Source organism: Helianthus annuus, chromosome 11, assembly GCF_002127325.2.
Source record: "Helianthus annuus cultivar XRQ/B chromosome 11, HanXRQr2.0-SUNRISE, whole genome shotgun sequence".
In the NCBI taxonomy this organism is placed as follows: domain Eukaryota; kingdom Viridiplantae; phylum Streptophyta; class Magnoliopsida; order Asterales; family Asteraceae; genus Helianthus; species Helianthus annuus.
The window spans coordinates 31,755,449-31,827,537 of NC_035443.2; the positions used below are offsets into that span (position 1 = coordinate 31,755,449).

A 72,089-nucleotide genomic window follows, 5' to 3' on the forward strand; every position below is an offset into this window, starting at 1 on the left:
AGAGTTCATGCTTGCAATACGAATCCACGTAACTCTACCCAATGCAGTGTGCCAACACTTATACTACTTGAAAAAGTCTTCAATAGCATAATCATTGTTGCTTTATTGAAGTAGGCAACGAAAAAATGAAGCCCAACAAATCTCGAACCCAAGAGTCTTCAAAGCCTTCCATTAAGTCCCAATGCATCACTATAGACACATTCTTAGAAGCATAATTTACCATCTTTTGGACATTGACTCTAAAGAATATCACACCTCCATGCAACCCCACCAAGTTAACAATGCCCTACTCCCATTGTCCCTGTTATCTCAACCCATGCGAACCAACCCTCCATGAGATGAATCCCCAATCATACTTTGTAACACCCCAAAAACGGGTTTGATAATTTAGACCCGGTTAACATAAGGGAACGAGTAAAGTACCGTAATGATAAAAGTTAACCCATAAACAAAATTAACTATGAAAAATTAACCTAGTTGATTATTGTATCATTGGTGATAAATATTGGATGATATCCATTTATAATTAAAATCTCAAAGCAGGAGGGACCAAAAAGGGAAAAACTGAAAGTTGAATTATTAAATGAAAACAAAACACAACACACACTAAGTTTATGTGTTCTGGAATGATCAGGAGAAACAGAGGGGAGCCAAAACCCTTGTTCATCCAATATCATCAAATTGAAGGATGAATTGGGGCTCGAACTCACAAATGAACATGAATTAACGATCACCCAAGCTAGGGGATCATAAGGTATGTAGAATTTTGATGTTTGTTGAAGTTGTGAAATTTGATGAACATCACAAGTTGCGATTTATGTATGAATCGTAGAGGTTATGGGTGGATTTGAGATTTATGCTTGCTTAGGAACAAACCCTAAGTGAAAATTTTGAGTAAATTGCTATGATTTAGGTGTTTGGATGAGTTACCACACCTAGTTAAATGGGTTTTGATAATATGATGAAGTTAATGTTAAACTTGTGTTTAGAATCATCATATATGGTAGTAACATGAAGACACTTGAACAATTTAGGTGTTTGAATATATGATCATACTTGCCATGAAATGGGTTTTTGTATAATGTAATGAAATTGATGTTAAAATCGTGTTATAGATGCTTGAAATCATCATGTGTATATGAATGGTTAAAATCTTTGTTGAAGTTTAATGTTTGAGTAATTTTCATATACATGATGCAATAGGTTGTTTCATGGTGATGAAACAATCCTTGTGTTCTTATATATGAATGATAAACTAGCATACAAGGAATATAAATTATGTTAACGTGATGTTAACAATCATATGAACTAGGTTAATGAACGTAGTTATAATGGTGGCCTAACCGGGTAATTAATGAAATGCCTAAATGTGTTGTTGAACTTATTTGTGGGTTGTGTGTGTTAATTGACAGTTGACTTTTTAAAAGTCAGACTAATCTATAATAAGATCGAATGATAATTTAGATATAAAATCCGTAAGTTGGAATAGCTGTGTTAAATGATAACTAATCTAACCATCTTGCGAATTATAAATGATAGTTTGACGCTCGACAAGCTAGGTGGAAGCTTGGAAAAGAAATGGGTCGAATGGATCAAATACGGGAGAAAAAGCATGATAGGAACGCAAGGTAAGTGAAGCTTAGATCTTTAAAATAGTACGTCTACTTATATATTTGACTAAGAATAAGTGATTTGGTATTCAGAATGAGTTTTCGAAATATGACGTTTCGACACAAATCGATACGGGTCGGAACAAGTGAAAATGGTAATAAACCATAATTGATGGTAAAAAGGGTAAAACGGTAATTTAGTCATGTAATGACGAATAAACAAGGAGTTTTGAAAAAAAAGACAACCTATGGTGTGAGCCATAATGGATCGAATGAATTTAAGGAAACGACTTTAAGTAATATGATCATTTGGTGTAAACCGTAACGGACTAAATGGTGAGAGGGTAATTAAATACCATCTCACAAGGATAAAATGATCATTTAGACCAAAGGGGTCAAAAGGTGATGATGCTATCACCATTTGACACAAATGACTAATGGTTGTTTGTCGAGTTTTATGCTCAAAGGAACGAATAGCACGCAACACATCATTGTTATTAATTAGGAACTTATATTATGAGGAATTAAAACGGGTCATTGCTTTGACCCGATTCATGTATGTGAAATGGGTCAAACTCTCATTAGGAACAAAAGGTTCGACGAGAGTTAATCTATTCGTGGGTGGGTTTCGGATTACCCAAGGTGAGGTATATCAAGCGAGTTGACATTTTAATATTATGTTCTTATAGACAAAATGAAATTAAATAGGATTATGGAATAAAAGGGGAGTCTTTGTCAAAACAAGATTTCAAAAATGTCATAAGTGATTAAAAGACTTAAGTTGACCAAAATTCCCTTGGATGATAAGTCGGATAAACGACCGATAAGGGTAGTTTGAATACGAGTTTTATAATGTTGGTCAATCTTTTCGATAGTATGTAATGAAGGCTTAAACCATTTTGGCTTAAAGTTACAAAATTGGCCATTTTAGTAAATGTGACCAACTCGAGGGTAAAATGGGAATACAACGAATATTTCCTCTCATAATCTATACAATTGACGTTGTGATAATAGATGAATAAAGATCATTAAGTGAGAATAAGAGATAGGAAGGGTTGTAGATAATTTAAGCATAAAGTGCTTAAATCTCGTAACGGGTCAAAATAAAAAAATATGCATAAACCAGGTAATGGTTCCATAGTTATTAAAAGCTATGAATCCGGATTAAGGATTTTGGTTTAAATATATAATGGCCATGGTTTTACGGTGATTTAAAAAAAAGTTTGTTTGATAAATCATGAACGAGTCAAAAGTTTTATAAATAAATACAAAGTTGAGAGCTTAGAAGTTTCAAAATAGTTAATTGGGATGTTGGATTACAACTCTATATGATAGTGAATCAAATTACGATCACGTAGGAAGAAACAGGAGGTAAAACAGATAAAAATTGAGAAAGTTATGACCATTTAAGTGAAAAATGGCAATGCTGGGAATATGCAGCTCCAGTTTCATAACTTGCTGTGAAAAGAGGGACCAAAAAGGGAAAAACTGAAAGTTGAATTATTAAATGAAAACAAAACACAACACACACTAAATGTGTGTGTTCTGGAACGATCAGGAGACACAAGGGAGCCAAAACCCTTGTTCATCCAATATCATCAAATTGAAGGATGAATTGGCTCAAACTCACAAATGAACATGAATTAACGATCACCCAACCTAGGGGATCATAAGGTATGTATAATTTTGTTGTTTGTTGAAGTTGTGAAATTTATGAACATCACAAGTTGCGATTTATGTATGAATCGTAGAAGTTACGGCTGGATTTGAGATGTAAGCTTGCTTAGGAACAAACCCTAAGTGAAAATTTTGAGTAAATTGCTATGATTTAGGTGTTTGGATGAGTTACCACACCTAGTTAAATGGGTTTTGATAATATGATGAAGTTAATGTTAAACTTGTGTTAGACTCATCACATATGGTAGTAACATGAAGACACTTGAATAATTTAGGTGTTTGAATATATGATCATACTTGCCATGAAATGGGTTTTTGTATGATATAATGAAATTGATGTTAAAATCGTGTTATAGATGCATGAAATCATCATGTGTATATGAATGATTAAAATCTTTGTTTAAGTTTAATGTTTGAGTAATTTTCATATACATGATGCAATAGTTTGTTTCATGGTGATGAAACAATCCCTATGTTCTTTTATATTAATGATAAACTAGCATACAATGAATTTAAATTATGTTAACTTGATGTTAACAATCATATGAACTAGGTTAATGAAGGTAGTTATAATGGTGGCCTAAGAATAGTGCCCACCGGGTTAATAATGAAATGCCTAAATGAGTTGTTGAACTTATTTGTTGGTTGTATGTGTTAATAGAAAGTTGACTTTTTAAAAGTCAAACCGATCTATAATAAGATCGAATGATAATTTAGATATAAAATCCGTAAGGTGGAATAGTCATGATAAATGATGACTAATCTAACCATCTTGCGAATTATAAATGATAGTTTGACGCTTGACAAGCTAGGTGGAAGCTTGGAAAAGAAGCGGGTCAAACGGATCAAATACGGTAGAAAAAGCATGATCGGAACGTAAGGTAAGTGAAGCTTACATCTTTAAAATAGTACGTCTACTTATATATTTGACTAAAAATAAGTGATATGGTATTCGGAATGAGTTTTCGAAATATGACGTTAACAAATCAATACGGGTCAGAATAAGTGAAAATGATAATAAACCATAATTGATGCTAAAAAGGGTAAAATGGTAAATTATTCATGTAATGACAAATAAACAAGGAGTTTTGAAAAAAAAGACATCCTATGGTGTGAGCCATAATGGATCGAACGAATTTAAGGAAATGACTTTAAGTAATATGATCATTTGGTGTAAACCGTAACGGACTAACTGGTGAGAGGGTAATTAAATACCATCTCACAAGGATAAAATGGTCATTTAGACCAAACGGGTCATAAGGTGGTGATGCTATCACCATTTGACATAAATGACTAGCGGTTGTTTATCGAGTTTTATGCTCACAGGAACGAATAGCGCGTAAGACATCGTTGTTATTAATTTGCAACTTATATGATGAGGAAGTAAAATGGGTCATTGCCTTGACCTGATTCAGGTATTAATTTGCAACTTATATGATGAGGAAGTAAAACGGAACATAAGGTTCGACGAGAGTTAATCGAGTCATGGGTGGGTTTCGGATTACCCAAGGTGTGGTATATCAAGCGAATTGACATTTTGATATTATGTTCTTATAGAACTAATGGAATTAAATAGGATTATGGAATAAAAGAGTATTCTTGGTCAAAACAAGATTTCAAAAATGTCATTAGTGATTAAAATACTTAAGTTGACCAAAATGCCCTTGGATGATAAGTCGGGCAAACGACCCATAAGGGTAGTTTGAATACGAGTTTTATAATGTTGGTCAATCTTTTCGATAGTATGTAATGAAGGCTTAAACCATTTTGGCTTAAAGTTACAAAATTGGCCATTTTAATAAATGTGACCAACTCGGGGGTAAAATGGGAATATAACGAATATTTCCTATCATAATCTATCACAATTGACGTTGTGATAATAGATGAATAAAGATAATTAAGTGAGAATATGAGATATGAAGGGTTGTAGATAATTTTTGCATAAAGTGCTTAAATCGCGTAACGGGTCAAAATAAAAAAATATGCATAAACCAGGTAATGATTCCGTAGTTATTAAAAGCTATGAATCCGGATTAAGGATTTCGGTTTAAATATATAGGCCATGGTTTTACGGTAATTTAGAAACATGTTTGTTTGATAAATCATAAACGGGTTAAAAGTTTTATAAATAAATATAAAGTTGAGGGCTTAAAATTTAAAAAAAAAATCGTTAATCTGGATGTCGGATTTCAACTCTATATGATAGAGAATCAAATTACGATCACGTAGGAAGAAACTGGAGGTAAAACGGATAAAAATTGAGAAAGTTATGACCATTTAAGTGAAAAATGGCAATGCTGGGAATATGCAGCTCCAGTTTCATAACTTTCTGTGAAAAGAGGTATAACAACCCTCGAAAATCACCCCTAAAACATTCCTAAATACAACCCTTATGCGATAAACGAACCCGTATAACCTTCATATTATCAAAAATCAAATAAAACAAGTAAAACGGGCCGCTCGCAGGCCGCGACCAAGTTGGTCGTAGGTCTCGCGGGGCGCGAGGCCAGTTACTTACCGGATACCCTTTTGTGACGCGTGTCGTCACATGCATCGAGACTACGTGCATGACTCACTAACTCTAAAACCTAGCTACAGCCCCTCGCGGGCCGCGAAGAAGGATGCAAGGCGAGTCATGGGGCGCAAGGATGTCACGAACAGCTATAAAAGGAGCAGAGATCTGCATTTCCAAATCGTTCATTCTCTCAATTCTCTCTCAACTTCTGTAGGCAAACTTAGTAGCCAAATACCCCCCCCCCCAAAAAAAAAAAAACCCGAAGCTCTGCCCCGTTGTAAGTATATTAACCCCGGTTACTAAGTCGATACTCTGCCCGATTGATCTAGGATTCCGTAACGCATGTCAAGGCTCTGCCTGACTCAGTTCGTTGGAGTTCTGTCTCGTGTTGTATGCCTAATGTGATTGGGTTATCTTAGTAACACGTGTGCATTGTATATTTTATAGAAACATAAGGAAATAATCTAGAAATATTACCAGGAAGCCCGTAAAAATACCTAAGACTACAATGTGAGTACATTCTCTTTTTTGTAAACCCTTTATGTGAAAACCTCAAATGTTTTAAATTATGCTTAACAGTGATTGAGTCTATGTATTCCACAATTGATGTCGGTATGTTGGGGTTTTGTATACATTACTTAACACTCGTTACTGTTGCTAATAGTAGTATGACCACAAGTTAGGATTGACAGTACCGAATGAGTAATTGGGTAGATATAAACATTGTAATCGCTTTCAATACTGTAAAATTATAAAATCTGTTTTGATTAAACTGGGATGCACTCACCAGTATTTCTTGCTGATAAATTGTTTTTAAAACACGTTTCAGGTAACTTAAATGTGAAGTTAATAGAAGCCAGCTGGAAAGCACTGAACGCTTAGAAAAGTGGCTATAAAAGTTATCTAAACAAAAAGGAGACTTTGTTTTCAATAATTAAGGTTTATCCCTATAAATGTATTACAAATAAAACTTGGGTTTTATCCCATTTATTATTATAAAAATTTGGTGTTTTCAACTCTGATAAATATTTCCTAACTACGGTCCTAATGTCTCATTTCCGCTACCAAATTAATAAACACCGGTACCATCTGACTGGCTCGCGGCTCCCGCTCCCAAGGTGGAGTCGGGGGCTGTGACAAGCGGGCTGTCGCGCCCCGTGACGGGTATTATGTTTTTCCGTCGCGCCCCACCACGAGCCTTCGCGCCCCGCGAAAGCTATTGTTCATCCTGTCGCGGCCCGCGACAGGCTACGGAGCTGGCAAAATTTGTTGTTTTTGCTTGTTTTGTCATACGGACTCACTTGGATAGGTTATAAACTTCATATGACTAACACATTTCATGATTTATGAAATGTAGGTATATCTTGAATTACCGGAAGATGATCAAGCTCAACGAACAACCGAACACGATCAAAGTTTCAAGCTTCCGCATTACGTTTCGTCATTACGAAGTTAAGCGACGATATTATGTTGAAATGTTTTAAATTTTAAGATGTTTTTTTGGAACTCGTAATATCAAATGTATGTGTATTTTTATATACACATTTATATGCGAAACTTATATAAAATTTCGATAAATGAATTAATGGTCTTACATACTTCCCCCTCGAATATCTTCACCAGGCGCAAGTTCCGTATCCCCTCACATATCATACCATTGGTCGTCTTCGAATAAGAAATAGCTTAACAATTCTAGACCGGGTAACGGGTAAACAATTATAACACCGGGATAACTTTCACGAAAACAAGCAGTACCAAGGTAACTATGACCGTACACACGACTAGTTCATAAAAACCCAAACGAAAGATCTTTCAAACGAGCAATAGTTTTCATGACTTGCTACTAGTTCAAACCCTTACATGTTAACCCGTCGAATCCCAAGTGTTTTAAAAGGCAAACCCTAATCGAAGTAAAATTCAATTGAATCTAATGGATCAATTAATCAAGCAACCTCAATAAAAAAAAAAACAATTAAGGAGACAAACATGAAAGGATAAAAAAACTTAAACCCCTGTTAGACAGGAAACAACCCAACTCCTAATTAAGTTTTACTTAGCCCAATAAAGTTTAGACAAGTCCAATCCAAAAAAAAATCTAGTGCTTAGGTTTAATTCTTGATACCAGATTCCTGGTTCTTCACAAAATCAAAGTCTTCTCTCTAGTCAAAGCTTTTTCTTGCCAAATAGGCCACAACTTTCTTGCCAGTTCTTCCCTTCTTCGTCTCATGCCATGAACCCAATCATCTTGGTACCTTTACTCAATCGAGATCCAAAAAACCTTGCCACAAAATTAAGCCACAAACGCCGGTAACTCAACAAAATCTTTGGCGAATCTAGAGCAACAAGCTCTAATTGTGATTGCAAAGAAGTGACGATGCCCATGTTCACGTCCAGGTCACTCTCAGACCAATGCCCGACACCAAAAATCCTTTATTGACTATAGACGTCGACCCAAAAGAACCCTAACCCTGTTTATCAAGAAACTGAACCCTGACCTCTTATCGATCATTACTAAGACCCACTTGCAACGAAACCAAGGGAACCTTCAGCTTAACAGAATCGAAACAAGATCCAATTGAAACCCTAACTTGTCGTTCTTGATCTTCGATTGACTATCTTTCTAACAAAATCCCCCATGTGATCTTAAGAGGTTCACTATTTAATCATGCATAAAAAAATTGGGCCTTAATCGGATGAAACTGAAATTCGCTTAATATAACATATCTACGAACGTGTTCAATGCAATCCCGGTGTGCTAATCATGAACCTGAAACACGAACGCTTGAAACATGGGGAATATCGAATAATACTCTCAAGCCTATGCTCTAATACCACTTGTTAGGTTTAAGTGGCGCAACGGAAACATAAACGCACAATCGAGCACACACAATAATCATATAGTACAGAAATATAAATATGACACAAGAATTTGAGGTGGTTTGGTCCTAGTGGATACCTACGTCCATAGACTGCAACTTGGTTATTTAATTATGGTCAGTACAACCAAGATACAATAAAAGAATTTGTTTATATAGAGAACAAACTAGATTAAATAACTTAGGGAACAAGAAAGCAAAATGTGTCTAACGCCCCAAACCAAAATAGGCTAATAGGCCTTCGTAACTCAACACTTCCTACTCTTGCTTGTTGTTGCTTAAGGTATTGAAATCAATCTACTTGATAATAACAATTTACAAAGTGACCACCAACACTGAAGTTGTTGTGTGTTTATGAGAAGAAATTAGACCGAAACATAACATACAGAAAAGAATAACTAAGTTGATCTAAGACCCGCGTGTTGCGACGAACCTGTCAAATGAAAAAAATAGACGTAAAAACATTGAACAACATATGCAGGTTGTGCTATGTTAACTCGCAAAATTTAGAACGAAACGTAAAAACATTAAACTACACACGCACGTTGCGTTATCTTAACCCGCAAAGTTTAAAAAGATATGTAAAACGGAAATTTGCGAAAGATGAAAAGTAAAGAGGACCAAAGTTAAAGTAAAAAAGTTGTGAGATTAAATTGCAAAAGTTGAAAATCTTTTGGTTAAAAGTAAAAAAAAAAAAAAAACAAATTTTGTTAGATTAAATTGCAAAAGATGAAAAGTCTTCGGTTATAAGTAAAAAATCGAATTCTTTTTGAAAAATACTTTAAACATAAGGTACAACTTTGGTTTAAAAAAGCGTGAAACACACAAAAGCAACGAGGTCTAAATCAAGCGCAATAGCGGCAGACTTTTCGTACGCGACACGCTAGACGATTATATAAATTTTTTATATAATATATAGGTTTCTACGGTCATTTACCCAATATTTAGACACAAATAATTAAGCTTTATATATATTTTAATATTGAATATACATACATGTATAGCCTGAAAAGCATGATGTACAACAATCTACCGCACAAAAATGTGGCATATAAATGAGACGCGCGCCTCAGTGCGAGTTTTTCACTAAAACAGTGTGCCTGGGGGCTCATGTGCGCTTTATATACATAGTGCGCCTCAACCTACATAAGACAATGTGGCATATACATGAGACGTGCGCCTCAAGGGGTTTTTTTTTTTCACTAAAACAAAACAGTGTGCCTCAGGCTCAAATGTGCTTTATATATATAATGCGCTTCAGCTTACATAAGACGCTGAGACTTCAAGAGTGCAACACCATCATGAATAAAAAAGTGGGAAATTAATAGTATGTAATTGAATTATTGTATTTATTAAATATTTTACATAGAAGAATGTTGCTAATAATCTCAAAATTGTAGACAGAAGTACAGCACACAAATCACCCCATTATATTTTTTATTATTATTTTTACGGATGTTTATGTTTTCTTTTATGATTTTATATGATCAAGTACAATTATTAAGTTAATTTATTTGTAGTTTCATACGTATCCATTGATCTCCTTTTGAAATGTTTACAATCGATATATTGATATCCAGTATTCATATTTTGACATCGATGTCCCTTTTTTCATCAAAAGATAATAACCCCCTTGAAAAATAGGGACCACTTTTTTCATAATTAACTAATAAACAATACTAAACATTTATTTAATATAAGAATAATTAGCTCATGTTATTCACGTAAAAGATGATGGGAAAATATATATATTAAATGGCATAAAAATATTATTTCTGCCTCTGTTCGTCCAATTCATCAGCCACAACAAAAATTAATAGATTAAAAGAATATTAATATAAAGCAAGAATTCGTGGTGTTTAACATTAGTTTTATACCAATAGGACGCTTAGATAAGAGACAAATCAAACAATGGCATGCGAGATATTAGTCAACAACCACGCTGATTTGCTAGACCATAAAGAAAAGAAAATTTTGTTTGTTCTAATAATTCATTTGGAAACGAAATATTTAAAAAATGTTGTATCACATATGATCATGTTTTTTTTTCTCAGTTTCCGTAAGAGACCCGGTTTATAGGGGGGGGGGGGGGGGGGGGAGGGGGCGCTTGGCGGAAATTGAACGAAAAAAAAGGCGGAGCACAAGGTTTCGTTTGGGCATTTCATGTTGCAGACGAGTGAGTGAGTGACTTGACGAGGTGAAGCAATTCTAACTTTAACGACGAGTGACAAATTAAGGTTTGGCGTTTTACGTGAATCTGAACAAGCATTCCAGCAGCGGCGCTCACAACTTTAATTATGAAATCCAAGCTGCCAAGCAAATAGCAATTCTGAACATGTTTTAATTCTGATTTTGATTTTGATTTTGAATTTGAAATTATTATTTTTTTTGAACGGCAACTTTGGATCACTAACGGACGACTGGAGTATTATCGTGCCACAATCGGAACCACCTGATCATATCCATCTCCACTAGGCAATAATGCATATACACCAATTCAAGAGGAAACCCAATAAATGAGGAAACCTCCCTTGTGGAAATCGAAACCAGGACCAATTGAAATTAATTAAACCTTTAATTAATTAACCATGTTTTGAACTTCTGATTTTGATTATTTCAAACATCCAGGTTATGCTTATTTGTAACCAAGCACTCAAGCAGGTAAGTAAACTTTGTTATGATTTTTAGATTTGATTTTGATTTCGTGAAGGGTCGATTACTAGATTAGACGATTAGGCGATTACACATTAGTATTTGACTATTTGTCTATCTACAATTTACTAAGGTAATGTTCTAAAACTTTATTATTATAGCCATGTTGGATTATTTGTCAATTTGATTAATGATTACTATAAAGTTTATGGGATTGATTATTTGAATTTTTTATTTAACTATTTTTGTATTAGTGGATGGCTCAAATGAGAGGAAATTTTTTGTAAGAATAAAAAAGAAGAAATTTCAACTAATAAGAATCATTCATTTTACTTCATTTAATTTATGTATTTAATATTAGTGTAAGGATAAATTGGTAAACTCATATAGATCATTAATTTGTACTCTTCCTTTTTAATAGTTAACTACATCAAATTTGTAACTTATTTTCAAAAAATATATTATTTCAAAGAAAAAAATTATTTTAAAGTGTAGGATAAATTACGAGGTGTGTAGAATAAATTACGAACTGTGTAGGATAAATTTCAATATGTGTAGGATCCATTTCAAAACGTGTAGGATAATTTTTGATATGTTTAAGCAAAAATTATAATGTGGAGGATGATAGTATTTATGACTAATTAATTAGTCAAAGGTAATAATAAATTAGATTACAGAAAAACTATTTAATGTTTTAAAATTATACCATTTGTTCTTTTCTTCTCAATTAATTTTCTTCTCAAATGAACCCCCTTTTATATTATATATGCTTTTCAGAAACTATGGCTCCTAAACACCTATTTGGTAGTCAAAAATGAAAAAAGTAAGAAAACACATGAAGAATTAACAAAGTCTAAAGCAGGGGATATGCTTAAGTTTTTACAAAAACAACCTCAAGAACATGGCCATGTTGATGGTAATATTGATCAAGCTAATGTTCATGCTAATTTTGGTGTTAATGTTGAAGAAGAGGATATAAATGTTGGTGTTAATATTGAAGAAGAGGATGCAAATGTTGGTAAAATGGATAGTTAAGGCTATTAGATTCCAACTTGGATATATATGAGAAGCTTTGTTTAATGTGAAAGAAAGGGATAAAGATCATGTAATTCAAATAATTCAAAGTGAAGCCAAATCCATATGATATTGGTGATTTTGAGTTCTTTGTATTAATTGCCATTTGGTATCGAATACTAAACATGGTTAATGTGGTAAGTAAAAGGTTGCAATCCAAGGATATGCTTCTTGATGTTGCTATTGGATAAGTGAATAACTTGATTTAATTCTTCAATAAATTGACGGAAGTGAGTTATCTGAGGCGACTGATGTAGCTAGGGAAATAGTCATTGAATTGGATGTTGATTTGGTATTCCCTCATAGGCGCCCAATTAAAAGGGAAAACAACAATTTGATGAGAGTTCAACTTCAAAATAAATTTTATTTTCAACTAAAGATGATTTTAAAGTCAATTAATGTTTGTGTTGTTGATCAAGCAATTGCTTATTTTGAAAAAGATTTGAACAATACAACTTATACCAAAAGTTTATTTGGTTTCTTGTTTCCTAAAGAGTTGAAGAAACTTGATGACAAAGATCCTTTGAAATGTTGTAATGTTCTTCAAGATGCATTGAAGTATAAAGAAACATCGGATCTTCATGCTAAAGAACTTTACATGGAGTTGAAGTTAATGGACACATTTTTACCTAGTTAAAGTACCCTTATTGATGCTTCAAAATATGTGAAGAAAGCACATTATGTTCCAAATGCATCAATTGCCTATAGAGTCTTGTTACTTACGACCCACAATGTCTCAAGAAAGACTTAATGGATCGGCGTTGATAGCTATTGAAAACGAGATATTAGATAGTATGAAGAGTTGATCAACGACTATGCTTCATAAAATGCAAGGAGAGCCGAATGATTCATGTAACTATTTAAAATAGATCACTTTGCTACAATGGTATTGTTTTCTTTATTGTTATAACAACCATCATTTTCTCATTGATTTTTAATATGTAACTTTAATTTTTTGGGGCCCATTTTTATAAATAAAGAACAATGATCAATGATTGACTTCATCCGTATGTTTTAATTGTTCAAGCCTGTGAGCTTGTTCGATATTGGAATCATTTTGATGAAGGGGGTATTTGATATTGTTTCGGGTTCCATTATATTGTTTCAAATTGCAGACGCATGCGACAGGAATAAAACTTTCGTCGGTGATTCACTGGCTGTTTGTTTTGAGTTCAGTCTTCATAGCTTGGTTTCTGAGTTCTCCTACTATTATTATTGCCAAACTTCATCGGTTCATTGGTGAATCGATATTTCGGTTTCTACTTCACATTTGTTTCTCATAGAGCCCTACTTCAATACTTTGAGATACCGTTTCGTGAAATCAATAATCAGTAATCAACCATTTTTTTCCATCAATAAGAAATGTTAATTGTAACTTCACCATTGATAATTTTGCTAAGCTTGTTAGTTGTTAAGAAATGTTAATTGGTAATATATTAATTTTGCTAAGCTTTGTTTACAAAAATTTCCTATTCCACTCCAAGTCTCCAACCGGTGCAGAACTCTTAACCTTTCTAGGACCCTCTCTACAGCAAGTATTGTAAGTGGCTATTGTTTACAAAAACTAATACTGTAAGTGGCTAATATGTGTGAAATGAAGAAGGCTTATATAAAAAAAACTTAAAAAAAGGCATAGATCTTTGTCTTGCTTTAAGCCTCAAAAATAGTGAAATCGCCTATCATTAGACTATTGTATATTTGCATTATTTGCTCTAATCAAACCATTTGAAGTATAGCTCGAGTTATATTACGTATATTAGCTTTTTTTTTTTTTTTTTTTAACAACAAAGACTACACTCCTAAATTACCTTATCCTAAGATTTAAACTTGGGTCACTCCACCAACAAGAGGAAAACCCTCTTGACCACTAGGCCACATGCCTAAGTACATATATTAGTCGGATTATATAAACCTTCGTTTAGTCGTGATGGTTGAGGTAATGGATCTGATCCATTGGATCAAGTACATAAAACGGCCAAAAAAAGTTGTCTTGTCGTGGATGAAGAGGGTGGAGATGAGGCCACACAAATAGTAGTCATGATCCATTTAAGAATACCCTGGTGGTTCTTGTGAATTAAATGCAAAAAGATGCATTTAGACCATGGGGTATGGTGGGACGGGGGTTGGGGCTTGGGTTGGGCATTGGTTGACATGTGGAACGGGGTGGCAGACATGAGAAACTCACAAGAACATACGGTATGGTGGGCGGGGGTTTGGGGGGCGTGGGTTTGGTGGGTTTGTGGGCTGAGCGGCTGGGCTGACCCGCTGGGCAGACCCAATAACACAAATTTATTTTTTTAATAATTTTAAAAAAAGAAAATTACAAAAAAAAAAATTCCTAACTTTTATATTTGTTTTTTATCTCTTCTCTCAACGCCAAGACTATTTCTAACTCGTCACTCTGTAGGTGATCAATCGGCTGGGATAGAATTTTCAAATCATCCCGTCTTTGTTTCAGGGCATCTCTAGTGGCATCTCTAGCTTCTTTGCTCCTTCGTATTTTGGCCCTTTGTTGTTGGAATGCGTTTAATGTATCCAACTTGCATGAAATGTCATCCAACTAGTCGCTGTATATTCCTCTACGCGAGCCAGAACTCCCAGCTGAAGGCAAAGCCGTTTGTTTTTTAGTACGCCTTCTTGAGGCATTTCTTCCATGCTCAGGTCGGTTTGGGCTTGGCGAATCATCCAAAAGGTCCTCAAACTCTTGATCTCGTGCATCAGATTGGGCTTGGGACGAGGCCCTTGATCTTTTGGAGGACGAGTTAGTTTCGCTACCAATGGGGATAGTCGCCCACTTTGGATGGAATTTACAAATCTCCCAACAATACATGAAACGGAAGTCGGTCTTCATATTTGATTTGAATGCATTTACTGCATTTGCCAAAACGTCGGCTTCGGTTTCACCACTTTTAGGGTTTTGCTTTGCTTTATTTAAATAACCACTAAATTTTGTAAGTTGGGTGCTTATCTCGCTCCACTTTGAGAATAAGCTATCGTTTTCACGATAAGTCCCCCTACCCATTTCTTCATGGAATAGTCTACTAACCGATTCCCACAGGGCGGTTCGATGTTACGAATTTCCTATTTTAATAAAAAAAATATTAATATAGTACAAAGTTATATAAAAAATAACCATTCCATTAATATAAACAAAGGTTAAGAATGGAAGTAATAGGAGAATTGAAGATGTATAGAAGATATGGTTGAATGTGGTAAAAAATGGAAATAAAATGTGAGTTTTATAGTAAAAAAATGGAAGAATTTTTTATTTTTTATTTTTTTTAAATATAGCCGTTGGCCAACGGCTAGCCCAACGGATCTTTTCTTTTGGCCATTCACAAACCGCCATGTCACCTTGGTCCCCCGCCCCACGCCCGGCTTGAAACCCAATCTCCAAGGGGCCACGCCCCAACCCAAGCCCATCCGGGATGGTGTCTTGGGCGTTTTCCCCCAACCCAAGCTCCATACCCCATGGCCTTAGAAAATAGAGTTTAGTGAGGTAAACTTCCATTTTTGCCCTTCCCTCTTCTATATATACAACTCACCTCTCTCAATCTCCCACACCACCAATATCTCCTTAACAACACGGCCATATTGCTTCAAATGGGTTCCATAGCCGAAACCCAAAAGCCACATGCTATATGCATCCCCTACCCAGCACAAGGCCACATCAACCCCATGATGAAACTGGCTAAGCTCCTTTATTGTAGAGGCTTCCACATCTCTTTCGTCAATAACCACTACAACCATAAGCGATTGCTCCGATCCCGCGGTCCCTCCTCCCTTGAAGGCCTGCCCGATTTTCATTTCTACTCTATTCCAGACGGCCTTCCTCCGTCTGATGCCGAAGCCACTCAGTCGATCCCTGCCCTCTGCGAATCTGTACCTAAGCACAGTTTGGAGCCTTTCTGTGAGCTCATCACTAGGCTTAATGGTTCCGGAGTGCCCCCAGTGAGCTGTATTATTTCTGATGGGTGCATGAGCTTTACCCTTCAAGCTGCCGACAGGTTTGGGTTACCAGAAGTTCTGTTCTGGACTCCAAGTACTTGTGGAGTTTTGGCTTACTCTCGTTATCGTGATCTTGTTCAAAAGGGGTATGTTCCCCTCAAAGGTAATATTGTTCTTTTGTTATTTTTCATGCCTATTTAGTTACCTAATTGGCGAAAATAATTCTTGTGGCCACTGCCACTAGCTACTAGGAATTAAAAAAAAATTATATATTTACTCCAAAAAATTCGGTTAGAAATCTAGTAATCTATGACAAGTCATGCCTGTTTGTAAGGTTGTTTGTTACATATTCTCTGTCAATAATCTGTCGGATTTCTTTTTAGGCCGATACCCATGTTTTCGGTATACCTATATTTGTTTAAATCTAATATATGTGCACTGTGAAAAAAATAAAAAAATATTCAAATTTATTGTCTACAATGATACTCAAAAATACAAATATCTTATATTATGTTATAAGTTCATGCGTAGTAGGGGGTTATGTAGCGCTGTGGTGCCCCAGAACACCTCCCCCTTCCCTTCGGCGTTATTGTTGGGAAGTGGGGGGGGGGGGGAGGGAGGTGTTATGAAACATGGCCGTGTGATATGCATAGATGTGCAAACTATGGTTTCTGTCTCTCTCTCTCACATATATATACATACATATATATGTAGAATTAATGTTTTTTATTGGTTGACATGGACGGCCAACAAGTGATTAGGTTTCTTTATTTTAGTATCGTGTTATGAATTTATATCGAAATAGATGGTAAACGGGTAACAAGCTTCGCTGACATCTCTTTTTAAATAGCAAAACTAAGTCTTACACATTTGACACATGTCATATAACCCCACATATATGGGGTTATAAATACGATCCATTAACACATTTATCAACCCCTCATTAAAACAATGAGGGTTCGCCAGCTGGATTAATGAGAGCAAATTTACTATAGATACTATTTTCCTTTAATATTATACAAATATACAGATTATTTCTAATAACTTCTTTGGTTTTACATATCCAAACTTCACTAAAAACAATCATCTTTTTTACATTAATAAATCTGCCCAAATTACTTCCATTAATTTTTTAACTATATAATATGTTTGTGAGTGGGAGGAACCACCAATCTCGTCCGAACTGAGGTCCAGGAATCCAGACTACCAACCGGACTTGTTGCTTTCATTATATAGTAATTTACAACGGAAAATAATATTGTTGCTTTCATAAGACTACTTAATTGTTATTCAGTAACATATATTCTTACGAAAACGATAACAAATCGGCCATCGTACGTTTACCATATAAATATGTTATGATGTTGATTATAATATGTTTTTTAGCAGCCAGATGTTGATTAATGATTATAATACAGTAGAAACTCGATAAATTAATACTCGATTATTTAATAAACTCTCTAAGATAATATTTTTTTGCCGGTCTCGACTCGGGGATAGGATGCTAAATTAATAATTCGCTAAAATTATAAGATAATACATTTTTGATAATTTCTTTAGACCCCATATAAAATATAAATTAATAATTCCTTATATATAGCATATTATATTACATGAATGATTTATGAAGGTTTCTTGAAAAATGACTCAATTTTCTTTTGTTTTTTGTTGGAATCAATTTCCCCTTCAATCTCGTCTCTAATTTTCCTTAGCATGGTAAGAACTTCTGGTGTTGTTTTCTCATAGCTCAATAATAAATTGTTCAATGTGATTGTCGCTTTAATAACTTCGTTTCGCGAAGGGGGCTCCATTGTAGAACTTTCATCATCTTCTACTATAAATTAATAAAATATTAATTAATATATAAATTAATAATTATTAATTTATCGATTAATTAATATCTCTTTTAATTAATAAATTTTGTTGTTCCAAGTGTATTATTTTATAGAGTTTTTCCTGTATGTTGATTATAACATGCATGTTAAGATATAGAATGATTCCCTAAATCTTTTTTAAACTATATAATAATATACCAAGTTTTTTGAAGTATGTGTCAATCATATGGGATGGTGTTTCGGATGACCACCTACCATCGTTATTATATTATGTTATAAGTTCATGCGTAGTAGGGGGTTATGTAGCGCTGTGGTGCCCCAGAACACCTCCCTCTTCCCTTCGGCGTTATTGTGAAGGGGGAGGTGTTATGAAACATGGCCGTGTGATATGCATAGATGTGCGAACTATGGTTTCTCTTTCACACACACACACACACATATATATATATATATATATATATATGTGTGTGTGTGTGTGTATAATTAATGTTTTTTATTGGTTGACATGGACGGCCAACAAGTGATCAGGTTTCTTTATTTTAATATCGTGTTATGAATTTATATCGAAATAGATGGTAAACGGGTAACAAGCTTCGCTCCTACCCCTTTTTAAATAGCAAAACTAAGTCCTACACATTTGACACATGTCGTATAACACTATCTATCGGGTTATAAACTTGATCAGTATACATGTTCTAAATTTTGATCCATTAACACATTTATCAACCCATCATTAAAACAATGAGGGTTCGCCAGCTGGATTAATGAGAGCAAATTACTATAGATACTATTTTCGTTTAATGTTATACAAATATACAGATTATTTCTAATAACTTCTTTGGTTTTTACATATCCAAACTTTACTAAGACCATATGTAATGGGGCTTTATAAGGGCATGAAGGATTTTGATAATGCCCTTACACCATTATTCATGGGCATTATAGGGGCATGAAGAGTGAGGGGCATTTCTATAATAATGCCCAAAGAGAAGAAAAATAATGGAAAGTAATAAATGAAATAGGCATTAACCATTACACCTTTTTAAAAAGGGCATTATGATGATGATGTAGTGAAAAATGCCCCTTAGTAGGCATTAACCATTACCTATGGTCTAACACTTTGTGTAGTATGCACCCACATAAAGCCCCTATAAAGCCTCAAACACCACTACGAAGGGTTTTATGAGACAAAGAAAATGGGAGAGGCGCCATGCATATAGCGCCGGGTATGGGGGATGTTTTCAAAGTTTGGACCAATCACAAACAAGCAAGGTTTTTATAATTAATTAATAAAATTGAAAATTAATAATTAGGTAATGATGGGTAGGGTTTTTATGACTACGGGCTCTAGTGATATAACGCCCTATAAAGCACCCGTGTGATGTGGCATGACACGTGTCGTATAACACTCCACAAGAGGCTTATGACTACACATGGCCTAAAAATAATCATCTTTTTAGCACAAATTACTTCCATTAACTTTTTTAACTATATAATATGTTTGTGAGTGGGAGGAACCACCAATCTCGTCCGAAATTACTTCCATTAATTTTTTTAACTATATAATATTACTTGTTGCTTTCATTATACAGTAATTTACAACGGAAAATAGTATTGTTGCTTTCATAAGACTACTTAATTGTTATTTATAACATATATTCTTATGAAAACGATAACAAATCGGCCATCGTTTACGATATAAATATGTTATGATGTTGATTATAATATGTTTTTTTAGCAGCCAGATGTTGATTAATGATTATAAGGGGACTCGGGGCGGTCCGTTATGGCCCCCCGAGCACGCGTGATGAATGCCTAGCACACCGCCGCCGCTATAAGAAGCACGCGTTATATTATAAACGCGTTTTGTGTATAACGCGTTGAAGATTCAAAATTTCGAACGATGGATTATAACCGTTGGGGGCTTAAACCGTTGGGAGGGAGTGATAGAATACCCATCACTAGTGATTCCACCCCTAGTCCATTTCTATCACTAGTGATGGAAATATGGTTGATGACATGGCATTTCCTGATTGGATAGTGGGAGTGATGGAATCCATCACTAGTGATTCCACCCCTAGTCCCCTAATATGTTGATTATAACATGCATGTTAGGATATAGAATGATTCCATAAATCTTTTTTAAACTATTTAATAATATACCAAGTTTTTTGAAGTATGTGTCAATCATATGGGATGGTGTTTCGTATGACCACCTACCATCGTTATTAAAAATGTCATCTTCTAGATCTGGCTTGATTCTTTAATAAAGTTTAATAATAATTGTATGTCACTGAGATTTGATTTTACAAAAAAAAACCCATTTTTTTATTATAAATCTTTTTCTTTCTTGATATTTTCTTTTTCTACACTATTTATCATATTTGCATTTGATACATTTAGTACGGTAGCCTCGGAGGCCGTAAAATTCTTGAACAGAGTCCAACAGGTCGTAATAGTAATTTCTCGACCCTTAAGAGTCGCTTTTTCTTTGATAGAATAAGTTTTGCAATTCAAGAATGGGTGGCGACGTAGCCGTTTATTACCCGTTTACCTGGCATTTATTTGTAATTCATTTTTTGTGGCTAGAATCTATTAAAGTTAAAAAAAATTCTGAATTATCTAGAAATACAAGCTTTATTGTATGTGTGTCTTTAATATCATTTAACTATATGTTACAGACATGAGCGATGTGACAAATGGGTATTTTGAAACAAGTTTGGATTGGATTCCTGAAATGAAAAACATCCGATTAAAGGATTTCCCAAGCTTCATTCGAACAATGGACATAAACGACGTCATGCTCAACTATCTGATGACTGAATCTGAAGCGATCCCTAGGGGTTTAGCTGTCATTCTCAACACATTCGATGCACTAGAACAAGATAGTGTTAAACCCTTACTTGCCATGAATCCAAACATCTTCACCATAGGCCCATTACAAATGATGCAACAATATGTTCACGATGACAGGCTCAAACACATTGGGTCCAACCTTTGGAAGGAAGATGTGAGCTGCATCAGTTGGCTCGACACAAAAAAGCCCGGTTCAGTTGTTTATGTGAACTTTGGAAGTATTACAGTTATGACAAAAGAACAACTAATCGAGTTCGGATGGGGACTTGCTAATAGCAAGAAGGATTTCTTGTGGATAACCAGGCCGGATATTGTCGGAGGCGATGAGGCCATGATGCCACCAGAGTTTGTTGATGAGACAAAAGGAAGAGGCATGGTTACTAGCTGGTGCCCTCAAGAAGAGGTAATTACTTTGTGTAATTTAGGTGGTGTTTATTTTTTTAAAAAAAGATCTATACAGACTCTTCTGTTTGCGTCGCGCAGACATTACCATCTGCATACGTTAAAAAAACAAACAGTCTTCTTCTTGCAGACTGCAGAGGTTTTGTCCACCTCTTCTTCTACAGACGTCTGCAGATGTGATCCGCAGACTGCAAGCATTTTACCTATTAAAAACAAACAACATCTAGAGAAGCTTTCAAATAATACAAAGTAATGAACCACAAGAACCTTTCAAAAATACAATTAACATGTCAAGATGGTCACTCTCATGATTCATACACATTCTAGCATGCAATTAAAAAAACAAATATAAAAGTGTTAAAAGAGTGTATAAACGTCTATTAAAGACGGTAATTTAACCTTGTGGGATAATGCCCAATATGTGATGACGCGTATTAAATATATGTTTAACACTAATTTTTATTGATGTATGTATGAAGGTTATTAAACATCCATCAATAGGGGTATTCTTGACTCACAATGGATGGAACTCTACTATTGAGAGTATTAGTAACGGTGTTCCGATGATTTGCTGGCCGTTTTTTGCGGAGCAACAAACAAATTGTCGATATTGTTGTGTAGAATGGGGGGTTGGAATGGAGATTGATACAGATGTGAAGAGAGAAGAGGTAGAGGCTCAAGTGAGGGAGATGATGGATGGGGAGAAAGGGAGGATGATGAAAACCAATGCTGTGGAGTGGAAGAAAAAAGCTGAAGAAGCTGTCGCTATTGGTGGATCCAGTTATCTCAACTTTGAAAAATTAGTTAGTGATGTTCTCTTAAAAAAGTGAAGTCATATTGTGTCGCTAGTAGTTAATATGTTGCAAAAAGTAGTGGAAACAGTCATTTGGTTATTAATTGTTTGTTGTTTCTTTCTTTTACTAATAACTAGCGGTAAGACCCGTGTGCAAACACGGGTAGCTTTTAGAAAATCATGCATAACACATTAATAGAAAGTAAAAAAATAATTAGTGCAGACTTACAAAATTGATATAAACTAATGGTCAACAGGAGTTCTATCCTGTAGTTATATAAAAATTTTGACCATGTTTTTCCATAACAACCAACCATGTACAGTTAGGAAAAACGTTTATAGTAACATGTTTCGTAGGTAGTATGTTCTTAAACTCATGATGAACAAAAAATCTATCGATAAGCTGCAAGTATAAAAATAACTATTTACATTAAAACTGTTTAGATACAACCATTACAAAAACCCATATATATAATGGTTTAAAATCACAAACGATAAGCTTAGTAGAAAATACTAAAAGAGTTTGTAACAACAACCACAACACAAACTACATGGACACCTTCTTCAGAATCAACTTGCCAACATCAGGTTCGTAAACGAATGTGCATTTATGCGGTGCCTTGATATCGTTCGGAATGAGGAACTTTTTTCGCCATTGACTTGCAACATATCTGAGGCCTTGACCATGCTTCTCAGGTCGGAAATCAATGACAATGTCTACTCCATGCAGATTCTGAATGCTCAACTTCAACGACATGTCAATACGCGACATCTCGGCAACTCTTGCGTTAAGGCGTTAAAAATAAAATAAAAATACAATGATCAATATGAAGATACACATGTTTTTAAAATAACTTTAGCAAATCTACTAAATGTGTATAACAGATGCATAAAATGAATAGATAACATAACTTACAAAGCGGCGATCAAATTTCCATACAAATTGTATCGGATGATAATCAGGATCATCTTTAGCATCATCAGAAGAACCACCACCATCTTCATCCTCCTCATCATCAGAAACATCATCCATAGAAACGGCACTGGCAGAAGAACCATCACCTGAATCATGATAATCACTATCCTTGTCCAGTGAATCAGATTCATCATCAAAGGCTGGTTAGTTATCAGGTAACTCAACTACTACAGAAGTAGCATTAGATGTCTGACCAGCAGGCTTGTCAACACCACCAGTCGTGTTTTCCATTGCAGCTTTAGGTACCAAAACTTCACATCGATTTACATCAAAGAGAGTCAAATGAAAGTTGTAGTCAAAAAGGTATCTTATAGCAACAACACATTTTTCATTAAAACCTAGAAAACCTATGACCTTCTTCCATCCATCACCAAAGAAATAACACTTGCTAATACGATCATTTTCAATAAAACATCAAACCAGTTCCACGCATTGATACAAACTTTCATCGCTCCCTTCAGCTTAGAAACACCAATAGTGTTCTTCACAATAAAAAAACGTTAGCATTAACATCCTTAAAAATAATATACCTTATTTAAAAATATGAAGAAATAGATATGACTATAACTTACCAAACGTTCAACTGTATTTTCATTAACAAAATGGCAGAAAGACTCAATATACTTTTTATGCACAAAAGATGAAATAACGCTGAACATAACAAACTTTTGCTGACAATGCTGATAAGGTGCAACCTTCATAAAAGGTGTTAGCATAAAAAGTATATGGTCTGATTTTCCTAAATACAAGCACCGTTCTTTCGCATAAAGAAAGATCAACAACAACTTTTTCTCAGCCTTCCATGAAAGCAAAACGACCATTGTGTCCAGCAAAATTAACCAACAAAGTCTTATCATTCACACACCTTGTGACAACATTGTTATTATCAACAGCAGATGATAACCATCTCTTGCAAAAGATTTCAGGTATAACCTGTAAGATAAACACATACGCAATCAATCAATGATAAGCATTTCAAAATACGTATTATAAAAACAAATTAAACATGAATTTAAAGAATAAAAATTAAAACAGTACCAAGAATTCCTTGGTGACTGATGAAAAACACTTGTAGAAAGACATTCTCCCTATTTTCCTGTTGAATTTGAAAAAAGAAGACATCCATAATGATATAAAGTTCAAAATATTTAAAAGTTACAATGATGAATCCCAAAACAAATAAAATGAAAATAAGAAACAAAAAACAATGACAACACAAAATCATTTTAAAACAAAGAATATCTACTGAAACAAAGAACATAAATTCAGGATTTTATATATCCCTGAAACAGAGAATATCTACTGAAAAAGAGAATGTCTGTTGAACCAAACAACCTCTACTGATAAACACAAAGACTGTTGAACCAAACGTCTGCCAAAGAGAACCTCTGCTGATGAATACAAAACTATGATAAAGCTAATGTCTGTTGTGGATGAACAGATGATGCAGTTCAACAGAGGATATTTAACAGAAGAGCTTTAACAGATCATAATCAACAGATGATAAGGTCTGTTGAAGCACAGTTTGTTCAACAGATCTTAATGTGTTAGTAAGACAAATTAAACATGTATTTAAAGCATAAATGATGCGTGTCAGTGTGTATATGTTTTAGGTAAATATTTTAAGCCCTTTTTACACTTTTTAGCCAAGTTTTAAATTTATAAAACACGATATTTACTAACACTAAACACACATATGGGCAAGTGCACCCATCGTGGACGTAGTATAGTGTTTGTAAGATACCGAGGTCGTCCAAGGACATAAGAGCTTTTAGTACCGGTTTATCCTCAACGTCTAATCAAATCAAAATGTTAGAAAAAAGGTTTTTAAACTAGAAAAATAAAACTAACTAAAATGCTGAAAATAAAATAAAAATAAAAACAGATAGACAAGATGAATCACTTGGATCCGACTCGTGTGTAGTGTAACCTTTGATTATTTTCGCACTTTTGCTCTTGTTTAAGAGATTATCTTAGTTATTGTAGTAGGCCCCTCTTTTGAAGGCGACCTCACCCTCAACCCAGTAGTTTGAGTCAGCAAGGATACAATCCTAAAGGATCGGATTATTGAAAGATAATTAATTAAGTTATTAATGGATAATGTGGTAGGCCCCTCTTTTGAAGGCGACGTTACCCTCGGCTAAGTAGTCTGAGTCAGCAGGGATACAATCCTAAGTAATCCTCTTATGAGGGGATCAAAGAGTTTGGTCCCCCGCCATCCAATACCCTTGGGTATTGAAGGAGGTCCTACTAAATTTGACCCAGGTCCTTTGCAGGATCTATACACTGAACAATGACAAGACTCTTACCAAACCGTTCCCTTAAACCCCCACCAGGTAGCCAACATACCTCTATATAGACCGTGGAGATATGAATGGTGAAAATCTTTTATTTTGTATAGACAGTAAAATAATGCCAAGACACTATGGACAAACGATAAGGAAGAATCACCTTCAACACAAGAAACTAGTAATTAAATTCATTAATACAAAACCTTAAAAAGTGCAAAAGATTAAAAATAAAAAGTATTACACTAAACACTTGTCTTCACCAAGTGATGTAAGAGACTTAGGCAAACATGGCATTTGATTGTCAAGAACTCTTACGATCAATCTTGGATCCCGAGACGACTCACACTCTCTATGATGGACAATGGATGATGGTGGTGGATGATGGTGTTGTGATGGTGGTGGGTGAAGTGTGAGAGAGGTGGTGTGCCAAGGAATAAGTTGCAAGAGCTCCAAACACTCCTATTTATAGGCTGAACAGAAGCTCGGGCACGGCCCCGTGTCCATCTGACACTCTCTTTCTTCATTAATTGTAATTCGCAATTACAATAAATGCGCTTGCAAGAAGTTGACCACGCCCCCGTGTCCGCTGGGCACGGCCCCGTGGTGGGCAGTAGAAGCTTCTATGGGTTTGTCTTTTCTGCTGCTTCTTGGGCACGGCCCCATGCTTGCTGAGCACGGGGCGTGTTCAGTCTTCTGTCTTCTTTGTTTTGCTTGGGAAGATGGTGTCGGGGGTTCGGGCATATCACTTTTGTTCCTTTTCTTGTATTGATGTTAGATTTGGCTGTCTTTTTGCTTCTTTTGTTATTTTGAGCTCATTTAATCCTGAAAATACAAAAGGAAGACAAAAGCACACTTTTTCCAACATTAGTACTAAAAAAGGGTTAGTTTTAAGCCACAATTGATGTAATTTATATATTGCATTTTGTGCACATCAAATATCCCCACACTTGAATCTTTGCTTGTCCTCAAGCAAAACTCTTTATAATGTGGCTTTATTCACTCCAAAATGGAATGGGTAGAAGAGAAGGTTTTTGGGCTTGTCATAGAGTGTCGGGAATTCCAAGATTATTTAGGTTTTATTTTTATTTATTTACAATCTTATTCGTCATGATTTATTAAAAACGTTTCATAAGATAAGTTATTTATTAGGGCATAACATACCTTTTTAAAATTCCATTTATATACAAGTTCACATACCTCACGGGGGAATCACTCAACACTCGGCCGAAGGTGTACTTTTAGTGAATCACTCGAGAGCGGCATGGAACTTACTCCTACCATAAGCTTGCCAAGCAATCAATCCTCCTCCTTTTTAACTATATACCTTTGTAAATATCAAGAGGACTTTTTGGGTGAAGGGTTAGGCTTGGGCTAAAGGTGGGTGGTTGGGTTAGTGGTTAGTAAAAGGGCGAAAAGCGTAACAAACGTTGGTTTTCTGAAAGACTTTTTATTTTTCACATTTTTATTTTATTTTGATGAACCAATTTTTCTTCAAACAAAGTTATTTTTGATGAACTTGTTTGTTTGGTTTCATCAAAATATACAATATTTTTTTTTTCAACACAAGTCATAAGAAAACCAAACGTTGTTACTAAAAGAAAGGGTTAAAAATAAAAAGGTTTAGGTGGGTAAAAAGGGTGATTATTTTGGGTTAAGAAATGAAAAGGTTTAGGCTCAAAGGGGTTAACTAGGGGGAGTTTGGGTAGGTGGTAAAAAAATGAAAAATAATGGTGTAGAATGAAAAAGGGTTAGTCCTAATGCCTCCATCATTTACTTACTCGGGTTTAAGTTGGTAAGGACCGGAAATGTATTGTTGTGGCAAGTTCTAGAGTCGTACGAACCAAGCGGCTATTCACACAGGAAACGAAAAATGAGCATTTAGTGTAAAGATATATATTTGTATGCTCGTTAAAGGCTCAAAACTAACTTTTGTGGGAAAGGGTTTTTTATGTGATCAAGTATATATAATCAAATTTTAACTAAGTTTGTCATGCCTTTTCGTAATTTTCTTATGTTGGTTCTTTTTATCACGACGCTATCGGTTGTAAACTTGTAAAAATATAACCTTGTTAGACTTTGAATTTCCAACTTAAACTTAGACAAGTAAAAAAATGAGAATTTTTGAAAAAAAAAAATTGGGGTGATTAGCGGTTCCAATAGAGTTTTGTGTAAGGCTTGTTATTAGGACTTGCAAAATTCAAGGTTTTAGCATCCCCCCACACTTAAATTACACATTGTCCTCAATGTGTCCCAAAAATAAGTTTTTAGGTTGATTGAATGTGTAAAATGGTGTTAAAAGCAAAATTTTATGTTACTGGCATCCTGGACACGGCTCCGTGGGGACCGGGCACGGCCCCGTGTTCAGGTGCCAGCGACAAAAATTAAAGAAAAGAAACAGAAGCATGGACACGGGGGCGTGTTCAGCGAACACGACCCGTGTCCAGTTACCTGAACTGGGCAATTTTCTGCAGAGTGTGCAGCACGAGGCCGTGTTGGGCGGACACGGCCCGTGCTGAGCTTACTGTAATGAAGAAATTGTTGTCGGATGGCCCTGTTTTCGTGCATGGGGCTATGTTTCTCGTTTCCCTTGTTATCCTTGATCATCACGAGTGTGTTTTATTCCTGCAAATTAAAATTAAACTAAAAGATTAAACTAAACTATGGATAGTTCCGCGGAATGCCTCCGTGGTGCGCCACGTTTATAAGGGTCCTTGGCTAGACCCAAGGTGAGGTTATATGTTTTCCGAGCGGGATGTTTTGCATCCCATGTTGCACCGTTGGAGAGCATCATCCAAACTCGAATCAATAACCTTCATGTAATTGACCGGGTCATCGTCCTCTATTCTCTTCCCAACCCCGAACTTCACTTCCTTATCCCCATATTTTAAAGTGAGTGTTCTGTCATTCATGTCTACCACTGCTTGTGCGGTGGCTAGAAATAGCCTCCCTAGTATGAGGGGGACTTTGGTGTCTTCTTCCATATCTAGTATGACAAAGTCGGCCGGGTAGACGAAATTGTCGACTTTGACCAGTAGATTTTCAGCGACACCTTGCGGGTATTTGACAGATCTATCGGCAAGTTGTATACTCATCTTGGCAGGGCTCGTTTTTCCTAGGCCGAGTCGTTTGAACATTGATGCGGGCATGAGGTTAATTCTAGCCCCAAGGTCGGCTAGTGCATTACGAATGGGGGATTCCCCGACCGAGCAAGGAATTGTGAAGCTTCCGGGATCAATCTTCTTTTGGGGAAGTTTGTTGAGTACGAGGGCGGAGCATTCTTCGCCTAGGTTAACTAATTGCAATGATTCAATTTTCCTTTTATGAGTGAGGAAGTCCCTCATGAATTTTGAGTATTTAGGCATTTGAGTTAGGACTTCTATGAAAGGAATATTAACATGCAATTGTTTTAGTAAACTTTCGAATTTTGCGAATTGCTCATTGGTCTTTTGACGAATTAACCTACCGGGGTACGGAACCGGAGGTGCTTTGGTGGGCTCTTGAAATAGAGGAGAAGCCTTATCTTGTTGGGGCGGCGTTGTGCTTTCCTCGGGGGGCGGCGGAGCTTCAGTGGGACCCACGGTACGGTTTCTTAATGTTATGAGATGAACTTGAGCTTTTGGATTTGTTTCGGTATTACTTGGTAACGCGCCTTGTGGCCTCCCGGAGAAATTTTGAGCTAGTTGACTTATTTGTTTTTCAATGTTTTGTATACTAGCTTGTTGATTTCTAAAATTTGATTCCAATTGTTGAAACCGATCCGAGTTTTTCTTTTCAGTGTCGGAGATGAGGCGAGATATAGTATCTTCAAGCCTTTCTCGTCCACCTTGTTGTTGAGGGAAATTTTATGACTCATTTCTTGGTTGTTAGAAAGTTTGTTCGTTGATTTAGACTTTGTTGGTTACTACTATTGCCGGGTTCTCTCCAACCAAGGTTAGGGTGGTTATGCCATCCTTGGTTGTAGGTACCCGTTGGGGGACCCGACGGCCTAGGTCTATTATCAATGTAGTTTACCGACTCTGTTTGATCATCTGTTTCTTTCATACAACTCCAATTTTCATGTGGCCCACCACACCCTTCGCAAGCCATTACCGAGACCGTTTTTGTCATTTCTAGCTTTTTAATTTTTGAAGAAAGGGCCTCGATTTGGGCTTGTAAAGAGGTGCTTTCATCAACCTTATGGGAGCCCGGGGCAATAGATTTATTGCCTCGGGGAGTGTGCCACTGAAAATTGGTTTGAGCAATTTCCTCGATTTGATTGTATATTTCATGTGGGCGGCGATTACCTAAAAGTCCCCCGGAGCTAGAGTCAAGTGTCTGTCTCGTGTGTGGCAACAACCCATTATAGAAAGTGGACACTTGTTGCCATGCCGCAAGGCCGTGATGGGGACACTTGCGCAATAGCTCCTTGAACCTTTCCCAAGTTTCATATAAGGATTCCCCATCCTCTTGTGAATATGTACTAATTTCAGTCATTAATTTAGCTATTTTAGCGGGAGGGAAATACTTATATAGAAATTTTTGGGCTAGTTCATCCCAGGTGTTTACCGAACCAACTGGGAGGGCGTTGAGCCAAGCTTTTGCTCGGTCTTTTAATGAAAATGGAAACATTCGGAGGCGGATGGCGTCATTTGATGCTCCATTGATCCGAAAGGTATCACATATTTCTAAGAAATTAGTAATATGTAGATGGGGATCCTCGTCCGCAAGCCCATGAAAGGTTGCGGAGTTTTGAAGCATTTGTATCAAATGTGGCCGAAGTTCGAAGTTGTTGGCTTCGACATTCGGTTCATTGATAGCGGCGCCGAGATTACCTACGGTGGGTCGTAGGTAATCCATGAGGGTACGTTGGTCCGCCATTGGAAGTGGGTCCCCCGAAACCTTCTCTTGGTTTTTAGCTTTAAGTCTTTTTCTGAGAAAGCGTTCGGGTTCTTCTAGAGGTTCTTTTATGTCTTTATTGGAACTGGAGCTCATACACTACGTAGAGGGTGGCGTCTGGTTCCACATCCTGCAATAAAAACAGAAAAGAATGTTGGTCAGAAATTTCACCACGGCCCCGTGCTCACTGAACACAGCCCGTGGTCGGAGATACAGCGATTGTTTTCCGGATCCCTGTTACTGGAAAGTTGGACACGGCCCCGTGTTGCACCGACACGGCTCCGTGCTCAGCCCTCTGTAACTCGAAAAATAAAAACTGCCAGTGATACTACTGGGCACGGCCCGTTCCGACCAGGCACGGCCCGTGCTGAGTTCTGCAGAAGTTGAAAAAATTAAGAAAATCCTAAAAAATAAAAAAGAAAATAGAAAAAGTGATTAGGCCGTTGATTTCTAACTTTCTTAAAATCCTTGTATCCCCGGCAACGGCGCCAAAAACTTGATGCGTGTCAGTGTGTATATGTTTTAGGTATATATTTTAAGCCCTTTTTACACTTTTTAGCCAAGTTTTAAATTTATAAAACACGATATTTACTAACACTAAACACACATATGGGCAAGTGCACCCATCGTGGACGTAGTATAGTGTTGGTAAGATACCGAGGTCGTCCAAGGACACAAGAGCTTTTAGTACCGGTTTATCCTCAACATCTAATCAAATCAAAATGTTAGAAAAAAGGTTTTTAAACTAGAAAAATAAAACTAACTAAAATGATGAAAATAAAATAAAAATAAAAACAGATAGACAAGATGAATCACTTGGATCCGACTCGTGTGTAGTGTAACCTTTGATTATTTTCGCACTTTTGCACTTGTTTAAGAGATTATCTTAGTTATTGTAGTAGGCCCCTCTTTTGAAGGCGACGTTACCCTCAACCCAGTAGTTTGAGTCAGCAAGGATACAATCCTAAAGGGTCGGATTATTGAAAGATAATTAATTAAGTTTTTAATGCATAATGTGGTAGGCCCCTCTTTTGAAGGCGACGTTACCCTCGGCTAAGTAGTCTGAGTCAGCAGGGATACAGTCCTAAGTAGCCAGGTTAAAGTTTTAATAGTAGTTTAACTTATGAGGGAATAAAAGAGTTTGGACCCCCGCCATCCAATACCCTTGGGTATTGAAGGAGGTCCTACTAAATTTACCCAGGTCCTTTGCAGGATCTATACACTGAACAATGGCAAGACTCTTACCAAACCGTTCCCTTAACCCCCGACCAGGTAGCCAACATACCTCCATATAGACCGTGGAGATATGAATGGTGAAAATCTTTTATTTTATATAGACAGTAAAATAATGCCAAGACACCACGGACAAACGATAAGGAAGAATCACCTTCAACATAAGAAACTAGTAATTAAAGTCATTAATACAAAACCAATTAAAAAGTGCAAAAGATTAAAATAAAAAGTATTACACTAAACACTTGTCTTCACCAAGTGATGTAAGAGACTTAGGCAAACATGGCCTTTGATTGTCAAGAACTCTTACGATCAATCTTGGATCCCGAGACGACTCACACTCTCTATGATGGACAATGGATGATGGTGGTGGATGACGGTGTTGTGATGGTGGTGGGTGGTGGGTGAAGTGTGAGAGAGGTGGTGTGCCAAGGGATGAGTTGCAAGAGCTCTAAACACTCCTATTTATAGGCTGAACAGAAGCTCGGGCACAGCCCCGTGCCCGCTGGGCACGGCCCCGTGTCCATCTGACACTCTCTTTCTTCATTAATTGTAATTCGTAATTACAATAAATGCGCCTGCAGGAAGTTGACCACGCCCCCGTGTCCGCTGGGCACGGCCCCGTGGTGGGCAGTAGAAGCTTCTATGGGTTTGTCTTTTCTGTTGCTTTTTGGGCACGACCCCGTGCTTGCTGAGCACGGGGCGTGTTCAGTCTTCTGTCTTCTTTGTTTTGCTTGGGAAGATGTTGTCGGGGGGTCGGGCATATCACTTTTGTTCCTTTTCTTGTATTTATGTTAGATTTGGCTACCTTTTTGCTTCTTTTGTTATTTTGAGCTCATTTAATCCTGAAAATACAATAAGAAGACAAAAGCACACTTTTTCTAACAGTAGTACTAAAAAAAAGGTTAGTTTTAAGCCACAATTGATGTAATTTATATGTTGCATTTTGTGCACATCAATAAACATTAAAACGGTACCAAGAATTCCTTGTAAGTGTTACTCAGTAAATCTTGAAAACAAAGAACATTAAAATCGGGATTTTATATATCCCTGAAACAGAGCATATCTACTAAAACAGAGTACATTACTCGCACAAAAAGAAAACTTCTAAAACTGCATTGAATAAACCCCAACGATACTATATAACTGAAAATCTGGATTTTACGATAAACACTAACATCGGCTAATATCTATGCTTGAAACAGAGATTATCTACTGAAATTTTTTCCAAATAATGATCCTTTGACATGTTCTCCATAAATAATAGAATGACTTAACTAAATCCTTTTTCAATTTGTATTGGTAACTGTCTATAATGGTATATCTGCAATGATTCGATTCATTTAAGACTGAAAAAAGACTACAAAATTCATTAGAAGTTGAATGTACATACCTGTTCTTAGTAAATCAACAATGAAATCGACCGATTGAAGTCTGTCGTAAAATAAAAAGGCGATGAATGTTGAACCCTAGATGAACACGGTGATGAAGAAGTATTTTGGATGAAGATTTGAAAGATGATAGTTGTTGATGTGTAATGATGGTCTGTATGCACAGAACTGTTAGTTCCCCAAAATTTCAATTGATTTAACATTTAGTTAGACAAACAACCCTCATTGATTTATGATAATTACATAAGGGTAACATAATGTGTAGTTAATTAATTTAAGTATGGTATAAGTATTATTGTTATTACAAATTGTATATAACCAACAGTTTTGTAACTAAGGGATAAAAAATTTAAAATTGTAATATTTATACTATATATAAATATATTAAAATTAAATATGTTTAGAATAATTATATAACCAACACTTTTGTAAGTAAGTGAATGCTGACGTGCCAGTAGTTACAAATATTTGATGGCTAACATCTGTCCACGTCAGAACCTCTGTTGTGATAATGGATGACAGTTGTTTGGAAACCTCTGTTGGCCAACAACGGAAGTTAGGAACAACGTAAGTCAACAGTCATTAGCATAAACAGAAGTTATGATTGTTGTGACAGTTAAGATGATCACAATGGAAGAAGATAAAATAGAAATGGAAATATATGCAGCATAATAACAAAGTTTTTTCTCATAAGAATGTGAAGAATGCTTTCATGATCATGCTTTTAACCTAAGCACTTCTAATAATGGATGACAAATTGTTTCGAAACCTGTGTTGAGCAACAACAGAGGTTGGAAATAATATTAAATCAACAGTCATTAGGATAAACAGAAGTTATGACAACAGACGTTACCTTTCAGCATTGGATGAATTTTTAATCAAGCTGAGGTTTCAAAAACAGTTGTTTTCAGCTGTGGTAAATGAACAGTCATTAGGATAAACAATTGTTTCATAAAAATGAAAAGAATGATGTCAGCAGCATGCTTATAGAAAGATTGTAATTGCAAATGTTCACCTAGTGAGCAACATGTAATAGGCTAACAAACTCCCAACATCTGTTATTAGCCTAACTACTGTTACTATGAAAACCTCTGTTGAGCAGCATATTTTGAATATCATCTGTTGTTTGTTAATATCTGTTGGCCCATCACACAGACCTTTGCAACTTCAGACATTCTTCATCAGCAGACGCTCTCTTTTGCCAGACTTTAGCTACAACAGACCTTTTACAACAGCAAGTATTGACTTTTTGTAATTTGGACGATCAAATTCTTCAAAAAACTCTTTTTGATGATCAAATTTTATACATTATTTTCAAAATCATCTGTTGAGTAGCATATTTTGAATATCATATGTTGTTCGTTAATATCTGTTGGCCCATAGCAGACCCTTGCAACTTCAGACATTCTTCATCAGCAGATGCTCTCTTTTGCCAGACTTTAGCTACAACAGACCTTTTACAATAGCAAGTATTGACTCTTTGTAATTTGGAGGATCAAATTCTTCAAAAACCTCTTTTTGATGATCAAATTTATACATTATTTTGTCTTTACACTCATCTGTTCACCCTTAAACCAACCTTTAATCCTAGTAAACCTCTGTTGACTTACCAAACATCTGTTCACGCATAATTCAACATTAACATAATCTAAATCAAACTCAGACACAATTACATATTGTCGCACCCCGACCACGTAAAACAACAATTCGTGGCGGAAATGTCGGGGAGTGTCGTAACAGAATCATTGTTTCACAACCATGGATCAAATAGTTTTGTTTTATTGAATTATTGAATTCATTGTTTTATTACAAATCAGATAAGTACAAATATTGTCTTTCAAGTTTTAGAGTCGCTAAGGCACGAGTCCATCCTATGTGTATCATGCATCAACAATCATCACATAGCAGCATCTGAAACATGTGTAAAAATGTGTACGTCAGCATAAAAATGCCTGTGAGATATATAGGTTTTATTAATGCAGGATTCATGACTTGTAAGTTTAAAAGAATGTTTAACAAAAATAGTCATGAACTTAAAAATGTTTTCTTTATAAATCATATAACAAGTGATAAGAAATCAGATGATATAAAAGAAAGATGCATAAATAAATAACTAAGTAAAAATGAGTTTGTATAAAATATGTTGTTCGTAAAACAATGTTTTGATAAAAAGGTTTGTAGTATATATAAAAATATACCTTGGTTTTAAGAAAGTCGAATGAGTAATATATTAAAATATATTTTAGTTCCAAAATAGTTAAACAGATAGTATGTTAAATATACTTTAGTTGTCAAAATAATAGTTTTCAGTAGTATATCAAAAGTATACTTTGGTTTTATAAATAACATATTAAACTATGCTTTGGTTTTGTAAATAACATATCAAACTATGTTTTAGTAATTAACAAAATATATGTTGTTTTGTACAATATCACATATGAGAGCATATCAAACTATACCTTTGGGAGTATGACAAAATATACAACAAAAATGTGATTTAGAATTCATTCAAACCTTAGTGTATCAAAATACACCTTAGAGACTATAGAAATGCCACAAAGGCAATCTCTATTTGGACAAAAATCGGTTTCTGACATTCCATACAACAGGAATGGGGTGTCTAATCCTATAGCGCTATATCATACTACCAATCGGTCTGGTGAATGTATAAAATAAGTACAATCCAACAATTAATTTTATAATCTTTGAAAAATTAGTGTTTAAACCATAAATAATCATTCAGTTTGTCAAAAGATAAGTACTAACATGTATAATCAATTTACACTTTTAAAACATGAACATAACAAATAGGTACACATGTTTCACCCCAAAACATTGAAAACAGTAAAAGAGGGGACTATGTACTCCCTTGAGAATGCTTAGGAGTCTTGAATAACAACCAAGCAAAGCTAGAGGGATCACAGAATCAAAACGACACCTAATATAGGTAACTACGTTAATAATCCGGACCTAAATCGGAAGATCGGATAGAATGAGGTTTCGTAAACCAAATGAGTATAGGAACTCATGTAATATGGTTTAACAAAGCCCACATCCTAAATCGAAACCTAACCTAAGTTCTTACGACCCATTACGACTCGTTAAGGTGGTTTACGCTACTTTAACGCGTCGTTCGCGTAAAACGCGTTCGGACCGCCTAACTAGTCCTATGACAAGTATTTATATGCCTTAACATGTCTAATAATGTTACCTAATCAGTTTAGATGTAAAAATTTGGGTTACATATGCTTAAAATGAATTTTTGCGTAAAAAGGGCATTTGGGTCATTTTCCTAAGGCATATAAATTACCTATCATACAACTAACTTAAACGAAGTGACCATAAGGTATAACCTCGGAAGGTTATTCCCTATACAACTATGGTCACAAAACCTGTTTGGTCGGATCCTAATGATCGACCAAACGGGTCGGGTTCGAAAGTCTAAGCGGTTGTTTAGACCGCTTATCTTACGACCCTATATAAGCACTAAATCTAAAGTGACGAGTTAAACATGTTAAAACATGTTTAACGAAGTTAGAAAACAAGTTTGATATCAAAACAAGCGGTTTTGATACCCAAGAATAGTTTGGTTGCAAAATATGTTGGGTCAAATTAGAGAATGATGTTATCAATCAACGACTTTAGTTAGCGATGTTATAATTTGTAGAAGGTAGCGAGTTTTAATTGTGATAGTCGTTTGTTTTATGGAGTTTAGGAGGCTTTCCAAGCAAGAGGCGGCTTGCTTGGAAAACAAGGCTCAGGGTCTATAAATAGAATACTAGACACCACTTTTTAGGGGTGCATTTGTGAGCCGCCACCCCGGGGGAGCTCACCCGGGGTGGATTATCTTGTATGTTCTTATCCAATCAATGAAACTTTCTATTTCTATGTTCCAGTCCTTAAAGTTTCTATCTTTATTGTTTATTGTCGATTGTTCTTGGCTCGAATCACCCGTCTCACATATTTTTCACCAAACCGAAACTGAAATCGGATCGTTACGGGACTACAATTTGGTATCAGAGCCTTAGTGCTCTTGGTTGTTGAGGTTTTGTTAAGATTTTTCAAAGTTTTGAAGGTTTTTCAAAGTTTCAAGGTTTTTCAAAGTTTCAAGGTTTTTCAAATTTTTGGACTTAAAATGGATTGATTTGGTGTGTTTAATCGATAGGTTGTTGTTAATCAGTGATTAGGGAGTCATTTTGGAAATTTTGATGCAAAGAAACATGGTTTTTGAGTCGTTTTTGGGTGATTAGAGGGTTTTAGCTCGTGTTAAACCCTCTGGTTGGCGAAGATAAATTTGAAGATAGCGAAATTATTTTGAAGTCAGCGAACTTAATTTGAAGTCAGCGGAATTAATTTTGAAGACAACGAAATTAATTTTGAAGTCAGCGAAATTAATTTTGAAGTCAGCGGAATTAATTTTGAAGACAAAGGAATTAATTTTGAATGCAGCAGATTTAGTTTGAACGCAGCGGAATTATTTTGAACACAGCGGAATTATTTTGAACGTAGCGGAATTATTTTGAACACAACGGAATTATTTTGAACACAGCAAAATTATTTTGAACACAGCGAAATTATTTTGAATACAGCAAATTTAATTTGAATACAACAAATTTAGTTTGAATACAGCAAATTTAACTTGAATATCGCAAAATTAACAGTTTCGCCGATCAAACACAAGCGAAATTGTTAATTACCGGTGAAATAGCGTCATTGATCCTGTATCGAATTTATCGAAGGGGACTTCGAGGACAGTGATAAAGAACCACAGCGTTTTTATCACGGTGATCGGTGAATTTAGCCAAACTAACGTGTTTGTTAATTGTCTCAGCGAAATTAGCCATCTTCACTCGTGCAGGATCCATCCTCTGTCCGGCGAAGTTATTGCATTGGCGAAGTTATCGGCGAAATTGTTCTGGTTCGCTTATTTCATTCAGTTTTTCGGCGAAATTATCCTCTTTTCCAGCGAAATTGTTTTTCATTTGACTACTCAGCGAAATTAGCTTCTGATCAGCAAACTCAAGTCAGGTCTTTGGCGTATTTGTGTGTGTTCCTAGCGAAATTGTTCTCAGAATCATCTTCCAGCAAAATTATTGTCTGATCAGCTTTCTTAAGTCAAAAACAAGTCAAGATGTCGTTGAATCAACTAAGTCCAATTGCTCAAGCTGAACTTGAGACCGGAACCACCACTAGACCACCAAAGTTGAACGGAGCAGAAGATTTCGGTACTTGGAAGACTCGTATCCAATCGTTCTTCGAATACATGGACTACAATCTGTGGCTCTCGGTCACCGCTGGAACCCACATTCCAACGGTGGTTCGAGGAGATGCGATAGTCACTAACAATGACTCTACAACCTTCACTGATGTAGACAAGGCCCTAATCCAACGCGACCGCCGTGCACATGCCGCCTTAACCATGGCTCTGTCAACTGATGACTGTAACATGTTTGAAAAATACAGAACTGCAAATGAACTCTGGCTCACTTTGATCGAATATTACGAGGGAAACGAAGAGCTGATTGAGAGCAAAAGAATCATGGTGCAGAAGCAATACGACCTGTTTTGTGGAATTCGTGGAGAAAGCCTTTCCGATCATATCAGTCGCTTTCGAAATATGATGACCAAGATGAAGAAGGCGGGAAATCATATCACTAACCGTGCTGCCATAAAGAAGCTTTTGGACTCACTTACAAACGAATGGAGCCTGAAGTGCATGATGATCAAAAGGGATTTCCTCAACAATCCAAATCCTGTCACTCTAACCGATTTGATCAACACTTTGAAGGATTTTGAAATGGATGTTAACAAACGAGAAATTAATGCGACTGGTTACACCCCGAAGCCTGCTTAGACTTCTGCAGGATTGAAGAACGTGGCACTTCTTGTATCTGAAGGTGTCAGTCAACAAGCTTCAGACACGACTTACTTCAACACTTCCGCAAGCGCATCAAAGGCTCCACGGTCCAGTGAAAAGACAGCTGTGCTCGGTGACACTCGAGCTAAAGAGAATGCTGAAGCCAAGGAACAAGTCAACAAAGCTCTCATGGCAAAGATCTCAAGCGAGTCATCATCAAAACAGTTTGAGAAACAGACTGCTGGAATTCCAAAGGGTGACAACATTGCTGACAAGGGTATGAAAAGCATTCTCACCTCCCCGGAGCCTGAAAAGGAAAAGAATTCTGAAGAAGCTGAAAAACTCAAGGAGCACGTTCCTAAGGAGTCATCTGATGAGAAGAAATAGAAAAGAAAAGTCTCAGCAGTAGCAATGAAAACTGAATCTTCCAAAGAAAAAGCTGACAAAGACTTGGTAAATAGTATTCCACGTAACTTTAAAGTAAAGTTATGTACACCAGCATGCGTTGATGTTGTGGCACATTACAAATCTCTTAACCTAGAATTTGAGAGGCAAAAAGACAAAGCTTTAAAATTTAACAAGGAACTTAAACAGAACGAGGCCGCATATCAGAGAAAGTTGAATTCAACTTTAGCAGAAATGCAAACTCTAAAAGAATTTGTTTTTAGAAAAGATTTCATCATCAACGATCTCACTGACAGAATAGAAAAAGCTTTGAACGAAAATAATAAATTACAAATTATCATAGACAAATGGAATGTCAGTCAAAAGGCCTTTACTGACATCAAAAACTGCTAACGACCAACGTATGTAAAAGACGGGATCGGGTATAAGGATAGGCAAGGAAATGAAAGATAACTTTTCTTTCCGCCACATAGCAAAAACTATGTGCCTATGCCAACTCCTCATCCCGACAATGATTTCATTGATGAAAATGCCTCTGTAGAACAAAACGATTCTTTTAAGAATGAAACAGCCGCTAATATTCCTAAAAGTAATGCAGATTCATTTGTGTGTAAAGAAGATGTGTGCGATAAGGATGAAGACTGCGGCGGTTCAAAAATAGGAATAGGCTATTCAGGCGACAGTTATTCCACTGTTAACTGGTTCGCCTGGAACTGTGATAAGAGAAACAATATTCCAGATGACTGTAAGGGCCATGTGCCTATATTTAAGACCCGTGATCATGAACATGTTATGTTTGAATGTCATGATTTAAATTCTGCATTTTGTGATGATAAAAATGTGTGTGAATCTCCAATATTTGTGCCAGAATTGAAAAGGAACAGTTTTGGAAAATTCCTCACCGAGGAAATTTCAGAATTTATTCCATCTCGAACAGGTATGACAGATTCAGAAAGGGAAGTCACTGAAGAAAGCAGCAAAGAAGATTCAAGCTTTTCTGCCTCAGAAAAGGAAAAAGAAACAAGCTTTTCTGCCTCAGAAAAGGAAGAAGAAACAAGCTTTTCTGCCTCAGAAAAGGAAGAAGAAACGTCAACTTCTAATGAAGAGCAAAAATCAGAACTTCAAGTGAAGATCAAACAACAAAAGGTGAGAGCTCCGAAGATTCAATTGACGAAACAAATTCAGAAAGTTCAAGTGAAGATCCAAGCTGCAATGATTCAAGTTACGAAGCAAGTGAAGAACAAAATTCAAGTGAATATCAAACATCAGAAAGTTCATCAGATTCCGACAATGATGAAGAATGTTCAGAAGATGAAAGTCGAGTTGACAAGAAAGTGAAGAAAGCAGAAAGCTCAAGACACTCATCACATACATCATCTTCCAACACCAAAAGACCCAGACGCAAACGATGTTTTTGCTGTGGTCATTTAAGACATACAGCGAAACATTGTAAAACCAAGAATTTTCCTAAACCAGAATATGATTTTGTCAAAAATTTCACATATCAGCTTGATTATCTTAAGAAATCTGTTAAAAATCTGGTTAATGTCACACCCTGGCTTTGCGGAAGCGTGGTTAATTTGGTGTGACTTCTTAATACCATAGCTTAATCATAACAAGCTATATGAATTAAAAATATGCAAGATCATCCATTGATAATAAAATAGTAAAACATTGTCTTAATGGGTTAACACCCAACAACCATAACTTTGTCTAAACATTACAAATGCAAACTTAACATAAACATGATTCAAGGACTGTGACTTGTCCAGGAAAGAGTCACAAGCCTCGAACCCTGGATGACCTCGGGCTTAATGCAGCGGAAAACAAGCCATACCGCGCCAGATCGTTAGTTTCCTGAAATACATGTAAGTTGAAAAATCAACAATAATGTTGAGCGAGTTCATGCGAAAGTGCGTAAACAAACCTTTATCTTTATCGAAAACCTGGTATGTAGCAAATAAGGAAAAAGAGATCACCAATGGTTTGCAAGGCCATTGATATGTGTGAAGTGCAAGTAGGGATGACTCAAACCTAGCGGATTTATGCGTCGGGCACTAAGTCACCCCGAGGTCCGTTCAGCTGGACCTGGGGCTGGGCTCGCTACACCCAGATAGATCTACCGCTCCTGTCCCTCGGTCCTACTATGAGGATTAATGGCCTCAAGTTTCCGCCTACCCACTCACATGATCTAAGTAACAAACCTCCTTACGCTAACCATACCATGTATAAACATATTCATAATCATTGTAACATGTATTTCACCCCCGCAGTTTAGAAAACTGAAAACAGTTAAGAGAAAAGGGGGACATGAACTCACAGTGAGTGCGTCACAATACCAAGTAATCCAAATATCCAACTGCTGCGCAACGACCTACATGTGCTAATTCTATTAGACGGATGGCCGTGCCTTAGCTTTATAGTTTACATTTTCGGGAAACAGTTAGACAACCGTTCCGCGTATATACTTGGTAGAAAATCTCCTTCCCAAGGATGGGGGAATTAATACATGCGTGCTTATAATATTAAGTCTCACTTAATATATTTTATTTCTCATTCCAAAATATAATTATTTTTCTCAAAAATAATATATTTTCTATTCGTATAATACTTTCCAAAATAATACGTCGACAAGATACGCATTCGTGAATATTTCCGTATAAAGTGTAAGTTACGTTTTGGCGATTTAGTGGTAATAGTAATTACCGTTGTAACTTATATGTTTGTCGTGTAGGCGTTGGTATTATTTTGGGTTCGACAAAGTTTGTAACTATTATTTTTACTCTAAAAATAATATTTATATATTTTCACAAAATAATCATAAACAGTGTTGTGAAAAATATATTTATCGAATAAATATTTATCACGTTTATTTTTGTGAAAATCCCACCTCCGAATATTTGTGATAAAGTCATGGCGAAATATATTTTGTAAACATTTCAAAAATAACTCTAACACTTGTAAATAATTTCTAAGTGTTAGATTTTAGAAAAATTTCGCCAGAGTTTCCCCTGTAACTGGAGGTGGCCACGCTTTCAAGCGTATCATTTTCTTTTACAAATCATTTTAACAATTTCTTTAAATCAACCAATCAATTTCCGATACTTCAAACCAGTTTCAATACATTAAACTTGTAGACTAGTATATAAAATCGCATTATTACATGAACTTGTAATTTTCCCGAAGGTCGTAATGTAGATCACCTTATATTTAGTGGATCTATGTATAAAATAATTTAGTCTTGTAAAAAACCCCGTTTTTGGAACAAATCACTCTTTACAACTTCCCGACAACTTTTATAAAAATTTGTTATTTTGTCGGATCTTTCGTTTCACAAGTTTCTATACACTTGTAGTTTAAAAATCATCTTTGTTAGCATGTTATCCAACTTATATAAAACATGATTTTCTCGACACCTGGTTCTACGAATGTACCACTTATACATACGTAGATCGGCTCGTTTTAAATACTATTTTACATGTCAAAACACTTTTACACAAGTTCATGTTTCCCGTGTGGTGGAGTTTCACCTTTTAACCCTCGTACCGCTAGAAACAAGCTTATGTCAAGATTCGTGATCTTAACAAAGTCGGGTTAAACGAGAGATTGTTACACGCCATGGAGTACCTCTCTCGATTATTTCTGATAGAGACGGAAGGTTCGTATCGAGGATATGGCAATCCTTCCAGGAAGCTTTTGGCTCAAAGTTGAATCTGAGCACTGCTTTTCACCCGCAGACCGACGGTCAAAGTGAGCGGACGATTCAGACGTTGGAGGACATGCTGAGAGCATGTGTGATGGATTTAGGCGGTAGCTGGGATAAGCATTTACCCCTGGTTGAGTTTTCATACAACAACAGCTACCACACCAGTATTGGTGCCGCGCCATTCGAAGCTTTATATGGGCGCAAGTGCAGGTCGCCGCTCTGTTGGTCTGACGCGGGTGATAGACAATTGGTAGGTCCCGATGTAGTTTAGGAAACTACAGATAAGATTGCGCAGATTCGAGATCGCATTAGCGCGGCTCGTGACCGTCAGAAGACCTACGCAGATCTGAAAAGGAAACCTCAGGAGTTTGAGGTTGGGGATATGGTTTTGTTGAAGGTATCACCCTGGAAGGGTGTGGCACGCTTTGGGAAGCGTGGGAAGTTGAATCCGCGCTACATTGGTCCTTTCGAGGTTTTGGAAAGAATTGGGACCGTAGCATACAAGTTGGATCTACCTGCCGAATTGAATAATGTTCACGATACATTTCATGTATCCAATCTGAAGAGAAGTCCAACCCAAGTTAACCTTGCCATTCCTACCGACGAAATTCATATTGATGACACGCTCCACTTCGTTGAAGAACCTGTCGAGGTCACGGATTGGAAAGTTAACAAGACCCGCCGGAGCAGTGTCAAGCTCGTCAAAGTTCGCTGGAATGCTAGACATGGTCCTGGATTCACCTGGGAGCGTGAAGACCGAATGAAGGAGAAATACCCCCACTTATTTCCTGAGAACCCTGCTTCTACAAGCAGAATTTAAAATTTCGGGACGAAATTTATTTAACGGGGGGAGAATGTGACAACCCTCACAAAACCAGGTATCCGTACGACTTAATTAACTATTAATTGTTGCCTAATTACTGTGCTTAACTGAGATTTCTGATAAACTGCTACTTGATTGTTGATATTTGTACATATCTGCATCATACTTTGATTTTCCGTCACTACATTATTTACTTACTGAACTCTAGTGACAAACATGATGCACAAAAGCACAGTAGCATTTGGACGGATAACCTATTTGACATGCTGATATAGCCAGCATCAGGCAAACACTGCCTCTAAAGGCCTAAATGAGCCAGAAATATTTTACTACACCCGTAGTGTGTGTAGGGATACAAGGGTTGTATAACTGTGACTCTAGGAATAAGATACAGAGATTGGATGTGCCTAAAACGTACTCTAAGCACAAAACACAGCACTTTTATCAGCATACTAGTTTCTAGCTAACTAATAAAGTGCCAAAACCTGAGGAAATATTCCTGACACTTTGCAGAATAAATTGTGTCGCTAAAAATATTATTTACAACGCTTAAAGGATTACTTAAGCACTTTAACGGATTACTATCCGACCGAACAACCGGACTATACCCGGAACATAAAAATATTGCCAGAAATATTATTAGTATTTTTCTAAGCCAGTTAGGGTCCCTGATTACCCTAAACACCCGCATTATAACGCATTAAACAACTAACGGGGTTAATCTCTAAAAGTAACCGACTTAACTAAACTGAACTCTAACTGAACAATCAAGATCCAACCGGGTACCCCCCCCCCTTTAGGCCGGTTCCATTCTAATGGAACTAGGAGTACACTTTTGAATATTTTAATTGTTGATCGTGGATATCTAGAAAGCATAAGAATCCGTTGGACGATGAACCAAATTTTGTCTATAAAAACCCCACTCATACACAAGACTTGCCATCCATTTCACCAACTCACTCTCACTCCCTCTTGCTCTCTCCCTCTCGGCCGTGACTACCCACACCCACACATCCATCTTTCGGTTCTTGTCTTGCCATTCCAAGTATATACAAGTGTCGGGGATCACGTATTAGGAGCTTTGAAGCAAGCGAAAGTTAAAGGACCTCGTTCATTTGCTTTTATCCACGCCATTTTCGCCAAAGATCTTCCCTAGCCCCGAGCTAGAGGTATAACATTTAAAACTCACTCTTGATCGTATCTAAAGTGGTTAAAAGGATTTTTAACGGTTAAAAGTCGGAAACCCATCTTTTAAATCTTTAAAGGCTACTAAAACTCGAATATTGTTGGTTAAAAGCTTATAACGCGTGTAAAAGTCGTAGTATTCGAATATGTTGATTATTGAGGCCCGATCTACGATGTGGTGGCTCTTATCATCTCTCTCATGTAGATTTCAGCCAATTTGCTTGTATGATCCTTCTCGCGGATAGGCAAGAAGTGTGCTGACTTTGTTAAGCGATCCACTATCACCCAGATAGTGTCATGGCCTTTTGGCGTTCTTGGCAACTTCGTAATAAAATCCATGGAGATTTCTACCCACTTCCACTGGGGAATTTTTGGTTGCTGCAGAAGTCCCGAAGGCTTCTGGTATTCCGCCTTAACTTTGGCGCAAGTTAAACATTTGCTCACGTAAATAGCAACCTCGCCCTTCATCCTAGGCCACCAGTAGTAATCTTTAAGATCTTGGTACATCTTATCCGCTCCAGGGTGGATAGAGTACCGCGACTTGTGAGCTTCATCAAAGATAACCTCTCTTAAACCACCAAACAAAGGAACCCAAATCCTTTTCTCAAAACACAACGTTCCTTCCCTGTTTGGCACCAATATCTTCTCCATCCCACGGAGATATTCTTCCTCAAGGTTTCCCTCCTTGAGAGCTTCCTTCGGTGCTGCACGAACGCGTGAGGAAAGGTCGGTTTGAATTATCATTTCCATAGCCCTAACCCTTATGGGCTTGATTCTCTCTTTACGACTTAGGGCATCAGCGACCACATTCGCCTTCCCTGGATGATACTTGATCTCGCAGTCGTAATCGTTCAACAACTCGACCCATCGTCTTTGCCTCATGTTCAACTCTTTCTGGTTGAATATATGCTGGAGACTTTTGTGATCTGTGAAGATCGTACACGTCGTACCATAAAGGTAGTGTCTCCAGATCTTCAAAGCAAAGACCACTGCGCCTAGCTCCAAATCATGCGTGGTATAGTTCTTTTCGTGCACTTTCAGTTGGCGTGACGCGTAGGCAATAACCTTTTGGCGTTGCATCAACACACAACCCAATCCTTGACGCGATGCGTCGCAGTATACCACAAAATCGTCGGTACCTTCCGGTAGAGCTAAGATCGGCGCGTTACAAAGCTTATCCTTCAATATCTGAAACGCCTCATCCTGTTTGATTCCCCAATCAAACTTCTTATCCTTCTGCGTGAGGAGCGTTAACGGTTGAGCGATCTTAGAAAAGTTCTCGATGAACCTTCGATAATAGCCTGCCAAACCCAAGAATTGCCGAATCTCGGTTGGCGTTTTTGGCGTTTCCCAATCTTTGATCGCCTCGATCTTGGTGGGATCCACGTGGATTCCATCTCCATTCACCACGTGTCCAAGGAATTGCACTTCTCTTAGCCAAAACTCACACTTAGAGAATTTGGCGTATAGCTGTTCCTTCTTTAGCAGCTCCAGAATGGCTCTAAGATGCTGCTCGTGCTCAGCCTTTGTCTTTGAATAAATCAGGATGTCATCGATGAATACGATCACGAACTTATCCAAGTACGGCTTACAAACTCGGTTCATCAAATCCATGAACACTGCAGGTGCGTTTGTCAAACCAAACGGCATAACCAGAAACTCGTAGTGCCCATATCGAGTTCTGAAAGCTGTCTTCGGAATACTCTCTTCCTGTATCCGCAGCTGATGGTATCCAGATCGAAGATCGATCTTTGAATAGAAGCTTGAACCTTGAAGCTGGTCGAACAGATCATCGATTCTTGGCAGGGGATACCTATTCTTGATTGTCAGCTTGTTCAACTCTCTGTAGTCGATACACATACGGAAACTACCGTCCTTCTTCTTCACAAACAAAACTGGAGCTCCCCAAGGCGAGAAGCTTGGTCGGATAAAACCCTTGTCTAACAACTCTTGAAGTTGTGTCGACAGTTCTTGCATCTCAGACGGAGCAAGTCTATAGGGTGCCTTAGCCACAGGCGCGGCGCCTGGAACTAAGTCGATGCGAAACTCCACTTGCCTTTGAGGTGGCAAGCCAGGCAAGTCTTCTGGAAAGACTTCTGGGTATTCCCTCACGACAGGGATGTCTTCGATCTTTGGCTCAGCAGCCTTCTTATCCACAATGTGTGCTAGAAAAGCAACACATCCTTTCTTCAAACACTTTCTCGCTTTCAGGCAGCTAATCATCCTTAACGGCGTCTCACGCTTCTCCCCATGAACAACAATGGTCTCACCATCATCGGTCGGGATACGAACAATCTTCTCGTGACAAACTATCTCTGCCTTGTTACTCGATAACCAATCCATCCCTACTACCACGTCGAAGCTTCCCAACTGGACTGGTAGTGGATCGAGAGCAAACTCACGCTCTCCTAATTCGATTACGCAACCTCGAATCACTTCGTTAGCTTCTACTAACTTCCCATTTGCCAATTCAATCGAGTATGGAATATCTAACTTACTAGCGGCTAAACCAAGCATGTTCTTAAATTCTAACGATACGAAGCTATAATCAGCACCAGTATCAAACAAAACGGATGCATAGCGTTGGTTTACAGGGAACGTACCAGTGACAACGTTGGGATCCTGGCGCGCTTCCCTGGCTTCCATGTTAAAAACTCTTCCGCGTGCCTGGTTTAATTCTGGGCAATTCCTCTTGAAATGCCATTGATCTCCACAATTGAAACATCCGGGCCTCTGCCCGTTTCCACCATTGTTTCCAGCTTGATGGTTTCCCTGGTTCCGATTCATGGCGCCCGCTTGGTTAGCATTATTAACACGGTTCCCATCTCCTCCCTGATTTCCTTGTGGGCGGTTCCCAGCACCACCACGGTTGTTCCTATTCCCATTTCCTCCTTGGCCTCCCCGGCCAGCATTAGCCCAACAGAAATCCTTCGTATGACCAGTCTTCCCACATGATTCACAAACTCTTAGGCTGCAACGACCAGAGTGATGTCGTTGGCATGAGTTGCACTTGGGTTGTGCACCCATGTATCCCTTCCCTTTCTTTCTACCACCAGCTGAATCTTGAGCTGGCGCATTCGATTCTCTCTTCTTAACCACCATCCCGGTGCTTTGCTTGAAACTCGAAAACTTTCGCTTTCTACCACCAGATGACTCCACATGAGTCTCCTTCTTCTTGGGCTCGACTTCATCAAACTTGTTCAACCGAATTGCCTCTTCGGTGAGAGCCACACTCAAATCAATGGCTTCTGTGATGGTTGCAGGTTTGGAAGAAGTCACCATGCTGATTATCTGAGGGGCCAATCCCCAAATGAAGCGTTCAATCCTTTTGAACTCGGGCGTAACCATATAGGGTACCACATGCGACAAATCGTGGAACCTCTGAACATATTCAGCTATCTTCGAACCTTCCATCTTCAGGTGCCAGAATTCGGTCTCTAACCTCTGGATTTCAGCGCGAGAACAGTACTTTTTGCGCATGAGTTCTTTCAACTCAGTCCAGGTCAGTGCGTAAGCCGCAGCTTCGCCAAGGGTCTGGACCTGTAGATTCCACCAGGATAGGGCTCCATCCACAAATAGCCCTGAGATGTAAGTGACTTGTTGATCTAGCGCACATTTGCTCATGCGAAGTACGGACTCGGTTTTCTCAGCCCAGCGAACGAAAGCAACAGCACCACCTGTGCCATCGAAGTTTATGGGCTTGCAGTCCAAGAATTGTTTGTAGGTGCACCCATGAGGAGGATTTTGGTTGCCGTTAATGTTCGAGCTACTCCCGCTTGGTCCTCCTTGAGAGGCAGCATATTGAGCAATGGCATTAGCGATAACTTGCTGTAGTTCTTCATGAGTGGTAGGCATCGGCTGTGGCTGACGTCTTGGCGCCATCTTCTAAAGATGTGTACGTTGGTCAGGCCATAGTAAGCATACGATTATAGTAATAGTAATAGCACATAACATCTCATGTTATCACACACAACATCCCATGTTATAATCATCATACACACAACATCCCATGTCCCAACATCCCATGTCACAAGTATTATATACACAACATCCCATGTCCCAACATCCCATGTCACAAAAATATAAATATGAAATCAAGTGCATCAGATATGGTGAGAATACCGCGATTGCTACATATATCGAGACCATAAAGTGTAGTAAGTGTGTCATACAACCATCAATCAATTAGGGGCTACATCACCCCTGTACAAAACTATATCATATCAGTATCACATACATCAGGTACATCAAATAAGTATCAACAAAAGTCAGAAATCATCAGATGGTCTCCAAAAGGCTGTGCAGTCACAATCGCTGTCGTCTCACCCACGTCTACCTCTATAGCACCGATGAGCTCTATGCGGATGGGGGTGGAGGAGGGGGAAAGTGAGTGTAGAGTAAGCGGCGTAAATGAAGCCAATCCTCCTCCATCGCCTGCTGAGTGCGGATAACAGAAGCGATCTGCTGCTCCAAAGTCGTAAGTCGGGCAGCAAAGTCCGGGGGTAATGATCGAAAAGGCTGAAAAGATGGATACGTCTGACCATGATAAGGACCTAGTGATAACTGAGCTCTCTCGAGCTCCTGGAGTCGCTGCGTATGGGACTCATGCTGATGGACAAAGGACATCAAGACGTCCTCTATGGTATGTCCCATATGGAATGGATGATATGGGTCAGTGGGTGGCATCGGAGAGGAAGATGACCAAAGCAGTGGCGTGCTGGTGGGATCGAATGGTGCTACATGAACAGAAGATGGAACAGGTGTCATCTGAGGTACGAAAGGCATAGGCATCGGTATGTGCCCAAAGGGGTGGGCTGAAGAGCCCTCTCCAGGCCCCGCTGGAGGTACAAACGGTGGGATCTGAAATGTGAAATCAGTATGATGTGCATCAGTGTGCTGTGGTGGAAACGGTGGAACATCCTCGTCAGCAGGTATCCAACCATGCTGTGCCTCCTCATCGGGTGGATCCATATGCTCTGCAAATAAAGCGTGCTCAGGCTCGAGGGGTACAGGATCAAACGGAGCAATGACAGGATCAACTGGTGCAACATGCTCAACTGGGTGGTCAACAGGGATATCAGCAATCAAAGGGGGATCAACAAAAGGTGGATCAATAACAGGATCATCAGCTATCAAAGGAACATCACCAACAGGTGGGTCGGCCAAAACGGGCTCAACAGGAACGTCAGCATGTACCAAGTCATGCTCATGCACAGGATCGAGAGCAGCTGCCTGCTCTGGGGCCAAGGCAGGCTCCGGGTCATCAAAAGCCATGTCAAACTCAAACTCTGGATCAAAGGGATCGATAGGATCAACGGGATCAACAGGGTCCTCCATATGCTGGTCCATAGGAATATACTCAATATCGCGGTCAGGATCAAATCCTGGAGGAAAAACGGGATCCGAATCCTCAATGTCGTCGTGCTCGAACACAAACCTCGGAATGGGGGCGGCAGAAGATGCCTGATCGGGGTCCGAGTCATGAACAAAATGCTGCGTGCTCGCCTCGTGTGACGGTACAGATGCCACATACTCAAAAGAGTCTGGGACTGGTGAGTGGACGGGCGAGTCTCCAGCTGGGGCATCAGCGATCATCAAGAGACCGCCAGCGGGTAAAGGGGCTGCATCAAGAACCTCGTCCTCAAAAGGCTCGTCCTCATAGAGGTCAATGTCGCCGTCAGCCTCGGCGTCTGGTAATAACTCGTGTGCTGGGTATGAAGCAAGGGGAATCGGAGCTGGAATCACAACAAGGGGAAGATACTCAGCAGGTGGGTCATCGATATGCTCATCAGCGCCGTCGGGTAGAGCGAACGGCTGGAAGTCATCATCGTCCGTGCTCGTGTAGTCTGAGGTATGCACCTCATGCTCCGATGACACAATGTCATCCGACACTATGGGTAGAGGTCCAGTGGTATCTGAGTCTCCGGTGCCTGATGTATCCATGTGTCTGTAACACAATCACAGGTATGCACAAATAATCAGTAAATCAGGTAATCACATAAGTTACCAAATAATAATCACATAATCCACCTAGTCCCACTAGCCTCCCAGCCTCCCAGACTGTCCTTCCTAGTCCCACTAGCCAACTTTTCCCAGCCTCCCAGACTGACTCCCTAGTCCCACTAGCAAATTCTCCCAGCCTCCCAGACTGACTCCCTAGTCCCACTAGACAACTACCTCGATCCATTAGATCGAGCCTCGACCTCCCAGACCGAGCCTCAGTCTCCCAGACCGAGCCTCAGCCTCCCAGACTGAGCCTAAAATAATAAATAAAATATGCTCAACATTTGTTTATAAAAAGGTTTTGGATCTGGACTTAAGTGGTATGCAGAAAAATGTTTTCGTGAGAGCCCTAGTGATCATAGTCTAGACTCGAGAAGGAATCCTAGTTCGCTATGATCAGAGCTCTGATACCAAGCTGTCACACCCTGGCTTTGCGGAAGCGTGGTTAATTTGGTGTGACTTCTTAATACCATAGCTTAATCATAACAAGCTATATGAATTAAAAATATGCAAGATCATCCATTGATAATAAAATAGTAAAACATTGTCTTAATGGGTTAACACCCAACAACCATAACTTTGTCTAAACATTACAAATGCAAACTTAACATAAACATGATTCAAGGACTGTGACTTGTCCAGGAAAGAGTCACAAGCCTCGAACCCTGGATGACCTCGGGCTTAATGCAGCGGAAAACAAGCCATACCGCGCCAGATCGTTAGTTTCCTGAAATACATGTAAGTTGAAAAATCAACAATAATGTTGAGCGAGTTCATGCGAAAGTGCGTAAACAAACCTTTATCTTTATCGAAAACCTGGTATGTAGCAAATAAGGAAAAAGAGATCACCAATGGTTTGCAAGGCCATTGATATGTGTGAAGTGCAAGTAGGGATGACTCAAACCTAGCGGATTTATGCGTCGGGCACTAAGTCACCCCGAGGTCCGTTCAGCTGGACCTGGGGCTGGGCTCGCTACACCCAGATAGATCTACCGCTCCTGTCCCTCGGTCCTACTATGAGGATTAATGGCCTCAAGTTTCCGCCTACCCACTCACATGATCTAAGTAACAAACCTCCTTACGCTAACCATACCATGTATAAACATATTCATAATCATTGTAACATGTATTTCACCCCCGCAGTTTAGAAAACTGAAAACAGTTAAGAGAAAAGGGGGACATGAACTCACAGTGAGTGCGTCACAATACCAAGTAATCCAAATATCCAACTGCTGCGCAACGACCTACATGTGCTAATTCTATTAGACGGATGGCCGTGCCTTAGCTTTATAGTTTACATTTTCGGGAAACAGTTAGACAACCGTTCCGCGTATATACTTGGTAGAAAATCTCCTTCCCAAGGATGGGGGAATTAATACATGCGTGCTTATAATATTAAGTCTCACTTAATATATTTTATTTCTCATTCCAAAATATAATTATTTTTCTCAAAAATAATATATTTTCTATTCGTATAATACTTTCCAAAATAATACGTCGACAAGATACGCATTCGTGAATATTTCCGTATAAAGTGTAAGTTACGTTTTGGCGATTTAGTGGTAATAGTAATTACCGTTGTAACTTATATGTTTGTCGTGTAGGCGTTGGTATTATTTTGGGTTCGACAAAGTTTGTAACTATTATTTTTACTCTAAAAATAATATTTATATATTTTCACAAAATAATCATAAACAGTGTTGTGAAAAATATATTTATCGAATAAATATTTATCACGTTTATTTTTGTGAAAATCCCACCTCCGAATATTTGTGATAAAGTCATGGCGAAATATATTTTGTAAACATTTCAAAAATAACTCTAACACTTGTAAATAATTTCTAAGTGTTAGATTTTAGAAAAATTTCGCCAGAGTTTCCCCTGTAACTGGAGGTGGCCACGCTTTCAAGCGTATCATTTTCTTTTACAAATCATTTTAACAATTTCTTTAAATCAACCAATCAATTTCCGATACTTCAAACCAGTTTCAATACATTAAACTTGTAGACTAGTATATAAAATCGCATTATTACATGAACTTGTAATTTTCCCGAAGGTCGTAATGTAGATCACCTTATATTTAGTGGATCTATGTATAAAATAATTTAGTCTTGTAAAAAACCCCGTTTTTGGAACAAATCACTCTTTACAACTTCCCGACAACTTTTATAAAAATTTGTTAGTTTGTCGGATCTTTCGTTTCACAAGTTTCTATACACTTGTAGTTTAAAAATCATCTTTGTTAGCATGTTATCCAACTTATATAAAACATGATTTTCTCGACACCTGGTTCTACGAATGTACCACTTATACATACGTAGATCGGCTCGTTTTAAATACTATTTTACATGTCAAAACACTTTTACACAAGTTCATGTTTCCCGTGTGGTGGAGTTTCACCTTTTAACCCTCGTACCGCTAGAAACAAGCTTATGTCAAGATTCGTGATCTTAACAAAGTCGGGTTAAACGATGATAAGAGCCACCACATCGTAGATCGGGCCTCAATAATCAACATATTCGAATACTACGACTTTTACACGCGTTATAAGCTTTTAACCAACAATATTCGAGTTTTAGTAGCCTTTAAAGATTTAAAAGATGGGTTTCCGACTTTTAACCGTTAAAAATCCTTTTAACCACTTTAGATACGATCAAGAGTGAGTTTTAAATGTTATACCTCTAGCTCGGGGCTAGGGAAGATCTTTGGCGAAAATGGCGTGGATAAAAGCAAATGAACGAGGTCCTTTAACTTTCGCTTGCTTCAAAGCTCCTAATACGTGATCCCCGACACTTGTATATACTTGGAATGGCAAGACAAGAACCGAAAGATGGATGTGTGGGTGTGGGTAGTCACGGCCGAGAGGGAGAGAGCAAGAGGGAGTGAGAGTGAGTTGGTGAAATGGATGGCAAGTCTTGTGTATGAGTGGGGTTTTTATAGACAAAATTTGGTTCATCGTCCAACGGATTCTTATGCTTTCTAGATATCCACGATCAACAATTAAAATATTCAAAAGTGTACTCCTAGTTCCATTAGAATGGAACCGGCCTAAAGGGGGGGGGGTACCCGGTTGGATCTTGATTGTTCAGTTAGAGTTCAGTTTAGTTAAGTCGGTTACTTTTAGAGATTAACCCCGTTAGTTGTTTAATGCGTTATAATGCGGGTGTTTAGGGTAATCAGGGACCATAACTGGCTTAGAAAAATACTAATAATATTTCTGGCAATATTTTTATGTTCCGGGTATAGTCCGGTTGTTCGGTCGGATAGTAATCCGTTAAAGTGCTTAAGTAATCCTTTAAGCGTTGTAAATAATATTTTTAGCGACACAATTTATTCTGCAAAGTGTCAGGAATATTTCCTCAGGTTTTGGCACTTTATTAGTTAGCTAGAAACTAGTATGCTGATAAAAGTGCTGTGTTTTGTGCTTAGAGTACGTTTTAGGCACATCCAATCTCTGTATCTTATTCCTAGAGTCACAGTTATACAACCCTTGTATCCCTACACACACTACGGGTGTAGTAAAATATTTCTGGCTCATTCAGGCCTTTAGAGGCAGTGTTTGCCTGATGCTGGCTATATCAGCATGTCAAATAGGTTATCCGTCCAAATGCTACTGTGCTTTTGTGCATCATGTTTGTCACTAGAGTTCAGTAAGTAAATAATGTAGTGACGGAAAATCAAAGTATGATGCAGATATGTACAAATATCAACAATCAAGTAGCAGTTTATCAGAAATCTCAGTTAAGCACAGTAATTAGGCAACAATTAATAGTTAATTAAGTCGTACGGATACCTGGTTTTGTGAGGGTTGTCACAGTTAATTCAACAGCTTATTTTTGGAAACAAAAAGAGGACATCGTGGCTCAAAACCACGATAGATTCAAAATGAAGCAAGTCTGGGTTCCCAAATCAATATAATTTGTGTATATTCTTGCATTTCAGAATAAACTCCAAAAATGGCTTCGAATGCTCATGGAATACATTTGGCATGTCGAAAGTGGATGTTCAAGACACATGACAGGCCTGAAGGAGCTTCTGAAGAATTTTCGTTTTATAGATCGTGATTTCATGTCTTTCGCTGGAGACGAGAAGGGAGGAAAGATCATTGGAATAGGAGATGTGGTGTCTGAAACCCTCACGTTGGAAAATGTCAACTATGTTCCAGAATTGTGCTACAATCTCATGAGTGTATCACAAGTCTGTAATAAAGGAATATCGGTGCTTTGCAACGACATGGAATGCTTGTTTCTCAAGCCTAAATATGTCGTTCCTGCAGAAATGATCATGCTTACTGCTCCAAGACACAACAACACACACATGCACAACATGAAAAACGTCAAGACAAATGATAACCTGACCTGTTTGATCTCAAAGGCTTCAGAATCGGAGTCACTGCTTTGGATACAAAATCAGAGCACACCACGGCCTACAGTTGTTGTTCACAAGTTCTCTGAATACAAAATCAGTCGTTGGATTATGGAATCAACATCATTAAGACTCCTATATTCATCGACAATAAGGCATGTCTGGGAATTGTGAAGAATCCCATCCTCCACTCCAGAACAAAGCATATTGAAATTCGAATTCACGTAATTCGAGATGCATACGAGAAGGGGTACATTCAAGTGGTGCCAATGGATACAACATAGCAGCGAGCCGACATTTTCACGAAAGCTTTTGATAAAATCTGTTTCAACCAGCTGGTAACCTGGTTGGAAATGGTAAATTTCCTTGAATGGAAATGAATCTTGTGATCCAAAATCATTCGTAAATACTCTATCTTTTGTCACTATTAAAAAAAAACGTTTGTTGAAAGAAAAACAAGTATCGTGAAGGGTCGCCCACCAAAAAGATTTTCTGACTTTTAAAATTTTATTTTCAGGCAACGGACTTTCGAAAATAAAGATTTTAGGGGGGATATTCCAGAAAATCCAATATTAGATGATTGTGTCTGACTCCTGTTAGAAGAAATGATAGAAAATTGCTAACACTTTGTCATTTCTTGCAAAACAGAAAACAAAAAGAAATCGGGGTACCAAGCAACGATGTGTCGGTAGATTCAGCAACACCGACGAGTAAACTGCTGTTAGGGAGCAAAACATAACGTCTACACAAGGATTCTGGCTTTTCTCAGACATTACGCATCTTGTGGGTAACACGTTGCGGCATATGGCTTAATGGTCTTAAATCTTGCATTGACAGATTGCCAAAGTCTGAGATTTCGGGTCTTTATATTGGTGTTTCATTCGGGGATATCATAGTCATTCTTCTGCTGCATCCAGATACATGCTGACCTAGACGCTATGATATCTTTTCTTAATAAGTGCCTTAAAAAAAAGGAGGCCAAAACCCTTTCATAATAAGTGCCAAAATTGGCCAAAAACTTAGATAGATCAGTTTGGTCTCTCTGCTGTACGGAAGTACTGACCTATTCACCAAACTATCTGTCTCAGCCCTCGGTAGTTCTTGGGATCTCTATTGTACGAAAGTACAGACCTGATCTCCGCTCTATCGTTGAAAAGAATGAATCCAATATACTCACCTGTTATGAGGAATCTTTGCGCATACCTTGATCGCGGGGGTGTGTCCTGATGTGGGACTCACGGGCGTAATGTCTCTATTCTAAATAGCTTGTGTGGGGGCCATTGAAGACTTGTCAATATTACCGAAAAACATGATAAAAGCGCTCTCTGAAGGCATGTTGAAAGAAGGATGCATGGATTTAAGCGGACAAACATACTGGCAGTTTTTCTTGTGCCCTGGTTAGTAAATAATAATTATAATAAATAAGAAATTGGCAAGTGTTGGCAATATGATCTTCTGTAGGTAAGTCGGCGAGCATCGAATGTTACAAGAAAATCCGCATCAAACGGAACCTCCCAGAGCTGAAAATTTAAAGTTCGGAGTCAAAATGTTCCAAATTTTATTAAGTTTGTGAATATTACATAATTTAGAATATTGTAACCAAAACTGGGCACGTTTTACGAGAAAGTTTGAAATCCACGAGCGAAATTAAAATAGTTTTGAAAACAGACTTATGGCGGCGAAATTAAGATACCAGCGAAATTATTATTTCGCTGGATATCAAATCTTCTCTATAAATATCTTCCTAACCGTCATTTTTCAAAATTTTCGAAATCCATTTCATCATCTTCTTCTCTAATCTTCGGACAATTTCTCAAAATCTGTCACAAGTTTCATTTGCGTTCAAAGATTCTCAGAATGGTGAAGAACATTGAATGGGATAAAACGTCAAAGCACAATCAAAGCATTAATCTCGAGCAGGTTCCACAGGATTTCCAAGATGCAGCTAGATGGGTTAGATCAAGCAGAGTAGGCTATGCAGTCGAAAAAGCTGTTAAAGTATACAGAATCCACATTCGAGAGTTCTGGGAAAATGCGAAGCCTGAAACAATCAATAATGCCAGAGGGATATCTTCAACTCATCGTCTTCTGTCAGATTGGTCCAGGGGTAGTTTCATCAGTAAGAGGTGGGACCGTTATCGATCGGCTGAGTTATCTACATGGGCGTCAACAAATCTGTAAAACGTTCAAAGCCTGGGTAGATGGAACTGTGTTATCCACTCGTTATGCTGCAGGGGTAATATTGTCATTTTGTTGAGTTGCTGGTACTTTGTGTACTTATGGTACTATGCAGGCTCGGGTCCTGTTATTCGAAATGCTCGGGACTAGGTTAATGGTTTGGCTGATTTAGTTGCTGCGTTTATGGTTCGGAAGGCCCAAAAAGCTTGTTGCTAGCTATGTCAAAACTGGGTTGGATTTATCCCGTTCAGGCCTACCACAACTGGGTTACTGGCGCTGATCTACTGGCCTGGTTGGTTCTCTATATTGTCAGATTTGGCGATGGCCCTTTGGTGGGTTTCTCGTGTGAAGGCCAGGCCCCATAGCCTGAAAATGGGTCTGGTTTATGGTTCGCTGAAGGCCCTGTTATGGTGCTTGAATTATGGCACTAATTGGTTAAAAGCTAGGAACAAGTCTTCTGAGTTGGGCATTGGCAAGTCTCCAAAGGCTGAAGGTCCTCATTTGTGTGCTCAAGTCTCCATCCCGGGTTGTAAAATGCGGTTTGGGCCTGTGTTATTGGGCTGGGGATATGGCCGATGGGGTCGTTGTTTGGGCTCCTGGTCTATAATAGTCATGGGTGTCACAAAATATAACCCGATTATGAGAAATGTTAGGAATGTTTGTGGTTAAAATACAAGGTGGCATGATTCAATACTTCCAGACTGGATTTGATCTCTTTACTCTTCCTAGGTGGGATTTACTTGAGCTTGGCCGTTAGGATATTCTAAATCCAGATGAAAGAAGCATTGGCGGAGACTTTGAACGCCCGATCGCTAAAGAATGCAACAAGGGTTTCCGTAATCACAGGCCACAGCGTCCAAGACGGAGAGTGTCGAAAACAACCATAGATCCAGTGACAGGGAAAGGAAAGGTGACGTGGGTGATTAACCCTGCTAAAGTGGTCACGAGAATCAAGCTTCCTGAAGAGGTTCCCGTTTCCCTCAAAAATTTCAAGAAATGGTTTTATGATAGCAAAACTGGCGAAGCTGTGATCAGATCCAACAAAAACGTGGATATTCGAATTTTGGATCCTATGGACGTATTTATGTTTGGACTCTCCGATCTAACGGTGTTGAATGCAAGCCGTATAAATGTTGGAGCTGGAAATGCAAATCTTGAGGAGGCCACGCTATTTCAGTGAGCGGTAGAAAGAGCCTGGAAGTTAAAGAGAGAAATGCTGGATCTGGTAGACAAAATCGAGAAAAGAAAAGAAACCGAAGAAAAGAAGAAGGAAGCAAGGAAGAAAAAGAAGCATGAAAGAAAGAAAGAAAGAAAGAACTTCTGCTTCAACAACTGAACCCACCACAACCTCACAAACAACACCATCACCTCCGGCCTCATCCACATATGAGGCCACTATGGAGGATCCGCCAACAAGTGAAGCTGTTACTACTTAAGAAACTCCAGTTGCACCAATCGAGACTCAAGCACCACCTGAAACGACAATGCATGAAGACAATCCCAAAGAGCCCGAAAAGCCAGCTACAGAGAATCCAGTGGAAACAACTGAAGAATGAGAAGACAAGTATGCAACGATCTAGGGGGATATTGTTGGAACTTTTGAGATCGTTCATACTTGTACTGGATTAGCTTTATAGCTGTTTGTAGCTAATTTAATAGTATAGGGGCTTATTTTGTAATTTCATGGAATTAGAAATCCTGACTTAGTGTAGTTAAGATTCCAGCAAATTTATAAATTTGCTGGCAAGTCAGGCACTATATATAGCCCAAGCATTGTAACCTAGCTAAGCTTTTGGCTCTTTGGTGAATGAAGTGTTGTTTACATTAAATCTCTAGATTGTGTGCTCAAATTAGATTTCCAAGGTGCTTTATTGATTCATATACTTGTTTGGATTCAAAACAACACTTGTTGTATTCATCAATCCATTAGCTTCATCTTCATTCTTGATCTTTCTTGACTTTTTCATAGTTCAAACACTTAATTAATAGGTGTTTTGGACTAAAACAACCAACCACTGTGATCCGGATTGATATTGGGAATTACAAAATACGCATAAATACATATTTTGACCGAAACTATAACTCGTCACTACATCTAATCAACGTGGTAATCAGTAGGTATAGCCACTAGGGACTATAACCATCGTGATTACGCTCACGTTGCGAAGTTCAAACGAACTTCGTGTTGACCAACTCGTGGTCAAAGCAGAAAGTCAACCACAGTTTGACTTTTATGCTAGAAAAATGATAAAAGCACGAAAGAAACTTACAAAGGGTCCAAGCTAGAAGATTTGATCTAAAAAATTCTCAGGTATGAAGCTTCACAAGGAGAGCTTCAACTTAGAGAATGAAATTGAGATCAAAGGTGTGAATGAGGGTGATGAAGATGGTGGGTATTTATATTAAGTGAAGAACCGTGAGGATCGTTCCTCGATAATTGAACTTCGATCTGGACCTTACACATAAGGCACATGGTTTTGGAATACTAGGGGTGCCCCACAACCATCAAACGGTATTTAGAAAGTTACAAAAAGGACCCTGAACTTCAAGTCAATTGCTGAAAGTTGCTGAAATGAGTTTTCTGCCCAGATGAGGCCATGGCATTGCACCACCGCAAAGCCATATAGTGGTGGCGTGACGCCACCATATGCCAGATCAAGAAACTTTCAAAAAGTGTCAGTTTTGGTCCCTGCAACACTTTTAAGCCATTTTCGATGCGTTTAAACCCCGTTAACCCCATTTCAAGGCTCTAAAATGAAGTTAAAGTATAGGGAACAAGAAATATGCTCAAAAACATCTCGGATGTCGGTTCGTTTGGTTGTATGGTTGCGTTGTTCGGTTAATTACGACGAAACACGAACGGACGCGAAAAACGATCCAAATTACGCAACGAATTGAATTATATCATGCCAATCACTAAAATAAAATATTTTAATGATTACATAAATTTTTGGATGTCTGGATGTATTCAGAACGTAAGATGTGCGCGAAAATGCAAACTTATGCACTTTTTGTGAATGACCAAAAAGTTTATTTTAGCACACGAACCCCTCAAAGCCTATTTCTAAGCTATGTAAAGGATATTTAGGGCATGTTTAACTTATGGTCATGTTCCGGAATGTTCGTTGCAGTACGAATCGGCATACTTTCGCCGTTTGTCGAAATTAGTCCCTGTAAGCGAATAAACTTGATTTCGACACACCAAACCTTCCAATACTTATTTCTAAGTTATGTAAAGGTTATTTAAGGTCTGTTAAGCCCATGTCACTGTTCCGGGGTGTTTTTCGCATTAAACTGATTACGATTACGCATCAGTTTGCGTATAACTTCCCAGAAAGCGATTAAAAGCTCGAAATCAAACGAGAATTGATATGTGTAAATGATACTCATATTTATACAAATCCCAAGTATGAAATATGATATTTCATTGGTTTGGTATTCGTATGATGGTTGTAGTAACACAAGTGTCACACATATCTACATCAATATCGGTCTGCAATCCTCAGATGATATTCAAAACTATATAATAATACTTATGCTTGCTAAAATAAGTAAAAGAAAAATGCGACAAAAAAGATTAATTAATAGGATTAAAATTTATTCATTTATTCAGTAGTGGTAAATAAACATTCATTAGGATAAACAGTTGTTTCATAGGAATGAGAAGAATGATGTCAGCAACATGCTTATACAAAAATTACAATTACAATGTTCACCCAGTGAGCAACATCTAATAGCCTAACAAACTACCAACATATTTTGAATATCATCTGTTGTTCGTTAACATCTGTTGGCCAGACTTTAGCTACAACAGATCATTTACAATAGCAAGTATTGACTCTTTGTAATTTGGAGGATCGAATTCTTCAAAAAAAGTCTTATTGATGATCAAATTTTATACATTATTTTGTCTTTACACTCATCTGTTCACCCTTAAACCAACCTTTAATCCTAACCACTGTTACTATAAAGACCTCTGTTGAGCAGCATAATTTTAATATCATCTGTTGTTCTTTAACATCTGTTGGCCCATAGCAGACCTTTTCTTCTTCAGACTTTCTTCACTAAAAGATATTCTCTTTTACCTTTTATAGCTACAACAGACCTTTTACAACAGCAAATACTGGTGTGTTTGTAATTTTGAGGAGTAAATTCTTCAAAAAGCTCTTATTAATGATCAAATTTTATACATTATTTTGTCTTTGCACTCATTTGTTCACCTTAAACTAACCTTTAATCCTATTAAACCTCTGTTGACTTACCAAACATCTGTTCACACACAATTCAACATCAACATAATCTAAATCAAACCCAGACACTAAATAAGTAAATGTAAAAAGCGACAATAAAGATTAATAGGAAAACACAATTATTCATTTATTCATGACATTAAAATATCAACAATTACATAACATATTGAACAACGAAACTTTCAAATCTAACAATAACAGCAAGAATTAAGAAATTTTAGCTTCAACTCTATCGATTGCTGAACCTCTTGATGTATATCCTTGAGCACCGCCATGAACTTCACGTCTCTATCACCGCACTCTATATTACCGACAACACAAAGGTCACGAACGGAAGTTGAAGGCATCCGCATCAGGTTACTGGAAACCTGCTCTCTCGTGAACAAACCAACTTGTAGTCCATCAAAACATCTCTTCAGCTCCTCATTCACCTGTTCCTCAATTTGCCTGATAAAGCGCTACTTTAAATCATCAAACCCTGCAGAAGTGTATGACGCCATTTTAACTTATATCTTACTCAAGTAATGTGAAAGAATGATATCTTCGTAGCAAAACGTGATGAAAAATAGGTGAAATGGCAATGTGTTTATAAAGTGAAATATCTAATAGCCAAAGAGATCAGATATAACTCATTGTACATTTAATAATCTAACCAAGCAAAACGTGTAATTTTAATATAAACATATAAATTTATATTTCAAAACAACAGCCTTTTAATGCAAAAACCTTTTCAAACCCCAGCTTTTATGGGAAAACTATAAAATTAAATATCAAGAAACCCAAGGGACAAATTTTAAAGCGTTAATATAAAAAACAGGCTATCATAATTACAATTAACATCTTCATTTACCACATAGACGTGTTTCAAACACTATAAAAGACCGATGATTAGTTTGATTCAAAACATGAACAAATTGTGTTACAAATCAGTGTCTGTCAAAAACAAATCAAAATCAGTAAATCCAACAAAAATATAGATGGCAAACAGATGCTTCTACCACTGGTCAGACACCAGCGATGTTAAAACAAAATTCTCGATCTGGTCACTCAAAGAAAAAAGATCAGATGAAGAACTAAACAGAAAAGTCGGCATAATCAGTGACAATAATTACAACAAAACCTGGAACGCATAGCATTACTTGATGAAATCCTCCATTCTCCTCCATCAGATTTCTAGAAGAATGCAAAAGATTTCTGTCACAACTACTAAAACAGGATTAGAAAATCTATGCCATGCTAACCGATCTGAAAAACAAAAGAGAGAATGAAATCACATGGAGAAAGGCGAGAGTATACGAAATCCTTGCAAGTGTTAACTGTAGTGTGTAATAGTTTATGCATTTATATCTTTTTATGTATATGCGTTTAATTACACATTATTAATATGGATATTAACATACTCTAAAATGTGATTGTTAATAAAAACTATCAACATTATCAACACTTGTTTCTTCACACATCAAATTAAATTAGTATAACTACAGTTAATAAAAATAAGCCACAAACCTAAAATGCAACTCTCCCATCAAAGAAGGTAACACATATAACTTTTCACGATGTTACAACAATCTATACTTTCTTTAAAAGGAGAAAACCAAGTGACATAAGAAAAGCTTCATTGGCATTTAACGTTTTTGGAACAATGCAACTCTCCCATCATAGAAGGTAGAACATGCAACTTTTCACAATGTTGCAACAATGATATTGCAACATCGATGTTGAAACGTTGATGTGTGAAACAGAGCTTCAGTGAAACATGATGTTGGAACAATGATATTGGAACAATGATATTGGAACGATAATGTGTAAACAGAATCAACAAATGTTCGAACAAAGAGCTGTAATCGGAGATTAACCGGCTGAATCATGAGAGCTATGCATTTGAGAAAGAGAGATATGCTCCCAAATATGAGTGAGAGAGATGAATTGAAATTTGAATATGGAGCCAGATTCATATATGTTATTTATAGGGAGGCAGATTCATATATAGTTTGAATGTTTAATTTGGAGCCAGGATTTTGAATTTTCAATATGGGTAGAAGTTATGGGCAGAGGTTTGAAGTGTGTATAAAGCTTTGCCCATTTATAGATGACGGCAAAGGTTTTAATTTTCAATGTTGGCCAGACCTTTGAAATTTAAATGTGGGCTAGACCTTTGAAAATTAAAGTGATTTTATATATTAAGGTTTATGATACAATAATGACATAAGAAGAGCCTTGTTGGACAGCCTCTATAACTGCTATCTCAGCTTTTCTTATGTCACTTAGTTTTCTTCTTTTATTGATAGTATAGATATTAGTAGTGTGTTTCAAGAATTAGTAATGAATTAAGATACTTAAACGAGTTGGATGACTAAAAAAGTTCACATCATTGAAATATCTATGACATGTTGGGCTTATGATAGCGGTCGAACATTCGAACAAGTTAAAATTAATGAATGAAAAGTGAGATAAGGTAGTGACTCAACATCTATGGTGGTGATAACCTCAAATAATGAATGAAAAGTTAGATAAGGTAGTGGCTCAACATCTATGGTGGTGATAACCTCCTAGTAGTGGCGGATCTAGAATTTTTTTTTTTTTTTTTGACGGGGACACAAATTGGTAGGGTTAAAACAAAACGAGGCAAAACAAGTCAGGTCAAAATGAGTTGGTAAAACTAAGTCATGGTTATCCACTTAATGATATTGTAAAAAAACTATTAATAGTTATTTACTTAATAATAATACGATAAATTCCACTTGAAGATTATTATTTTCTTTTAAAAAAATGTTTAGAAACTTTTTTTTATACTTAGGCCGTGCAAATTTGTACTCCTTGGGCATTTGAGTTGTTTAAAAACATAAGGTATGGCCATTTTCTCTAATTAAAAAAGCACTTGAGCTAATCTAGGACAAAAATAAAATAAGGTTATTGTAATTGAATAAAATAAAAATATAATCCCTGACTATTTGCATATAAAATACGAAAATCATATATGAATCCACTGAATATTGGCCAACAAAAATCGAAAACGCATAACTGTTTGCATTCAAACCAAAAGCTAAGTGGGCTGGAGACTAATTGGAAGGTGGGCCTAGGCCCACCCTATCTCTTCAATGCATCCGCCACTGCCTCCTAGATGCTTTTAAACTAGCTAATAAACCAACCAATAACATGAAGATGTAATGTGTGATATCCGACGTATACTTAAATACCTAGCTCAAGTTTAAAAGCACACATATAGTTTTTCACTTCTATTACTTATTGTTCAACCTCGAAGACATAGTGAAAATCTATCAGGAGAAGGAGAAGCATAACCCCTGAAAACTGCTATAAGATTTATCTTATTTTGTAAGGTGAAATGTTAAGTGTATGTATTGACTATTTTGGAGATTGTACAAAGGTTTTAAGACATTTTTTAAACAAAAACAACTTATACAACAATGTAAACATCTCTAAAGTCCCGCACACACGATCCACAAGCATCGCCACAACATAGTTATGTATCACTATAACGACGCAACTCAATTGCGAGAGGGTTTGCAGCTGAGAATTTGTCACTATCAACCTCTGTTTCTATATATAAAATGAAAGCAGCAGAATTCCTCATGCGTTGCAACGGATATTTGGTCGGTATAAAAAAAATAAAGTCATGATACGCCCCAAAGGATATTGATACATGTTTTCTATCAATCGAAAACCATAAAAATGAATGCCAGTACCTATCTGATCATACCCACACATATATTGATATTGTACGTTCGGAATTGGTTTGCTTCATCATGACACCGGTACGATACCGGCACTCATTATAGATTATAATACCAAAAAAACACCTATATTTGGAACTTTATAAAACAATAGGGCATGTTCCTTCCCCCTTTTAAACTTTTCACAAACTCATGAGGCGGGAATTCGGTTTCGATCAATATCTATTTGATTCGTTATGATACTAATAAGGTATTGGTACACATTATGTTTTACTATACCAAAATTTGAATACAACTTCAATAATATTTGTTTTTCAAAATACAACTGCGTATTCGTCTTTTTTAAGAAGTTAACAAAACAAGTTATCAGAGAAAGATCAAATAAGTTAAATTAAATAGGTTAAATGTAGGATCGTTTTCTGACCCGAACGAGTCATTCAGAAGAGTTTTTGCTCAATACGAAAGGCGGAAACAGTCGTATCAAGTCAATTCAGCTAGATATGCACTTTAAACTGTCTTTTGATTGATTTGACAATGTTTTATACCGAGTTGGCACTTCGGCAGCAGTTCGGTACTGAAACCGGAAAGTTAAAAATGACAAGGCACCTCAAGTATTTATAGGGATGGTGATTTCGTACGAACATGCTCGTGCGAAATCAGATTCACACGAAATCACTATTTCGTGCGAAATAGCAGTTTGATTTCGTGCGAAATGACTCTCATGTCATTTCTTGCGAAATACCCTCCAAACATATGTTTGGACATTTTCTTGTACTACATGCCCTGATCTATCTAATCTAATACAAGACTCGATACAAGACGAAGTCGACAGACTTATGCACCAACAGACTCCCCCTCGGATGTTGACGAAGTCTTCAGTATCGAGTCTTCAAACTTCAGTCTTTATCAGTCTACTCGAACTCTTCCGAAATATCTGACAATGTAAAGCATCCTCAATCTCTCTCTTCTCTTCATCTCCAGGGTCTCAATCTGACTCTTATCTCACTCAAATTCTCTTGATCAGATCTCTTGATTCCTTAAGTTCATCAGCATCATCATCATGCGTGAATACATCTCCAGAATCAGAACCTGGCTCTTTTCATCTACAGACTCCCTCTATCAATAAGCTGGGATCAGGATCGTGACCTGGCACACAATCTGCTCAGATTCTGAGATCAAAACCTGGCTTTCTCTATTCATAAACTTCTCAGGATTCGGAACCTAGCTCTTCTTCAAATTTCAATCCTGCATATTCTCTACCTCACAATAAATTTCACAAATTTATGTTCTCTGCTTACCACTTGTAGACAATGAATTCAAAAGATGAATTAAAACCACTTGCAGGTATCAATCACTCAATAAATGATTTTACAATGTTAATCTCTGATGAACCATTTGTAAAAATAACATTTCTTTTCAAATAATTTTTCATTTTTGAAACAAACTCCCCCTCACTTGTTGTCCATCAAGTTTAGCACTGGGAATTTTGAAAATTAGCTTTTCAACATCAGTTGTCGAACATAAGATGAAACAAAATCTTTTTGGATTTTTCAAAATTCTATGCTAAAACACATTCTTTTTGTTTTTTAGGATTTTAGAGTGTTAAAATGCAATAAAGAAATATATACAGACAATGTTTTTGTGAGTTTGTGTAAGAGGATCATATCAGTTCATGAGACAAATCACTAACACCATTAAGCTTTAAACATTTTAAGTTCTAAATAATTCACCTAGATTGTCAGTATGCTATGCTGATCCACTTAAATTTTCACACATAGTTCAACTGTTTCGAGATATGTGATTAGTGTTTTAAAGACTTAAACTTTTTCGCGTGTCCCACCTCAGAATATACTCCCGTATCCAGACCTCTATATTCAGTCTTACAAGTGAGTGTACACTAATGATATCCGTAAACGGGTAAATGCGAGACCATGAGAGCTCAGGTTAGAACTTCCGTTCAGACAAAGAGATGATGGCTCGACTTTAGGTGTGTCCCGTTTGGGGATCTTTTCTTCAACAGCACATGATTAGCATTTTTCAATGTTTCATCATTTTTTGTACTGAGGGTGGGCTTTATTATTAAAGCTTATGTAAAGTATTATACGAGGACTAGGCTATTGCTTCAGCAAAATCAGAAGTCCAGGTATAATACCCCAGATATCACCACGCACAAAGACCTAGTATGTTAGAAATAGAAAATCTTTCAAACAAAATTTCGGGGGTTACCCATATATCCGAGAGATGTTCCCCACAATATAAGTAAGTAAATGATATTTAGGTTTATATCTCGAAAACAATCTACGGAATGTATAAAAACCTACTGGCACATCTCAGTGAGATTGTTTATCACATTTGACTTTCCAATTCTTTAGCATGTTGTTATAGTCCACTGATGTACTATCATTTCCTCTTTTTCAACAAAACTCATTTTTGATTTTATCATGTTTTTGACTTTTTCAAATTTTCTAATGTTTTTGGTTTTTCTGAAATTTCTTACTCCCCCTAAAATTCAAATCCATTAAAAACAATTTTGAAAACAAACTGTACGAGTAAAATGACAACTATTGTGAATTGCTTCAATTCGCCATCCACTTGACTTAAACAATCAGAACTCCCCCTGACAACAAACTAATTTCCCATTATGATTTCAAAACACTTAAGTTTGTTTTAATCAAAATGGTTCTTTCGGAAAATAAATTTTGTTGATTCCATAAACCACTTGTAGGATAGGGGTTAATTCATCACATTGTTCTACTCAAACACTTGAAAAATTTAACAATTTTAGGTTCTACCAACAAATACCACTAGTAGTAAATCAAGTACAACTTAATGTCCCTGATTAACCACTAGTAAATCGAAATATCACCGATGTGAATTTCTCAAGAAAAATGCCGATTCCTACTCCCCAATTACCAACCTACGAGTTCCAGCAAGTCAGGTTTTTCAGTTAAAGAGATTCTCCCAAGCCAGACATTCCTTGGGAGATTTCGAGTTATCAACACTAGGTTTCTTTCCTTTCATCTTCTTCTCATAGAATTCCTTTACCCCTTTGTCTTTCCCATTAATCATTTTTCCAAAAATATGTTTCACTTTGGGGTTAAAGGCTTTTTCAACATCAAATTCTTTCTTTTCAGAAAAGAATTGATTTGAAATCTCAACTTTACTAACTTTTTTGTTTAAAATTTTCAGCCCTCAGTGGTGGAAAATTTGCATCATCCATTGGAGGTACTGATTTTTCACATTTTGATTCATATTGTGGCTCCTCTGACTTTGTGGAATCAGATTCATCGCCCGAAGATAGCTCATCTGATTTTGACGAATCAGAATCATTGCTAGAACTATCATCAGATCTCTTAACAACCCACTTTTGGTTGTCAAGATTTGCTTTTCTCTTGTAAAACCGTTTTGAACATTCACCAACCTCAAATTTCGAGTTTTTGAAAACTATAAAAGGTTTGGTTGATGGTTCATTTTCAACCATTTTTTCTTTTAGTTTGAGAGACACTCCCTGTTTTGTTTGTATTGCCTTGGGACAATTCTTGGCAATATGACCAATGGTTTTGCACTGAAAACAAGTTCTTGTCTCTTTCTTTTGAACAGCTTCATTCTTTATTCCTTCTTGCTTCTTTGCAAGGAATTCTCTGTTTATCTTCTTCCAGAATGAGCTTTTCTCCTCTTCTTCCGAGCTTGCTCCTGAAACAAATACAGTTTTTGGTTCATAAGTTTTCTCATTTGTATGATTTTCTGGTGGAATAAAACCCAAGCCTTTCTTTTTGAAATTACCGTTACGGTTTGGTTTTCTTTCGATAACCAGAACCAGAAATGTAACCCTTATTCTTGTTTTCTCTTTGTTGTTCTCTTGAGGTGTATTTCTTAGTTTTTTCAGAAAGATTTAAATCTTTTATTTCAAAAATATTAATTTCTGTTAGTTTAAAAACCTTTTTGATCATTTCTGTTTTGACACCTCTTATTGGAAATTCCTCATCAGAATATAATTTGTCTGAATCATTCAAAGTATATGCAACTTTGAACGTTTCATCATTCAAATTAGATTTTGATAACAGGAATTCTTTATTGTAAACCCTTTTGTCCTTTTTGACATTTTGACTAGGAGTGTTGGACTCCGACTTTGACTCCTCCATGTCATCTTTATCTAACACATGATCCACTACTTTCTTCATCAATTGAGATTATTGATCAGTGTCAGATGCAATGAAAGTAACATCAATGTTTTCTGCCAAATTGACGGATGGTTCAGACTCCCACACTAAGTTAGTTGCCTTTTCGACTCTTTCTGAATTTGGATTTCATGGCGAATATCCATTTTCAAGCGGGGGTGGACACTTGTTGTAATTGACACTTTGTCTCTTACCAGAATCTTTCACTTCAGTTTTTTCCTTTGCTTTGGGCGTTTTTTCTTCAGTTATAACTTCTTCAAACGCCTTCATGCCTTCAACGGTTAGATAAATCCTGTCAATAACATAAGAAGTACATGAGTAACTTTTTAACAACCTATTTACTCTTTCTGTTTTAATCTTTGGGTTTCCAGTTTTTGTTCCAGAACAACACACTTCTCAATATAATTGTTGACGACTTTTGGCTTTGTCATAAAAGCTCCTTGAAGTGTTTTCATAGCTGTTGCTTGTTCACTGCTTGATTGATTGTACTGATTCATTGCTTTGTTTAGAACATCATAAGACTCTTTCAACCTATTCATGTTATGAATCAATATACTGTTTTGCTTCTTCACTGCTTCACAATTTTCACATTTCACAGGAATCTTTTGTGCATCAGCTTCTGCTTCAACTTTGAAAGCTGGAACTTCTTTTACCTTTCTCTTTATCACCAGAACTTCTTCATCATCATTGTTAACTGGTTTTTTAACTTTTTTCTTTTTCTTTCGAGCCTTTTCATCATCACTGTCACTCTCTTCCATCATTCTCAAGTGCTCTTCCATTCTTCTTGCATAGTAATCATCATCATTATCACTGTTTTCAGCAACTCGAGCAACAAAAGCTTTAACTTTTAAAATCTCTTTATCTGGACAATAAGTATCCCAACTAAAATTCTCCCAGCTAAAACCTTCTGGTAATCTTTCATCATCTTGATCTATCAGAAATGCTTTGCTATCAGCTGAAATGTATTTATCCCAATTGGATTCTTTTGATGATTTCTTATCATCTTGATTCACCATACAAGCTCTTTTTGATGATTCCTCGATCGCCTTCTTAGTATGTGCAGTTTGTGGTTCTTGTTGATGTGATTGTTGAGCAACTTGATGATAAATTGCTTTTCGATAGTAGTCATTGTTGTTGAACGGATTTTGAGCTCCACTTGCTTCGCGGTTTGTGCACTCCCTCTTGAAATGCCCTTTTTCCCTGCAACGAAAACAAGTAACTTTAGATTTATCAAATCCTAAAGTAGAAACATTAGCATCACGGAAGTCATCTCTTCCTGTGATCTGTTTGAATTTTTCAGCTCTTCTTAGCACACTTGCCAAACACCATTTTATATCCATCAACTCCATCTCCTCAGCATCAATTTGATCGTAATCCTCTTTTGTCAGCATTGGATTCCCGATCCTTCCTGCAACTAGACTTCCATATGATTCTAGCACAGTCCCCAACAAAGACATGTGACTTTTTGCAACTTCTTCCGAGTAATCCTGATCATTCTCAAGATTAAGTACAATGTTGCATTGAAGAACTTTGCCCTTTCTTGTTGTTGACAAGTTTGGATCAAATAATAGATATGAAGAAAAACTTGTCTTGCTGTTTGATCCTTTAGAAGATCCTCCAGATGAACTTTTAGCATTGAATGCAGTCTCAACTTTTGGTGACATGTTGGTCTTATCACTGATACCTCCTTTGTAATAAAGACCGATATCTTGTTCACCATCAAAATCTTTCATTCTTGAAATCTTTCTTTGTTCCATCTCTTGAGCTTCGAGTTTTTCAATGAATTTACTCAATGTCAAATTACTAAAATCCTTTTTGTTTCTCAACATCATGAGGTAAGTGCCCCAAGTTTCATGTGGCAACGCATCAACCAATTTCTCAATCAACTCTTCATTATCCTTTGTGATGCTTACTCTCTTCATGTTGACTAACAAACTGCAGTATCTCTCAATGATCTGCTTGGTACTCTCCATTCTCAAACCACGAAATAGATCGAATTCCTTCTTTAAAAGTGACTTTTTGTTTTTGATCATTTCTTTGCTTCCAACAAACTTTGATTTTAATGCTTTCCAAATTGAATATGCAGTTCCATTGTATTGCAATAAAACCAAATATCTTCTTTCACAGCTTGATGCAATAAACTCGTCATCATTTTTTCATCTTTTTATTTCTTTTTCTCTTCAGCACTAAGATCTTTAATTGCAATAACTTCCTCATCATCATTCATCGGTCAGACATATTTCGTTTCAACACATTCCAAGCATCCAAGTAATTTGCTTGAACCCAGTTTTCAAAACGTTCTTCCCATCCTTTATACTCCTCGATATTCATGAGCTTAGGTGGTTTCTGCATAGTGCCCGTTTCATTCTCTAACATTGTGTGTTGTGCAATAGTAATCGGAGTAGCAAAGGCGTTGTAGAATTCTTCTTCCATGATTCGGTTT

General features: G+C 37.2%; 1 protein-coding gene and 1 non-coding gene across 2 annotated transcripts; both read left to right on the forward strand.

The window, feature by feature from the left end:
• Positions 1-15,971: 15,971 nt before the first annotated feature.
• Positions 15,972-22,369, forward strand: LOC110889958 (UDP-glycosyltransferase 85A8). The gene is made up of 3 exons (XM_022137527.2): positions 15,972-16,515; positions 20,869-21,446; positions 21,925-22,369. The coding sequence occupies exons 1-3, from the start codon at positions 16,008-16,010 to the stop codon at positions 22,273-22,275; spliced, it is 1,437 nt and encodes a 478-aa protein (XP_021993219.1). The 5' UTR covers positions 15,972-16,007; the 3' UTR covers positions 22,276-22,369.
• A 7,508-nt stretch (positions 22,370-29,877) lies between these two features.
• Positions 29,878-29,984, forward strand: LOC118484421. Its single transcript, XR_004873532.1, has one exon. It is a non-coding gene; the product is annotated as a small nucleolar RNA R71 (small nucleolar RNA).
• The last annotated feature ends 42,105 nt before the right edge of the window (positions 29,985-72,089 follow it).

Coding starts and splice junctions, on each gene's coding strand:
- LOC110889958 (XM_022137527.2), top strand. CDS start 16,008: ATGGGTTCCATAGCCGAAACCCAAAAGCCACATGCTATATGCATCCCC. Junction 16,516..20,868: donor GGGGTATGTTCCCCTCAAAG/GTAATATTGTTC, acceptor TATATGTTACAG/ACATGAGCGATGTGACAAAT. Junction 21,447..21,924: donor GCTGGTGCCCTCAAGAAGAG/GTAATTACTTTG, acceptor GTATGTATGAAG/GTTATTAAACATCCATCAAT.